General features: G+C 34.2%; 4 protein-coding genes across 13 annotated transcripts; 2 read left to right on the top strand and 2 right to left on the bottom strand.

Annotated features, from left to right (window-relative positions):
• The first annotated feature begins 21,119 nt into the window (after positions 1-21,119).
• On the top strand, positions 21,120-27,181 carry MP (Transcriptional factor B3 family protein / auxin-responsive factor AUX/IAA-like protein). Of its 5 annotated transcripts, none has more exons than XM_039042571.2 (15): positions 21,120-21,928; positions 22,117-22,246; positions 22,363-22,475; positions 22,705-22,803; positions 22,903-22,959; positions 23,066-23,218; positions 23,317-23,401; positions 23,518-23,608; positions 23,697-23,861; positions 23,955-24,077; positions 24,164-24,239; positions 24,352-24,487; positions 24,579-25,888; positions 26,195-26,385; positions 26,550-27,181. In XM_039042571.2, exons 2-15 carry the CDS (start codon positions 22,135-22,137, stop codon positions 26,689-26,691), a joined length of 2,853 nt encoding a protein of 950 aa, XP_038898499.1. In that variant the 5' UTR covers positions 21,120-21,928; positions 22,117-22,134; the 3' UTR covers positions 26,692-27,181. The 5 variants fall into 5 exon arrangements, with proteins under 5 accessions (XP_038898499.1, XP_090173754.1, XP_090173755.1 ...); XM_090317629.1 differs by having other exon boundaries at positions 21,274-22,025; positions 24,582-25,888; XM_039042570.2 differs by having other exon boundaries at positions 21,274-22,025.
• Positions 27,182-27,522: 341 nt separating this feature from the next.
• Positions 27,523-29,006, bottom strand: LOC120086120 (uncharacterized). Its single transcript, XM_039042574.2, has 3 exons — positions 28,679-29,006; positions 28,377-28,442; positions 27,523-27,874 (listed from the first exon to the last, which is right to left on the bottom strand). The coding sequence occupies exons 1-3, from the start codon at positions 28,724-28,726 to the stop codon at positions 27,827-27,829; spliced, it is 162 nt and encodes a 53-aa protein (XP_038898502.1). The 5' UTR covers positions 28,727-29,006; the 3' UTR covers positions 27,523-27,826.
• Positions 29,007-56,377: 27,371 nt separating this feature from the next.
• LOC120086186 (TLD-domain containing nucleolar protein) lies at positions 56,378-62,168 on the top strand. Of its 6 annotated transcripts, none has more exons than XM_039042712.2 (9): positions 56,378-56,747; positions 58,404-58,606; positions 59,004-59,615; positions 60,484-60,671; positions 60,820-61,058; positions 61,140-61,339; positions 61,457-61,582; positions 61,677-61,796; positions 61,880-62,168. In XM_039042712.2, exons 2-8 carry the CDS (start codon positions 58,451-58,453, stop codon positions 61,773-61,775), a joined length of 1,620 nt encoding a protein of 539 aa, XP_038898640.1. In that variant the 5' UTR covers positions 56,378-56,747; positions 58,404-58,450; the 3' UTR covers positions 61,776-61,796; positions 61,880-62,168. The 6 variants fall into 6 exon arrangements, with proteins under 6 accessions (XP_038898640.1, XP_038898639.1, XP_038898642.1 ...); XM_090317747.1 differs by having other exon boundaries at positions 56,493-56,747; positions 58,412-58,606; XM_090317746.1 differs by having other exon boundaries at positions 56,531-56,747; positions 58,372-58,606.
• Positions 62,169-62,524: 356 nt separating this feature from the next.
• Positions 62,525-65,591, bottom strand: LOC120085105 (39S ribosomal protein). Its single transcript, XM_039040965.2, has 2 exons — positions 65,158-65,591; positions 62,525-62,929 (listed from the first exon to the last, which is right to left on the bottom strand). The coding sequence occupies exons 1-2, from the start codon at positions 65,512-65,514 to the stop codon at positions 62,903-62,905; spliced, it is 384 nt and encodes a 127-aa protein (XP_038896893.1). The 5' UTR covers positions 65,515-65,591; the 3' UTR covers positions 62,525-62,902.
• Between the last annotated feature and the right edge of the window lie 6,498 nt (positions 65,592-72,089).

Below are 72,089 nucleotides of genomic sequence, written 5' to 3'. Positions count from 1 at the left end.
TAATTCATGCTCCTACTTTATCTCATAATTTAATTAGAATTGCAAAACTTTGTTATGATAATCTTGATTTTGTGGAATTTTATCCCACATATTTTCTTGTGAAGGACCAAATCTCTAAGAGACTTACTTTCATGGACGTCTTGATCACGGGCTATGTAGACTTTCCTCTTCTGCTATCTACTCAAATCCCATTTCTAATTCCTTAACACTAACTATTTTTCTTTTTACTCTTCAAGATCCTCAATTGTGGCACCATTGGCTAGGACATCCTTCTTCCTTTGTTGTTAATATGGTCCTCAATAAATATAATCTCAAAATCAATACTAGTTCCATTCCTTTCTGTTATGCTTTTCAGTTGACCAAGACCCATAGGTTTCCTTTTCCTTTATCGTTGTCTAAATCTACCAAACCTTTCCAGCTTGTGTATTATGAAATTGGAGGTCCTTCCCCAATTTTATCAATCAATTAAGCTCGATATTTCTTATTGTTTGTTGATGATTATAGTCATTACACTTAGCTCTTTTTTGCTTCAAACAAAAAGTGATACTCTACCTATATTTTTATAATTCAAAGTTACGGATGAAAATCAATTCGATTCTAAAATTTTTGCTCTCCAAACCTATAGTGGCATAGAGTTTAAACCCTCTTTTCCCATTCTTGTCTCCAATGGGATTCAACTTAGACTTTCCCCTGTCTCTACACACCCCAACAAAATGAAAGTGTTGAGAGCAATAATCGTCATGTTGTTGAGGTCGAACTACCTCTCCTTGCTTATTCTTCTGTCCCATAGAAATTATGGTCCTATGCTTTTCAGACAGTAGTGCATTTCATGTTACGCCCACTTTAATCCTCTAAAATCGTACACTTTATTCTTTTTATACAATAAATCTCTTGACTAATCTCTTTTAAAGTCTTTTAGATGTGTTTGTTTTCTCTTTCTTAGACCTTACAATGACCACAAACTTCAATATAGATCTCGCGAATGTGTCTTTCTTAGGTATACTACTTCTTATAAAGGTTACCTATGTCACGATGCCACTTTTGGCTGAATGTATGTCTCTCGCCATGTCATTTTTAATGAATCATCTTTACCTTTTGCATCTAACAACTACACTCCTTCTATTAAGCAAAGCCACACTGAACTTTTTTTTTTTTTTTTTAATTCCCTCTCCTTCATTTTCGGCATCATCCTCCTTTCCCTTGCCTACACACCCTGCTCACCCCCCCTGTTTCTCCCCTTCCCCCTCCTCCCTAATCATCCTTTGTTTTTCTCCCTTCTTCTAGCACACAATTCTCAAACACACAACTCAGTCAAGAATCATTTTTCCACTCATTCCAACCTCTCCCTTAACCCACTTACAAACACATCTCTATTAGACTCCCCTTCACTTCTACAACCTCACCTTCCTCTCCCACTCCATCTCCATCCCTCTCTGTCAACCAACCCGTCATTGTTGTCAATCAACATCCCATGATCACTCGATCAAAGGTTGGAACATTTGGTCGCCCAAGGTTACTCCCGAGCCTTTGGTATTGATTATTTTGAGACATTTGGTCTTGTCATCAAGCCTACTACAATCAGAATTATGTTATCTCTAGTTGTTTTATTTGGTTCGTTTATCAGACGGTTAGATGTGCAAAACGCATTCCTGCACGGTGAGTTACAAGAAGAGGTTTTTATGAAGCAATCAACTGGTTTTGTGAGTTCTTCTCATCCTAACCATGTCTTCCATCTTCATAAGTCTCTTTATGGTCCCAAACAGAATCCTCGCGCTCGGTTTTCTAAGCTTAGTTCATGCATGATTGGCTGGCGTTTCTTCGGTTCTAAGGCCGATGCATCAATCTTCATTTACAAAGGTTACTTTTTCACTAATTATTTTCCTTATCTACGTTGATGATACTTTATTCACTAGCAATAATAACAGGCTTATTCAATGGTTTATCTTTGCTTTACATAAGATTTTCTCTTTTAAAGATATGAGTTGTTTATCTTATTTTCTTGGTATTGAAGTGGTTTCCAAAGTTGGCTCCCAGCGTTTGTCACAAAGTAGGTACATCAATGATTTGTTAAAATGAGCTCAAATGACAGCTTGCAAGCCTATTAACTTGCCTATGATGGTTAGCGTTCAGTTGTCTATCAATGATGGACAACCTTTAGAAGATCCTTTCGTCTATAGGAGCTTAGTAGGTGCATTACAATACTGTACCTTAACGCGACCAGACATTAGTTTTTCGGTTGATAAACTCTGTCGATTTGTACATGCTCCAAAACACATCAAATATGTAGGCTATTAAAAGACTGCTGCGTTACTTAAAGGGTACTTCCTCCCTTGGTCTTTTGTTCACAAAATCTTCTCATCTTGCTCTTACTTGCTACATGGATGTTGATTGAGTTAGTTGCCCCCAATGATCGTTGAAGCACCAGTGGGTTTTGTGTCTTTCTTGGTTCAAATATGATCTCTTGGAAATCATCTAAGCAACAGATTGTGTCCTGTTCAAGCGCGAAATTTGAATACCGAGGAGTGTCAAACACTGCAATTGAGCTTATTTGAGTACAATCGGTTTTATCAAAGACCAGTTTTTGTATTCGGGCACCCCCCCCCCCCCTTTTGCTATATGATAACATCAATGCCACATACATAGCTGCCAATCTCATTCTCCATAACTGAACAAAACACATTGAAATTGAACATCACTTCATCCAAGAGCGTGTTGCTCGAAATCATTTGTCTGTTAAGTTCTTCCTTCTAATGATCAGCTGGCTGACATATTAACGAAGCATCTTCCTGCTGCTCGATTTTCTAGTCTAAGAACCAAGCTCACAGTCCTTGGAAGGGCCCGTTCTCTTACAGGGGTTGCTAAAAGATATCATTTCATTTTGTTATTTACCTTTTTATCCTTCTATTTTGGATTATTATTTTCTGTTAGGATTGTTATTTTTGTACCTTATTATTTGTTGACATGTGTCCCTCTCTTTCATTATTTAATGAATGCTCAACCTTCGTACCGTGCTGAGAAAAGTCTTTACAAATTCTCTCTTTATTTCTCCTTTTACATATTAATTTTGAATATAAGAATGAATTCAAAATAGTTTTTTCTTTTAAAATCTCAAAATTTGAAGTCATTTCTATCCAAATCCTTATGTAACATAAAGGAATAAAAATGACGTCAAAGTAAGTTTGACTAAATGGTATTAATATGACTTTCAATCTCCCAGTTGTACTAAAAAAAAGAGTAAAATTGCATGCTTATAGATTTTGTGAGAGGATTGGCAATCAAGTGCACATAATTAAAAAAAAAAAAAAAAATTAAAAATAGACTTTACTTTTTTTTGAGGGGTCTATCTCTCTCTCTCTCTTTCCACGCCTACTCAAAACCACTCCAAAAACCAAATCCAAACCTGTTTCTTTTTGTCAACTTATGTGACTTCACTCAACAATGAAGCAAAATATAATGATAAATAAATAACCAATCCATTGTCTTTTGACCAATTCACAAACCTGAAGGGAAAAAGAAGAAGGAAAAAAAAAAAAAAGAATGATTCAAAGTTGTACTGGAAATAATGGAATGGTATTGGGGAATAAAAAGGAAAATAAAAAAAAATAAAAAATAAAAAAAGGGGGAAATATTGGGTTGAATCAGTGGAAAGAGAGATGACTTTTATTTAAATTGAGAATGGGAAAAAGGAAGTAGTGAAAAAGCCTTGAACGGCGGCCCACCGGTAAATAATAAAAATAAAATTATTATTATTATTATTTTAAAGGGGAAAAAAAAAAAAAAAAAGGAAAGGAAAGTGTGATAGGTTAGAGACAAAATGGAGGTGGTGTGTTTTGATGAGGAAAAAAGAGAAGAAAATGTCCCCTGGAATGCCTACACATTTCACTGCTTCATGTTCCCCTCATACCACGCTTCCTTTCTCTATCAATTATCCTCTTCTCTCTGCCTTCTGGACCCCCCCCTTCAACATTATTCACACATTTTTTTTTTTCTTTTCAGTTTAATTAATGCTTCTCTTATATATATGTTTCTCAATTCTCCCCTTTTTCTGATATTTAATCATTGTATTTCTAATCCCCCTCTTCTAATCCCAATCATTTGCCTCTTTCCTTTCTCTATTCCTTTCACCCATCACTTCCATTTTCAACCTCCCTAAACTCTTCCTTATCTTTCCCAATTTCATTTGCTTTTCCGCTCACTTTAAAAAAAGCACTTCTCTAATCATTTTTTAAACAATCTTTTCACATCAACCTACAACTTCCAATTTCATTTTTTTTCCATTCACAATACCCAATTTCTAGTGATTCTGATGTTATTTATATACAAAATAATGAGGGTGGTGAGAAATAGTGAGGGTAATTATTGAAGAGTATAAGCCGAATTTCTCTGAAAAGTGAATAAATGGATTAATTAATTAGCCGCGTAGGGAGGAGCCCATAGGCCCTGAACCATCGCCATTCCACAAATTTCCAATACTCAAAAATTACTTTATTCCTCATTAATTAATTATCCTACCTATTGCCGTCCTCCTCAAAAATAGCACCGTCAATAATTCTTCTACATCATACTTTTTCTTTTTCTTTTTCTTTTTTTAAATTTTCTTAAATAGAAGTAAATAATTAATAATTGGTGGGCGTCAAAAGTTGTTGGGGATATGTATATTTAGAACACTCCAAGGTATTCTTCACTTAATTGGTTGGTTGCTGATGCACAATTTTCCTTTGCTAGAGTAATAAAATAATAATTTATTATTAATGCCAAAACAATCCTTTTTACCATACATTTTAATATTATACTTTTAATCTTAAATTTAATTGTAATTTAGTCTCTATATTTCAACATGTTATCATTTTTATTATCAAGATTCAGTTTTATTTTAATTCAATTCTTAAATTTCAAGATTTACACGGATTATTAACTAAATACTCATTTAAGTATTTGGTGTTAATGTGTTGACTAATTTTAAATAATCATGGGAATATCTAAAATTTATTTTCATAGTGATGATAAAATTAATTAATATTAAATATTGAAAATTTAGTATTTTATAAAAAAATGAGATCAAAAGTATAAATTGATATTAATTCTAAAATTTAAACTATTTTAAAAAACTAGATTTAAAAAGGTATTTTTTTCCCTTATGAGTATTATTAATTTTGGGACAGAGTCAAAAAGCGAGCTTTACGTCGAAGAAGGAGTCTAACATGGTTGGATGTGGCCCACGCGTGAGCCTAACCTGGTTTAACGTAAAAAATAAAAATAATAAATAAATAAAGGGACGGTGTTGTGCATGACAATCACGTGCCCTCGACGACGCCGTTTCGAAGATAACGATTTTTGTTTTTGTTTAAATCATTTACAATATCAAAGTTGGTCGACTTTCAATTATGCTTCTTTACCGTTTATTTTTCTATTTTATAAACATTTGCTAGTTGCTTGGTTTAATAAATTAATAATGTCAAGTTGTATATATAAGAAAAATGTTCCACCATATAAATATTATTTTGCGTAAATTTTCAATGTCAATTTCTTACTTCTTGCTTCTAATCTAATTATGTTGTGTAAAGAAAAATTAATACCGTACATGCTCGCCTTATAATACACTTTAGCTAATAAAGTAGGTCACTACAATAATATTTATCTTTTCCGAAGAAAGTTTTCTTGATATTTTTAAAGTTTTCTATGAATTTATTATTGACAAATATTTTCCTCTTATTTTGGGTAGATGTATATCATGTAATTTCTATTAAAGTCATCTTTTAACTCAAACTAAAAGCATGTTCCTCATATTGTTTTTGTTGATCTTGAGCCTACCGTCATCAATCAGGTATTTTGTAATTGCTATATGTTTCTACTTTACATGTTGTTTGTTTTGTTCTTACTTATGAGACGTGGGCCACAAAAGAGGTTTATTTTGAAGTCTCATATTTGTTTTTTACTTGTTTATGTAGTTTATCTTTTAATATTTCTTTTAAATGTATTAATTATATTTTAACCATCATATTTTAGTTGGACTATGTATTATTGGAACTAGTTAAGCCAAATGAATTATTTGGTTTAATCTTGAAATGGAATTGAGAAATGGGATCTTTAAAGGAATGATATTAAAATATTATTTATCATTTTGTATCCATATTTTAGTTGATCTTTTTTTATTCTCGCCATAGTTTTAGTTCAATTATAATTTAGTGTTACCATTAGTTTGTGATATATAGATAAATACGTAGTTATATTTAAGTTTTGTATTAATGTTACTATTTGTATTTTGTAGGTATCTCAGGATTTATATCAAGCAAGAAGTAGAGAAGAATCAAGATATATTTTGTGGATATTATGTAATATAGATTTGTATTTTGTAGGCATTTTAGGATTTATGTTTTGTGGATATTATGTAATTGTAATTAATTTTGTGAAACTAATTAAATTGTATGTTAGGTAAGAAAATTAACTAAATGTAAAATTTGTTGATTTTAGTTTATTTATTTAAATTTGTTAGATTCAAGTAGGTTTCAATCGGTGTTTTAAAACAAAAATTAATAGGTTCCATTTTCATTAAATTAGAAAAGTTATATATATATATATAACCATTCCCGCCAAATTTTAAGGCATTGGAAAAACAACAAAAAATATGTAAAATTTTGAAGCCTTTTCTGATGTCAAATTAGATTAGTGTCGGGAAAGATAACATCTCTCGACACTAATTCAGATTGACGTGGGAAAAGGTACCCTCTCCCGACGCTAATCTTTCGAATTTGGCGCTGGGAAAGGCCTTTTTCCCCACATATCCAACCTTTTGTTGACGCCAAAGAAGTGGCATCGGCATAAGATATTTATCCCAACACCAATAAATAATTTTTGACGTGGGAAAATATGACTTTTGCCAACGCTACCGTTTTGGCATCAACATATCTCCTCCCAACTCCAAGCGTCGCAAGATCAATTTTTTCTGACAAAGGAACTTTTTTGTATTGGGATAAGGTTTTTCCAACGAAGATTTTTCGATGACCTTGTCAAAAGTAAAAAAAAAAATGTTGGAAAAGCCTTTCTCGATGCTTTTTTGACTTTTTCCGACGATTTTTCTCGTCAACAAAACTTATTATTATTATTTTTTTTTTTTTGTAGTGGGTGGATAATTATGAGTCATGAATAAAAAAATCTGTGGAGTGTTTGAGATTTTAGATTGTTTTTTTGTATCTAAATAAAAGACGAAATTTAAGTAATGATTATTTTGTACTATTTGTCTACAAAATATATGTAAGAGTGCAAAGAACATAAAAATAACTATATGAAATTTTGATTATTATTTTGTAAGATTGTCCTCACTACAACATTATTACTCGTTTGTACGTTTTTCTATCAAATGTAAGGGTTAAGAAAAAACATATGTTTACTGTGATTATTGTTTTGTAAGATTTTATTTATGAGAATGTGATAACATCATTAGAGGTTGAAATAATATCTTATGTGCTAATGTGTTGTTTTGAATTTTCATATGTATGAATGATGTATTGATTAAATTGATAATTTTTTTTAATCAACAGATAGTTTTATATGTCAATCGAAACATAGAGTATGTTTAGTTTAATTTTTAAAGTGCATTATTTTAAAAAAGTAATTTTGAAAAATAATTAAAGTGTTTGACAATCACTCACAATAGTTTTTGAAAAACGAGTTTATGAAATAATTAAGTTGGTTTGAAAAAAAATAAATGAAATCAATTTCAAATAAAAATTAACATTAATAGAAACACTTGAATTATGTTTGTTTGTATATAAAAATATTTTTGAGAAAATATAACCACATATGCATATTTTTATTTTAAACAATTTTTTTTTTTTTTTTTGTTAAAAGTGTAAATACTTGTTTTTCTACATTTAAAATATTATAGTATTCATAAAGAAGGAAAAAAAAAAGTTGTTGGAGTTCAGAAAACAAAAATAAACTCAATTTGTATTTAGAATTAATAAGTGATTCTTTTTGTATAAATGTAGAATCATTATTGCTTTTTGCAATTCTCACTTTTTCCCTCCATTTCAAAGTGCAATATTGCTCAATCTTTCCAGATACATGTTGGTTCTTTTACAAACTAGCTGAAATACATTTTCCAAATATCTTGATTGCCTATTTGCATGCCAAACTAGGTCCCATTTTATCTCAATTCATTAGCCTTTGACTATAGTCTCCAAAGTTAGTGTTTGTTTTATTTTTGTTATATAATTAGACATAAAATAAGTCTATATCCCATTTATCTCACTTTTGACTACAAGTGAATTTAGCATCCTCACTTCATCATCAATATAAAATTTGGTTTATATAACATTATAAACGATAGGAAGAAAATTTGAATCAAAATTCAGAAGGTGAGAATTTTGAACATTTAACGATGAATTTTTAAAATGATTCACGATCACAGATGTTAAATAAGATGTCCAAGTACTCATCAAGACAACAAAAGCACAACAAACAGTAAATCAAGAAAGAACACACCAAGATTGGTAACCCAATTAAATGATAACTCTCTAACGTCTAAGGGACAGTATGCTCGGGAAAGATAATTTACTAATATTAAAGAGTTAAATGTTTATAACGTGGTACTTATGTGTAAAGTAATGACGTTTATAGTGACATATGTAGAGCCTAACTTACTGATCACCTAAGCTACCCTAGATGTGAGAACCCTTCTCTTAGGTTCCTCTTAAGTTGAAGAACTCCTTCCCATGTAATAGAGTCTTAGACTCCCCTAAGACTGAGAATCCCTTCTCAAGAGCAAAATCTTAGGCTCCTCCTGAGACCAAGAAAACTTCTTGTTCTAAAAACTTCGACAATAATTTTACAAATAAGATTGTAGATCAAAGACAGTATTGAATTGAACATGCAAATAACGGTCATCACATAATCAAAAGAACTTCAAATCAATAGAGCAGAAGTGACAACCCTAGTAATGCAACGACTTGCAAATAAATAAGCACAGCGAAAAAAGGAAACATCCCTATACGAAATCTACATACCATGGAAAAGGAAATAATCCAAAAAAATAATTATGCAGGATTTTTCCAAATAAGAAAAGAAAAAAAATGCACTAATGGCATATTGTATGACAACTTTTATAATAACACCAGACCATCCAATAAATAAAAAACCAACTTTAAATAAATATACAGCCGATAACAAAAAAACTCTAATAGACCATTTGAGTTATGAAACTTAATCATATGAGTTATAGATACAAAACTCTAGTTTTTAGTGGCTTATTCTACACTCATATAATGATGTTAATTTATTAATTGGTAGAGATGTCTTGAGCATTCAACAAATGTTTAGTGACAAATTTAGGGTTTGTTTGGTTCAAAAATCTGGAATCTATTTTATATTTTAGATTTATTAAATTCACCAAATATATGTTTGGTAGACAACTTGAATTCTATTTTGAAAATCGTTTTTGGATTCTGTGATCTAAACAATGCAAAATCTGAAAACAAAGTTTTTATATTTTTTTTGTATCTAGAATTTTGAACTTTAAAATTTAAAATGCAGAATTATATTAAATAAAGATAGAAACATTTAAAAATATAGTATATCATGTTATAAATCCAATTTATTGTTTTTTTTTAAAAAAAAATAAAATATGTATTATGTAATGTATTATAAATTAAATTAGGTTAAATTCCAAGTTTGGTCCTACGATTTGGATAAAGTTAGTCATTTTAAAATTTAGAATTTAATTTCTATTGTTTGATATAATTTTATATATATTGTCTATGATTAATTTGATAAATCCTCTTAAATAATCCTATCACATAGACTATTTATTCTTAAGCTTTTATCAAACAATAAGGATAAATTATAATTATAAACCATAAGACCTAAATTTTAACTTACTCCAAATGATAGGGACTAAAATTTCAATTTTTCTTATAAGTTAAATAATATTACAAAACAATAATTATACGATTTTTTAACATAAATAAATTAATAATAATTTATTGTCAACTAGTATTTAATGAGTAACTATAACTAGTTTACAATTGTTTAAATTATAATCCATTTTTGAATTATGTTACCAAACACATATTTGAAAACATGAAATACAACCCTGTTTCTATTTAATCTATTATTTTCTAATTTTCGTTTTTTAGGTTTTCTATCAAACATGCCCTTATTTTTTAAACTTTTGAATTTGTTTTTATTTGATATTTGAACTTAAATATGTTTAGTATAGAGATTCTTAAATATTGAATCTTCTGTCGAACAAATCCCTCAATTTTAACTTTATATTTAATATATTTTTAAACATTAAATTTTGTGTCAATCCCTTAGCCTAAATTCTTTGACTTTAAAAATATCTAATAGGGATGTGTTTTCAAATTTATGTAGAATAAGTCTTTGCCGAACTTTTAAAAAATTAACTAATCTATGTGAGATATCAACTTTAATTTGATGTACACTATACCCTAACTCTATACTCTGTTTAACAAGTACTTATAATTTTTAATTTTTCAATAATTATATGTTAATTTTAAAAAAGTGTCGAGTTGACTAAGGACTCATTAGGCACAAAATTGAAGCCTTAAGAATATTAAAAAAAAAATAATTCAAATTTAAGAATATATTTGACACAAAATGAAAAATTTGAAAAAACATAAACTTCCATCCTTAGATTTATTATTTTGTTATTTACTTTCTACTAATATTTAAAAAAAATCAAGCCGCTTCTTGAAAACAAAACGTAGTTTTTGTTTTTAAAATTTAGCTAATAATTCAAGTCTTTTACTTGATAGAGAGGTAGAATATTATAAGAAATCGTGAGAAAATAAATTTAATTAAAAAAAAAAAATAATTATTTAACAAACTCAATAAATTGAACTTTGTAATTTAACTTAAAACAATTTCAAGAGTGACAATATGTAAAGTGGAAGAATTGAATCTCTAACTTAAAAATTAATAATATAAATAGTATTATCAGTTGAGCTATATTTGTGTTGACAAAAACAACTCCGAACTAACTATACTTAAAAAAAGAAATAGGTATGTAAAGTGATGGAGGTGGGGATATGATATGATGCGTCTCCCACCAAGGGAAAATGGTGGAGAAACCGTGCCTCCTCAATACATCATGCCTCATCATCTACATGGCATGACCCATCAATTATGGAAAATTCCCTCTCTCTACCCTTTTCTCCACTTTCACCATTTCATCTTCCCATTTTTTTGTATTTCTCCCCCAATTTTCAATTTTACTTTTCCACATTTTACATATTCCCTCTCTTTATGAACACTTTTACATTTAACATTCTATACATACGTGTTTTTTTATACGTCGAATTATAAGTTGCAAGTTAAATCTTTAATCTTCTAAATCACATTTAAAGAGTTTTCTTATATTTAAAAATCGTCTAGTTATTTGTCTATGTTTCAATTTGTATCTCATAAATGTGTTACTTTTATAAATGATTTAGTAGGTTATAAATTTATAATAAACAAAATTAGGAAAATTTTCATGCACCTAGCATGATTGCTATGTTGGCATTATTTAAGAGCAATGTGATGTTCAACGACATTAAATAAATTATGTATGAAAGGAAAATTATAATGTGAACATAGAGAGTAGTTACTACGTTAGTACTACAAAATTTTCCACAAAATTGGAATGTTGTAAAGATTGACTACACACTTTATGTTCCACTTAAAAATATTCTAATTGCAACGACGAGAATGTTGTAACATCCATCTTTTATAGGAAACAAAACAATAACAAATTAAAGAATTACATCAAGAGATACTGTAAAAGGTCTGTAACTACTCTAGTGAAAATCAATATTTAATTTCTCTTTATCCTTACTAACGGTAGTTAGATATACATAGAATCTGAGAGTGAGACTTATCTGTGTTAAAAGATTTCTCCAAGGCATGGAGAAAGCTTCATTTCTCCTGTGGATGTAAGCAAATCTGTCGAACCACGTTAAATCAGTGTTCATCTATCTTCTTCCTTCCTCCTCTGTCTTCTACTGTGATTGCATGCCTTCTTAACTCTTGTTTTCCTTGCCATTGAAGAGAAAATTTACGAGTTAGTTGAAGAAATTCAAAGAGAGAGAGAGATACGTTTCTTAAACTTATTATTTCCTGATTTTTTTATCATTTGAGAGGAAAATAAATCGAAGCCCTCCTCTATTTTTCTTCTCATATGCTAGGTGGCTTCTCCAAGGCCACATCTGTCATCTACCAACTTCAGCTCAAACGGATCGGAGTTAGTTTTTGGGCCTGAGTTGGATTCTTTAAGCTCAAAAAAGTTGTATCAATGGTTGCAAGAAACACTAAAGAACTTCAAAGAAAGTAAATCTTGAAGATTGAAAGCTGTCAATGATGTATATAAGGTATGAAATAGAGAAGTTTGATGGCAAGGGAGGGAGATTTAAACCTATGGAAAACTAAAGTAAAAACAATTCTTGGCTAGCAGAAAGCACACAAAGCAATTCAAAATCCGTCGAAGCTGCCAAAGGAATTAACAGAAAATGAAAAAGAAACTATGGAACTAACTGCTTATGGTACTTTTGTCCTAAACCTTAGTGACAATGTTCTTAGATAGGTAATGGATCAAGATATCACATTCAAATTGTAGAATAAGCTGAATGAACTATATGCAATAGTAGATCTTCCCAACAAAATTTTCTTGAGGGAAAGATTTTTTTCCATACAAGATGAATTATTCGAAAACATTGATCGAAAATCTTGATGATTTCATAAAAATTACCACTGAATTTAAAAATCATGGTGAATCAATTGGTACAGACAATGAAACTTTTGTTTTATTAAACTCCCTTCCAGATACATATAAATAAGTGAAAAACGCATTAAAATATGGTAGGAAATCTATATCAATAGATGCCATCATTTCTACATTAAAAAACCAGAGAAATTGAACTACAAAACAGCAAGCAAGAACCACAAAATGCAGAAAGTCTTTTTATGAAGGGAAAAAATAAGAAACGGTGGAAGAATAAAGGAAAAAAACCACAATCAACAGAAGAGAGTAGAGATAAATCCAAGATTAGATGCAAATACTATAAAAAAGGAAGGACATTTAATCAAAGATTGTCGAATTCGTAAGTGGAAAAATGAGTAGAAAAGTCAGAAACAGAAATATCAGGTTCTTGAAACCTCGATTCTTGAAGCATCTGTTGGATAAGATTCATTATTCTACTCAGATACTTTAACAATCTCTAATGAAGCTGCAGACCTTGAGAATCCAACCAAATACCTCAATTGGGTATTGGATTCATGGTGTTTTTTTTCACATGACAGCTAGTGGTTCAACACTTATAAGGCAGTAAAAAGAGGTTCAATCTACATAGGCAATAACAATGCCTGTCCTATCATCAGCATTGGATCTATCTCTCTCAAACTTAAAGATGGATCGTTGAAGTTGCTAAGAAATGTCAGGTACGTACCCAAACTAAAGAGGAATTTGATCTATTTAAGAATACTTGATTCAATTGGGTGTGAGTACAGAGGCAAAGAAGACCATTGTGAGGTGTGGAAAGACTCCAAGTTAGTCCTAAAAGAAGTTAAGGTTATTGGAGTTTATGTTGTTCAGCATGTGCAGAATGTAATAGCTGCCCAAATACTCTATTCCAAAACACATTCACAATGAGAGTTATGGCACAAGAGATTAACACACATAAGTGTTAAAGGTCTCCAAGTACCTACTAAGCAAGGAATAATTCCTAAGGGAATTGAAAAAGATGTAGTTTTCTATGAACACTACGTTGTTGGAAATGCTACAAAACAGAGCTTTATCAAAGCTCAACACACAACCAAAGGTATTTAGACTATAGTTAGTTAGACCTTTGGGGTCCTTCTCCATCACCATCGCTCAATGGGTCCAAGATACTTTCTAACCTTTATTAATGATTATTCTAGGAAGAGCTGAATTTTCTCTTAAGACTAAAAATTATGTCTTTGAAAAATTCAAAAAATGGAAGGTGATGATTGAAAAGCAAACTAACAGACATATTAAATATTTGAGGGCTGACAATGGTCTTGAGTTCTATGGAGAAGGCTTCAACAATTTTTGTAGGGAGAATGGGATTGGTAGACATAGAACAGTGAGGTATACCCCTAAGCAAAGTAGGGTTGCAAAGAGGTTGAACAGAACAATTCTTGAAAGAATAAGAAGCTTATTATTTGATTCTATCTTACTAGAGAAATTTTGGAGAAGTTTCCTTCTATATTGTATATACTTTGAACATGTGCCCTCATGTCTCCCTTGACTTCCTCACTCCGAAAGAAAAAGGTCCAAGCACCCCCTAATCTAAGCAACTTAAAGGTTTTTAGGTGTATTGGGTTTGTCCATCAGAATAAAGGAAAGCTAACTGCAATAACTGTGAAGTGTATGTTTGTAGGCTTCACTAAAGGTGTTAAGGGATTAAGGCTATCGCATCCAACTGAGAATAAATGTGTAAACAACAGGGATGTCATTTTCAAAAAAAAAAACTGAGATATTTATGCAAAACACTTCCTCCACAAATGAATCACCTCAAAAGTTGACTGATAAAATTGAGGGGGAGCAAATAATGAATGCTAATTCTGAACCTTTCAACTCAAGTTCAGGAAATAATGGTGATGAATACCCTAATCATGAAGAAGAAGAGGTGGTTGAAGAAGCTGAAGTTGATCAACCAGACCTAAGAAATTACTCCTTATCTAGAGATAGACAAAGAATGATAATTATGCCACCAACCAGAGATGAGACAAGTAATATATATCTTGCCTTAAGTATTTTAGATAACATGAATGACAATTAACCATCTTCATTTGAAGAAGTTGTAAACAACCCTAATGCCAGAAGATGGATAGAAGCTATGAATGAGGAAATGAAATCTCTAAAGTAAAATGAAACTTGGACCTTAGTGTCACCTCCAAAAGGATGTAAACCTATTACATCCAAATGGATCTATAAATACAAGGAGAGCATCCCTAATGTCCAAGAACCTAGATTTAAGGCTAGGCTAGTAGCAAAGGAATTCACTTAAAGGCAGGGTATTGACTACAATGAAATATTTTCACTAGTAGTTAAGCATAGCTTAATCAGAATGTTATTCTCACTAGTGGCACAATAAGATCTAAAGTTATACCAATTTGATGTCAAGACAACTTTTCTTCATGGACATTTGACAGAAACAATATATATGGTTCGACCTAAGGGATATATAGTTGAAGGGAAGAAAGACCACTACTGTATACCAGATAAACCTATCTATGGACTGAAACAGTCTCCAAGGTGCTGGTATTAAAGATTTGATGACTACTCATCACAATTGGCGTCAACAAAAGCTCCTTTGGTAGTTGTGTATATGTAAATACCAAGTCTCAATGATTATGTCTATCTACTGCTTTATGTGGATGACATGATCCTAGCAAGAAGATCTAAAAAGAATTTACAGAATGTTAAAGATCTTTTAAAGACATAATTCGATATGAAAGATTTAGAAGAATCCAAAAGAATTCTAGGAATTGAAATAGACAGACAAAGAGACAAATCCACATTATACATTAGTCAACACCGCTATTGTAGAAATTTGATTAAAAAGTTCAACATGGAATAAGCCAAATCGGTTAACACTCCCTTAGCTCAACACTTTAAGCTATCAGCTACAAACTCTCCTAAAAAGAATGACATTGAGCATAAGAAACTGGTGTCTTCAGTTCCCTATTTCCAGGTAGTGGGAAGCCTAATATGTTTGATGATTTCCACAAGACCTTATCTAGCCTATGCTGCAAGCACAGTCAATGGATATATGGCTAATCCGAGAAGAAGTCATTAAGAGGCAACCAAATGGATCGTAAGGTACCTAAAAGGAACTAAAAATGTCAGACTCTTATATCAAACAACCACCAACTCATAACCTAAACTATATGGATTTGTGGACTCAGACTATGCAGGGGACTCTGATAAAAAGGAGATCACTCTCAGGCTATGTCTTCCTTTATGGAAGCTGTCTCCTAAGCTAGAAAGCTATCTTACAATCAGTAGTGGCACTTTCAACCACTGAGGTTGAGTTTCTTGCTCTATCAGAAGCTGTTAAATAAGCTATATGGATAAGAGAACTCTTACAAGACAATGGAATCAAACAAACATCAGTAAAAATATATTATGCTAACCATAACACTATACACATGTCAAAGAATCCTCAATTTCATAATCGTACAAAACATATAGATGTAAAATTCCATTTTGTGTGAGAACAAATTGAAAATTGAAGTATAAAAGTTTTGAAGATCCATACCTCTAACAATGGCTCAGACATGCTGACCAAAACAGTACCACAACTCAAGCTTTAAAAATGTCTAGATATTATCAACTTCGAGCTTCCTGTAAACAGGCGACAGAAGAAGAGTTAGGAGAAGGAACTATCCATTTAGCAACTTAAATGTTGTTTTCAAGGTGGAGATTTGTAAAAAGTCTATAACTATTCTAGTGAAAATTAATGTTTAATTTATCTTTATCCTCATTATCTCTTGTAACATTCTATATATATAAAGGATGATAAACAGTGAGTTAGATATTGTTGGGATTGATATCCTAATTCTCCATGCAGTTTCGTAGTTTGTAAATATTTTGTACACATATTGTTATTAATAAAATAACTGTTATTTTATAAGCATTTACTCAAATCCAATAAACTAAGATCCATGATTATTTTATGTAACTTAAGCATGTATGTGAGACATACAAGTGGATCATGCCTTAAGTAATAACCTAAATGGTCTGTAGTATAAGGATAAATGAGGGATACTTATCCTGGTGACACTACGGATACGACTCGCTTTGTAGATGTTACAAGTATTGTAATGTGCTACAAATGGTCTGATCCTGACCATTCATGTTGAGACATGCAAACATGAGTATCATATACAAAGAGTTTGTATAAGACCGAACCACGAGATGATTAGTCTCTTTATATAACGCTATTGATAATTGAGACTTACATCTCACTGGAATGACCATAGGTGACCTAACCTTAATCTTGAGTGAGTTGGGAACTCCTGCTTATGAGGGCAGCCCTTTGATTTGTATAGGTGAGAATGACCAGATTGCCAACTCAACAAGCCTACCATTTTGGAGATTCGTTTGATTAGGGAGTTGGGATCTCAGCTACAAAAGACGGAATTCACTTCTTCCCCGAAGCAAGGAAAAGTAGATAAATTGCTCCCTTAAGGGCTGATTTCGGGTCTTGAACATAGTGGCCACACCCTCTCTTTTTAGAAGAGAGGACTTAGTCATAGTCGAACTATGACTTATTGTTCATTAGAGAAATTAGTGATACTTAAAGAGTTAGATGTAACTACAGGGGCAAAATGATAAATTGGCCCAACTGTACTTACGAGTGATTGTGAATGGTCATCGCACTGTTGACTGGTTATATCCAATAAACACAAAAATATATATGTAGTGCGAAAAGTGCAACTGTCAGTTTTTAGTGGAGTGATCAACAGTTAATAGATGGTAGATCTCGTGACTAAAGAGTTTATTCAGTTATTCACGTACCGTTGGAGCTTCAAACTACAGGTTCATAAGATTCACTTAGTAGCTCAATGGGTTCGAGTTAAGAATCAGATTTTGGGTTAGTTTAAAGTGTTCAAATTAACAAAAGAAAATTCAATTATATGTGATGTAATTGATATGATGTATTAGATATATTAACTGGAGGAATTAATATAAATATGATTTATATTAAATACCATAAAATAGAAAAAGAACTATTGTTTATATGTTTCATATGATAAAATGTTAAAACTATATGCTATCAATATAATATGATAAGTTGGTTATTATATTTATTTATAACATATTAATTATATGATAATTAATTATTCTTTTTCTCTAATAACCAAATTAAGTGGGAAGTTAGTGGAAGTTATGGTAACTCTGACATAAAAGGATTTTGGTTTTCCAAAATTGGTAAGTTGATGAATCATTCGAAATATCTCACAAAAAGTCGATCAAATAAAAGAATTTTACTAAATGATCGCATAGAAAGCATACACGATCGAGCTACGAGTTTACTATATGATAGTTACTCGCTTAATCGTTGCTACACGATCGAGTAGTAAAGTCTATACGATAGGCTTCCGTTTACTAAACGATCGAGTATTTCGTCTATATGATAGACAATCTTCATCTCCCACATACTCGATCGTTTACCTCTTGCTTTCCTTAATCCAATATCATATAGAGCCCACAACTCTTGGATTCTCACACTGAGAATACCAAGGTAACACTTGTGGTGGTATTCTAATTCCGCTCGAGGATCGAGTTGGACTTGATTGAGATCGAGGTTCATTTAGACGTTCGTTGAGATCATGTTCTGATCATTGAGTTCGAGTTCGTGCTGATTGAATGAGTTGCTGAACGATCGAGGGATACACGAAGAAGAGTTCTTTAAAGGTTTGCATACTCTATCTCTTGTATTTTCAATTATAAGTAGCATGCTGTAATTTTCTGTTTATGCATAATCTGTTCGTTTCCATTTAGACTGTAATTTTTTGTGTTCTTTCTCAATGGGATTTGGAACGATCCACTTCCACTGCTCATAGGATGTTTATTTAGATTTCTTTCAGATATACATAGAATCTAAGAGTGAGACTTATCTGTGTTAAAAGATTTCTCCAATAATCGAAGAAAGCTCAATTTCTATCGTGGATGTAGGAAAATTTTCCGAACCACATTAAATCAGTGTTCATCTATCTTTTTCCTTCCTCCTTTGTCTTCTACTGTGATTGCATGCCTTCTTTACTCTTGTTTTTCTGCCACTGAAGAGAGAATTTACGAGCTAGCTGAAGAAAGTCGAAGAGAGAAAAATAAGTTTCTTAAATTTGTTCTTTCCCGATTTTTTGATCCTCGAGAGGAAAAGAAATTGAAGCTCTCATCTATTTTTCTTCTCATCTGCTATGTGGCTTCTCCAAGGCCACATCTGTCACCTACCAACTTCAGCTCATTTAGATCAAAGTTATTTTTTGGGTATGAGTTGGATTCTTTAATCCCAACAAATACCAAAGAAGAAAAATCGAGAAACCTCTCTCTTCTAAAGCCTTTATCGCAAGAGAACGTGGCAGAAAATTGTGAGATGATAGATCATAGTAAAGGAAACATCCTCAAGAACGCGTGCCATTAGATTGGTGTCAGCAACCATAAAAAAACACCTACGAGAGGTCCAAAGACACATTATTCAAAATATTAATCACTTCTAAGCAATCAGATTCCACAATAACTTTATACGAGTTAGGTGTAGGGACATTAGCAAGCCACTCCCAACATTTAACTTCAACGATATATGACTTGATGGAATTAGAATCTCTAAAATTTTAATAACAACATTAAGTTAAGGATTTTGTAATGAAGTAGGTTTAGGTTGGAATTTATGTAGTTAGGTAGGTTTGAAACCTAAGATAGTAATTTGGAGTTGGATTAGATGATGGAAGGGAAAAAGAAAATGATGAGATACACCGGAAATGTGGCAGTGGTAGTATAACTAGAAAGGATACGAAATAGGATGTACAAAAAAGAAAAAAGAAAAAAAGAAATAAAAACTGTCCCATACAACAGTGTGTAAAAAGCAGAAGCCGTAACAATCCATTCAGAGATTGCCACGTGTCACTTTATGACCCCCTCTGCACCCCCTCCTGTTAATTTGTCGCGAATCGCACGCGCGACGAACACAAAGTCAAGATTATAGCGCCACAACCCGATGCACCACCAAATCAAATCACCTTTCTCATTCCCTTCCATTCCTCTTTATTCTTTTTCTTGTTTTTTTCCTTTCCATTTTAATAATTAATAATAAGGTTAAATAACTTTTTGAATCTTTCAAAAGTGTATAACGTAACTTCAATTTTTGTTTTTATTAGGTTTTTAATTCTTTTTAATACATCTGTAAATTTTCAATGTTGTAGGTAATAAATTATTATGATAATGCTTAATATCTATTTAGTTATTTATTTATTTTTTTTTAATACAACAATTAAAAAGATAAATTGAACCTCCAACATATAGGAAAGAAGGTCATGCCAATTACCATTGAACTAATTTCACTTCGATTATTTATATTCCGTTTGGTAATCATTTTATTTTTTGTTTTGAAAATTAACTATATTTCATCTACATTTCTTATAATAATTTGCATATTTCTTGAGTACAATTGTTGAATTCTTAACCAAATTCAAAAAACAAAATATATTTTTGAAAGCTACTTTTTTTTTTAATTCTCAAACGGAGAAATTTGGAAGTGAAAGTAGTGTCAATAGACTTAATTTAAAAAAAAAAATGGTCACGAGACGGAACTTTATTTTTGAAAATTAAGTGTATAAACACTATTGCCAAGAAGAGCACAACTCAATTGATATCGGTTTATACTACCAATATCGAAATCAGAGGTATCAAGTTTTGTTTAATTTCAAGTCTAATCTAGAGGTTCAACCTCCCATACCCTACATGTTGTCACAAAAGGAAAAAAAAATCCTCATAAACACTACTTGTACTTTAGAGTTTTGTTATTATGTAATCCATTTTTTGCAAGTGTCTTAAAAAAAACAAGTCACTTTTTATTTTTGAGAACTGAAAAATAAATTTCAAAAGTTTGTTTTTGTTTTTGAAACTTGTAAAGGAGGTCACATATTTATTTAGGGATGATGAAAACTATTTTACATAATTGATGGGTAAATAAATACAAATTAAAAAAAAAACACATGGTTACATACTTGCCTAAATCTCAAGTTCTCAATTCTGTCACTAATTGGTCATTAACCGATTTGATATTTATTACGGGTTATACATGTATTAGACAACAAATTATAGAATTTAATATATAATTAGACATAAATATTGAAGTCTAGACTTGGTTAAATATTGTAATTTCTATGTCTATTAAAAAATTGTTAATTGACCTAATAATTTTAACAAAAGTAATGTAAAAATACCTGTATATTCACTAATTCCAATAATATATAAGTTATAGACAATAAAAAAATGTGAATTTTATAATCGATGGTAAGCACAAAAAGTGAAAAATGAATATTGTTTTATTATAAAAAAAGCAAGGAAATGAATCAGAATATATTTATATTATTTTGAGGAGATTAATAAAAGAGAAACAAAAAAAGAGGGAGGGGGAATCGAGGAAGACGAAAATCCAAAGGCTCTATCAAATCATGGCAATCCACGTGCTAAAATGCGCCTCTTGACATTCTTCCATTCCACCAATCCCATTCTCGCTTTTTTCCAAAAAGACAATCTCTCTCTCTCTCTCTCTCTCTCTTCTTTTCCTTTTTCTCTCTCACAGTCCTTCCTAATACTCAGCTTTCTGTACTGTTTTCGTGTTCTCTTAGCCTTTCTCTGCTTTTTCATTTCTTTACTATTATTTTTCTCCCTTTTCTTTTGACACCCTTTAAGTTGGTTCCTCAAAACAGTTTAAAGCTGCAAACAAATGGCCTTATACGGATGTGAGCGCAGGATAACAGCATGCACACTCTTCCCAGTTTCAAGAAGAGAGAGGATTAGAGATTCTGAAAGGGAAAATCCTCTTTCCAAACGGATTACTCGAGAGTTTAATCCAAACCCAATATGTGAATAGTTAGGATCATACAGTAGGGTTTGTATTTTGTAAGTTGTGGTAACTGTGTTCATCGAAAGGTCGGTGTCCATTGATTCAACATAAAAAAACAAGCAGACCCAGTTGATAATATGGGTCATTCGATGCTTCGATTCGCGTGCTTTTGATGCAAACAGATGCGTTCCATTGGTGCCAAACCAATCGCCAAGAAGAAGCCCCACCTATGAGATTTTGCAGACTACCATTTCCAGTTTTTGTTCCTTGGTCTTGGATTCTGATGGCGTTTTTGCTTTTTTGACTGATGGATTCTCTTGTTTTCTTCTTCTGTATGTATGACTGTCTTAGTCATGTCCCAACTGTAAATTTCTCTTGATAATATGCGGCACTCTTAATCATCCTTCTCGGCTTTTCTTGGATGAGAAGGTGAAATTGCTTCGTGATCAAGAGGGTTTAGTTTTACGGCTTTTTTCCTTTTTTACTGAAGATGTTAATCCACGGTTGATTCTTGTTGAAGTTGAGAGAAGGGCACGTCATGGGCTCAGTGGAAGACAAGCTCAAGACATCAGGGGGTTTGATTAATAACGCCCCACAGACTAACCTTCTCGACGAGATGAAGTTGTTGAAAGAAATGCAAGATCAAACAGGTTCGTTTCTTTTTTCCCACTAACTATTATCGGCATTATCGTAATTGAATTCAATTCTGGCAATGCCTTTTTTTTAAGAGGGTATTTGCTTAAACGTCTGCTTGTTTGGATTTCAGGGGCCCGGAAGGCTATAAACTCCGAGCTATGGCACGCTTGTGCAGGTCCGCTTGTTTCCTTGCCCCATGTGGGTAGTCTTGTCTATTACTTTCCTCAGGGACATAGTGAACAGGTACGCATTCTTTTCCGGGATTGAACCAGACTGCATTAAATTCTCAAATGAAGTTCCAAAAGCATCCTTGTAATCTTTCTATTGCAGTGATGTTAATAATGTTATAAGTTTTTGGTTTTTTACCTTCCATTTCTTCTATGATTGAAGTTCCCGAATCTTATGTGAATCCCTTTTTGACTTGCCTAGAATCAATATACAGCTGTTTTTCTGTTTAATTTTTTGTTAACAGGTGGCAGTTTCTACCAAGACAACAGCAACCTCACAGATTCCAAATTATCCTAATCTTCCCTCTCAGTTGATGTGCCAAGTTCAAAATGTTACCTTACATGTATGTGTTTTTGTTGATACTTACTCTGCCTTTTGGATCATCCATTGAAATATGTTTGTTCTGAAGAATCTGTTGCTTTTCCCTTCATTATTACTTTAGGCCGATAAAGATTCAGATGAAATCTATGCTCAAATGAGTCTTCAACCGGTGAACTCTGTAAGGATATATGTTTATCTAGTTTTGTTCTTCTGGGTCAGCGTTGAATTTGTACACAGGTTAATGTTAGCTTGTCTTTTCACATTCAAATTTATCTGTGGATCAGGAAAAAGATGTCTTCCTAGTTCCAGACTTTGGACTAAGGCCGAGCAAACACCCAAATGAGTTCTTCTGCAAATCTTTGACTGCCAGTGACACCAGCACACATGGTGGGTTCTCAGTGCCACGCAGGGCTGCTGAAAAACTCTTTCCTCCATTGGTAAGGTTTCAACTCCATGTCATTTCTTCCCTGCTGTTACCATTAACAATCGATTTTCCTTCTTGTTAAGATTAGTTTTGTGGTTAATCTTGAAACAGGATTACACAATGCAACCGCCAACTCAGGAGCTCGTTGTTAGAGACTTGCATGACAATACCTGGACTTTTCGCCACATTTATCGCGGTGAGTATGCTTTGATATCATGATTGTCATTGCATTCTTCAAACTAAAATCTACAGTTTATAATGTGAATGAGGATTATGTTGTTTTCCTGATGGGGCTATGCCTTGTTTTTGTAGGGCAGCCGAAGCGACACCTTCTCACTACTGGTTGGAGTCTATTCGTTGGGGCAAAGAGGCTTAGAGCAGGAGATTCTGTCCTTTTTATAAGGTAAGATGGCGTTTTTTGCCATCTTTTTTTTTGTGTCAATGCTATGAAGTTTGAATAGTCTGTTTCTAATGTTGTGACAATTATGTAGGGATGAAAAGTCCCAGTTGCTTATTGGAGTGAGGCGTGCTAACCGGCAACAAACAACATTGCCATCATCGGTTCTATCTGCTGATAGTATGCATATTGGGGTTCTTGCTGCTGCGGCTCATGCTGCTGCTAATCGAAGTCCATTCACAATCTTCTACAACCCCAGGTTCTATTAACTTTCAAGTGATTAAAGTTCAGATTTTTCCAACTTTTTGGGTCATCTTTGTCATACTTTCTACGTGTTTCCATTTTCCCCCAGGGCATGTCCTTCAGAATTTGTTATCCCTTTAGCCAAGTATCGCAAATGTGTATACGGAACTCAGCTTTCTGCAGGCATGAGGTTCGGGATGATGTTTGAAACAGAAGAGTCCGGTAAACGCCGGTGAGTTTAATTTTGTCAAAATATATGATCTGGGATGTTCATCAATCTTATATATATTGGCATCTAACGCTATTCGTTGTGCCCAGATATATGGGTACGATTGTTGGAATTAGCGATTTAGATCCACTCAGGTGGCCAGGTTCCAAGTGGCGAAATCTTCAGGTGAATTATGGAGAATTGTTTTGAGTACAACTGTTTTCTTTTTCGTTCTCTTTGTTTTTGAGTGTTCTCTGATGTCTTTCTCCCCTCCTCTGTTTGACAATTTTTCTCACAGGTAGAGTGGGATGAGCCAGGATGCTGTGATAAGCAGAACCGGGTTAGTTCATGGGAAATAGAAACTCCAGAAAGTCTATTCATTTTTCCGTCTCTGACTTCAGGTCTTAAACGTCCATTACACGGTGGATTTTTGGGTAAGATATTTGATCCTTTCTGCGACTTCCTATACTTATGCTAGTTTGCAAAAGACCATTTTTTTTTTAATATGGGAAATTTTCACATTAGCAGGAGAAACTGATTGGGGAAGTCTGGTGAAGAGACCAATGCTTCGTGTTCCTGAAAATATACGTGGGGATCTTTCATATGCGCCAACTTTATGCCCCGAACCACTGATGAAGATGCTACTGAGGCCTCAGATGGTTAACCTTCACGGAACCACCTTACAGCAGGATTCGGTCAACAATTTAGTTAAGATACAGGACATGAAGGACATGCAGCCAGTAACCAATCCCAAAATACAGCAGCTTATACCGCCAGAAACTGCATCTCCCGGGAATCAAAATCATCATCATCCAGCACCTACACAATCTGATCCCATAAACCCAAATTCATCACCCAAAGCGAATCTACCCGGAAAAGTTCACACTTCGTCGGCCATTGAAAGTGAAACTCCATCTGGAGCTGATGTAGACAAGGCAAAATACGAACGCGATCTTTCGACCAGTCAGTCCAATCCATTGCCCTCAGTTGGAGATTGTGGGGAGGAAAAACTCGCTGGTAACGAAGTGAATTTGCAAACGCTTGTAAACCAGCTTTCATTTGTGAACCAGAATCAGATCCCCATGCAGTTGCAATCCGTATCATGGCCCTTGCAGCCTCAGCTTGATTCACTAATCCAACACCCACAACCAATTGACATGCCTCAGCCTGAATTTACGAATTCAAATGGTTTGATTTCATCCTTGGATGGTGATGGATGTTTGATTAACCCATCCTGTCTGCCTCTTCCTGGAGTAATGAGATCACCAGGGAATCTTTCCATGTTGGGATTACAAGATTGCTCAACAGTCTTTCCTGAGGTTCTTAATTTTCCCTTACCCACAACAGGCCAAGACATGTGGGATCCTCTTAATAATATAAGGTTCTCATCTCAAACCAATCAACTCGTCTCATTCTCTCATCCAAACACATCTAACCTCAACTGTATGGCTAATGCAAATATTATGAGAGATGTTTCAGATGAAAGCAACAACCAAAGTGGGATATACAGTTGTTCTAACCTTGAAATCAGTAACGGTGGAAGTGCTTTGGTTGATCATGCTGTTTCAAGTACTATTCTTGATGATTATTGCACATTGAAAGAAGCTGACTTCCCACATCCTTCAGATTGCTTGGCTGGGAACTTCAGTTCGAGCCAAGATGTTCAGTCTCAGATTACCTCTGCTAGTCTGGGAGATTCTCAGGCTTTCTCCAGGCAAGAGTACCATGATAATTCAGGTGGTACATCCTCATGCAATGTGGATTTTGATGAGGGCAGTCTTTTGCAGAATGGTTCATGGAAGCAAGTGGTACCGCCCTTGAGAACTTACACGAAGGTAGGAATCTGTGATATTTATATTAGTTATTTTAACTGGCTTGCATTTCCTAATCTGATGGGACTGCGTTTACATTGCCATGTACAAAACTATCCTATATATATGCTCTCACAATGAGAATTAATGTCAAAGTTGCTCGGATCATACTATGCTCTTGTTATGCTATGGATTGTTGAATTTGAATTGCATTATATCAGTTGACGATATGTTTTCTGCCACAGTTTCTAGCTTCTACATGTTTTCCCTACTTTCACAAAGTTGTTTATAATATGGATCTCGACCTGATGATATGCTGTGTGGTAACAGGTCCAGAAGGCGGGATCTGTTGGGAGGTCTATTGATGTCACTAGTTTTAAGAACTACGACGAACTGTGCTCTGCTATCGAATGTATGTTTGGACTTGAAGGATTGCTTAATGACCCAAGAGGCTCAGGATGGAAACTGGTTTATGTTGATTATGAGAACGACGTCCTGCTTATTGGTGATGATCCCTGGGAGTAAGTCGTCTTCTCACTCTTAAGTCTGTTGCTTGTTTCTTTTATCTTTAGCCTGAATAGTTGAGAAACAGCGGTTACTGTATTCAATATTTCATCCTAATTTTATATTGTAATCTTTTGCTGGATTGGATGTGATTCAACCAACCGAATGGGGATTTCTGCAGGGAATTTGTTAGCTGCGTACGGTGTATCAGAATCTTGTCACCTTCAGAAGTTCAGCAAATGAGCGAAGAGGGAATGAAGCTTCTCAACAGTGCTATGATGCAAGGCATCAATTGCTCCATGTCAGAAGGTGGCCGAGCTTAAGACTCGGTTTCCTTAAACTAATCATTGAAGGTCGATTCTTCTGCTATGTTAGTCGGGAATCAAGTTTATTATATTACTAACACAAGCTCAAAGAAGGCCGACTGGTAGCATGAAGCTTTCGCCGTAATGCAAGTGATTGTTTATTGCCTATTTTTATCAGCAAGGGACATTTATTTGCCAAGAGCTCTAGTTGAAGTAGATTCAGTTTTTATGCAAAATTGAACTCTTTCTGAACTCATTAGAACCAAAAAGAAAAAAGAAGAAAAAAAGCTCTGGCATTTGCAGAATGCCAAGACTTTTAGTCTTCAACAAGTTGACGCTTTGCTGCACTTTCTGCAAACCCTGGCCTGTTAAGATGATACCCAAGAACTATTCATCTGGGTATGCGAGGTTCGCGATGGGGAGCCATATCTTTGTTGCCTGTCTTTCATTTTGTCCATTATCTAGAGATTTTATAGTACGATAATATATCTAAGGGTTTTTATGCTCATACACTGCCTTACGTTTTGGTTTTCTTTTATTTCCAAACGTTTTCTTAAATATCATTCATCAATTAGTAATTGAAATATGTATTAACATACCTTGTTTTGGTGAAAATTAGGGGAGACAAAACATGCTTAAAAAAGACCGAACTAAAGACTTCCCTTTAATCTAAGTTATTACCTCTACTGAATCTGCATACGAGTTTCTTCCAAGCCAAATTTTATGAACATCATCAGCAAAGGTTTTTATGTATTCCTTTCATACAACATGACCCTATAAATTGAACCACAGGTCAGAAAGATCAAAGCTAATCATAAGCTGAAACTCTAAAGTGAGATGAGAGTGGTATTGTGATAGACAAAAATCTCAAACCAGTTTTATTTATCAGATGGTGTATCACCTTTATTTCAAGAACATCCTCACACGCAGAATTGCCGATCAGAACTGAAAAACTAAGCATACACCATATAGTATTTGCAATACCAACCTCATCTAAACAAAAAAAAAATTCTTTTGTTTCAGAAGTAAAAAAACAGAACCTACTAAATTATCAAGCCAAAAATCACATTTCTCCAACCAATGATCAGAGTCTCCCTATGCGGCAATTTCCATCTCTTCCATCGCCTACAAGCTACATCAATAAATGCGTTCATCAATGATGGGCCTTGGCTTCAGCTTTCGCATGTGACTTGGCCTTTGCCTGGCGAATGCACAAAAATACAACCAAATTCATATTCAATACAATTAACTGATCAAGGTACATAAGGCGGTTTATGTTTCATGTTCTTACATGCTGTAATTTTTAACATATTTAATCTAAAAAACAAAATAACATTGCATGGAAGTTGGCGTAACCAGAAGAATCTTATCAGCAAAAATGTCTCATCTAAATTCCTCTGAATAAACAGGCACAAGATTTGAACTTTTAAGTTTCCAAAAAGACTTTTTCCTTAAATTAGAAGCGCCGATGAAAATAGGGCCGTGAAGAAATCTCGTCTCCAAAAAAAAAAAAAAAAAGTCAAAACCTTGAAACAGATGACATGAAATCTAGTTTTAATGTTGAATTGATGTGAATGAACGAGTGAAATGATCACTATTAATAAACATGGAGTTGATTCAAAAAGAGGCGCAGCACAATCAAACTACATTTCAATGAATTTACTATAACAACAACGATTTGATAGCAGTTGATTCCAATTTACCTTCAGAACCTTGAGCTTAATGCTTCCGTAAACCAAACCAAAGGTGAATGCTGATGCACGGGCCACCTGAAGAAATCAATACCCAAAAAATTAGGGCATAAAAGGAGAGAAAAAGTTTAGAACCTAAAATGAACCAATCCATTTGATTCCCAATAGAGGATTTCATATAATGAAGAAATACGCAAATGAAAATAAAAAATACGGAACGGATAAATCTAGATGCATTGAAGTATTACTCTAAATATAAGAGAAAGTAGCTCAGCAGATGATTAGAATTTAGAGGTAAAAGAAAGGAGAGATACCAGAGCGAGGGTGCTGGTGCCGGAGTAAGGGCCAGGAGGGGTCGCCATTAGATGTAGATGATGATTATCAGTCGCAACACAGAAAGGCTGGGACTCGTCTTCTTCTTCGAGTGTACTTGGATCGTAGAACCCTAATTTGCTCTGCAATCTCGGATCCGAATCACCTATCAATTCTACTTCTACCAGACTAACGTGGCGTGTGCCCAAATATCGAACTCAAATTAATCGAGGGTGATTTTGTTGTTAAATTACCTCCCTGCCCTGCCTAAAAATGTAAACTTATCATAATTATTATTCTAATACCAAATTAAATAAATCATTATTTTACATTTTATTGTTGGAATTTGGCCATTTAAACTAAAATGTGGAAGCGATTAACACCTATGGATTCTAATAGGATAATTAAATCAACCAAGATACATATAGTAACACTTGATGATTCCATGATAAATATCCGAAAATTTTTAAATCAATGTTCTCCAAATTTTTAAATCAATGTTCTCCAATCCCAATAACGTATATTCTTCAATTCGCCCTTTGATGATATAAAGATTTGTTTAATTCAAAGAATTAAACTTTGACTGATAGAGAGTATGTTATTCTTTTGGAAACAAAAAACCATGTAGAGATTGTGAGAGTCTCACGAAAAAGAACTATCTATCACCTATATATAGATAATTGCCATACTTAGGTAACTTCCCACATTTTGGGTAACTTCCCACATTTTGGGTAACTTCCCATCCACTAGTAACTTAGATAACTATCCACATCTCAGGTAACCACCAATTCCCACAACATCTTAAAATAAATCCCAACATCTATCATCATAATAAAATATGCATAGTTGAATTATGATTCACAGATAAGCAAAATCCAAACAAACATCAATATTTAGAATTTGAAATAAACAGAAATGTGCTAAACATAAATTCATATATGTATGACCAATCATCCGCCATACAAGGACTTCGCGACAACTCCCATTTCACTAACATGGCTAATAAATGTCTTAGGAGCTAGTTCTTTAGTCAACGGATCTGCAATCATATCATTGGTGCCAATGTGCATTATTTGAACTCTTTGATTTTGCACATTTTCTTTGACGAATAGATACTTTAAATCCATATATTTGATATCTTTGGAGTATCCATCGATTTTAGAGAAGAATACAGCTGTCGCATTATCACAATATATCCTTATTAGTTTAGAAATGGTACCAACAATGTCTAAACCACCAACAAAATTGCGCAACCACAATGATTGAATTGTGGCTACAAAGCATGCCACAATTCAACCTCCATAGTGGAAGTTGTTGGGATTGATGCCCTAAAGTCTCGTGTCCTGTAGTTTGTAAACAGTTTGTACGAATGCTTGTGTTGTTAATATATGATATTTACTTCACATTTTGTATTTTGCTCAGTTACTTGTTTCATTTGCTTTACCACAGATCAATAAACATAAAATCTCTGGTTATCTGTATGTGACTCAAGCATGTATATGGTGACGTACAAGTGGATTATGTCTTGAGTGATAACCAAAATGGTCTATATTATATGGATATAGGAGGGAAACCTTATCCTGGTAACGCTACGAACGCGGCCTGCTTTGTAGAATGGTCACAAATGTTGTGACTTATCACAGATGATCTGATCCTGATCATTCGTGTTGGGGATATACGAGCGGGGGCGTCCTATACAAATATTATGTATAAGACCTGACCACAAAGTGTTAACGTCTCGTTATATAACACCGTTCATGACAGAGACTTCACTTCATTAGGATGACCATAGGTAACATGAGCTCAATCCTGAGTGAGTTCGAACTCCTACCATTGAGGGCGGTTCTTTGATTTGTATGGGTGCGAATGGCTAGGTCGCCAATTCAAACCCACCATTTTGGGGATTCGTCTGATTTGGGAGTTGGAAACTCAATTACACAAGATGGAATTCACTCCTTCCTCGAGGCATGGGTAAGTAGATAGATAGCTCCCTTAAGGGCTGATTCCGGGGCTTGAACGATGTGACGCCACATACCTTCTCTTGGCCTGAGAGGTGTTCACACATAGTTGGACTATGTTGTATTGTTCATTAGAGGAATCAGTGATACTTAAGGAATGAGATGTAACTACAGGGGCAAAACGGTAATTTGGCTCAACTGTACTTACGAGCATCTATGAAGGGTCATCGTACTCATTATTGGTTATATCCAATGGACACAGAAATATATCTGTGGTAAGAAGAGTTCAACTGTTGGTCTTTAGTGGAATGCCTGACAGTTAACAAATGGTGGATCTCGTGGCTAAAGAGTTTAGTTAGCTATTTACGGACCGTTGGAGCTTCGAGCCACAGGTTCATTAGGTCCCCTAGGTAGCTTGGATAAAGTCGAAAACCAGTGTTTAGGTTAATTTGGAATGTTCAAATTAATAAGAGAAAGATCGATGATATATGATATAATTGGACTGGTTAATTCTATATGATATAATTGGCTAAGTGTATGAGATACATTATTTTGGAGGAAATTAGACATAAATATGATTTATATCAAGTAAAGGAGAAAATTCTATAGTAGATATGTGATATCAAACTATAGGGTAAAAATATAATATGATTATATTTATTATTAATTAGTTATTAATATAGCCAAAAATCACGTTTGGACGTGGGTTAGTGGGAATGAGTAAAAAATACTATAGTAGATATGTGATATCAAACTATAGGGTAAAAATATAATATGATTATATATATTTTAATTAATTGGTTAATTATATGATAATTAAGCCAAAAATCACGTTTGGACGTGGGTTAGTAGGAATGAGTCGGTTATTGTAACCGATGAAATAAAAATGAAATTGTATCAGTTTGAGTGACAGTTCATTCGATCGTCCAAAAGAAATTAGAAGGGGCGCGCTGGTGAAAAGAAAATGACCGCTTAAGTAAATCAAGAGCCTATGCGATAGTCGCTCTTCGTCTAGACGATCGTCCACCTCGCGCCTAAAGGATCTCTTAAGAATTTCGAGAGATTATACGATAGTCCTCTTTGCCTAAACGATCGTCCTCCTCGAGTCTAAACGAACACACACTAGTTCCTACACGATCGGATAGCTTCTCTAAACGATCCTATAGTGTGCCGAGTTTGCTAAACAATCGTTCAGTAAAACCTACACGATCGTGTAGTGTCTCCTAAACGATAAGCATTGTGCTATGTGATAGCGCCTTTTTCCCTCTCACTTGCTTATCGCCTACACGATCCGCGTTTCCTCCTTCCTCTACCAAATTCACTAAAGACCACGCTTTGGGTTCTCACTTCGAGAATACCCAGAGCTCTTTTTTGGTGGTGTTGTCCCCGTTGCGGTCGTGAGTTTGCGGTTGTGCGTGCTGCTATGTTGATGATTAGGTGGAGGTTTCCACTACGGTGAGTTTTGAAGTTTCAAAGACTGTCTTCAACTGGTATGAAACTCTTTCCCTTGTTATATCTTGTTAATAGAATGTCGTTAATTAAGATTTGTTTGCATAACTGTGCGTATGAATGTATAATATGTATTTCGGTTAAGGTGAGATCAAAGCGATCTGAACGTGCTCATGGAACTCTTTGGTAAGAGATCCTTCCGAAGTAGCAATGACAGATTGCTTACCACTCTTCCATGAAACACCCCATCAGCTAGAAGGAACAAATAGCCAAATGTGGATTTTTGGGTATCTGAAAATCTGGCATAATTTGAGTTCGAGTAACCAATAACATCAAGGTTACTAGTTCTTCTATCTGAAGCATGTGATCTTTAGTGCCTTACAAGTACCTTAAAACCTTCTTTGTAGCTCTCAAATGAAATAGTCTAGGATTTGATTGATAATGACCCAACATACTGTCCGCAAAGCTTATGTCTGGCCTAATACAGGTTTAAGCATACATTAAACTCCCGGCTAAAGAAGCATAAGGGATATTTTCCATTTCTTTATGCTCCAAATCATTCTTGGGACGCTAGGATAGACTGAATTTTTCCTTTTTCTGGATGGGAACTGGACTAGGTGTACATGATTCCATCTTAAATCTTTCTAAAACTTTGTTGATGTAAGCTTTTTGAGACAGTCCCAAAATTCCTTGTGATCTATCTCAAAATATTTCTATTCCGATCACATAGGAAACTTCACCCATATCCTTCATCTCAAAGTTCCTAGAAAGATAATCCTTAACATCATGCAATAACTCACTATCACTAGCGGCAAAAAGAATATCATCTACATATAACAAAGAATTATAAACTTACTTCCCACACCTTCATGTAGATACATGATGCTATATTTATTGAAGTGGAAATATGGATGATATGCATTGATGGAATTGCGTTGTGCACTCAAGTTTCCCCAGCGGAATTCAAGTGTAAATTCCTCTGAGTTTCCTGGTAAGTCCAGGGTCAAACACAGGGACTTGTGAAAATACACTGCGTTGGTAATTTTGATGAAAACTTTGTGGTAATCGAATAAATAAATAAAGTTTTTGGTTTGTCGATTGTGTTGATTAAAAATAAATAACAAATGCGGCGGCGTTTGAAAAGAGTTGATAAACGGAAAATGCAATGAATATGCGGTGAATGGGTTGAGAAAGATTTTGGCTAACACTCCCTAGAATGTGTTCATGCTTGCGATCATGAAACATGCATACAACAGTAAACCATCTCTCGGTGCGAATACCACGACTTCTAAGACTAGAACGCATGCGATATATATGCGATAAGTCTACAGGGTTTACACATAAACCTCTATTCCTATTTATGCGATGACAAAATGACATCCACACAAATATGAGACCACATAATATCATTCCTATTCCTAGGATGCATGCGATACAAGTTAACAAACAGAGCTTATCTCTAAGTCCCTATCTCTTGTTTATGCAAGCCTAATTTTGCTCTTTCGAGTCCAGATTCTAACCTAGCTCTCTCGAGACATTATGTTCTTTCTTTAGACTATCTCTCGAGTAACTCTAAAAGGTATTTTGCACAGCATAAAATAAGACAATCACAAGCAATGAACTTCCTAGGTCATGTTAGCTTAGTTCTTCTCAACCCATTCAACTAGTTTAGCTACTCATGCGTATTAAGAGAGTGAGCAGATGTAGAAATAGAACTTCTATTGAATAGATATGAAAATGAAGTACAAATAACAATGCAAGTATAATAAAGAGTCTGGTAGCAATTTCTTGTAGCCAAGCGTTTACACTGTTTCTACTCATGCACTAAAGATATTCTCGCTCTCGCGAGAGTCGGCTTGCTCTCTGCTTTTACGCCCCAAGGTTCTCTCTCGAGTTGCCCTGAGCGATCTCCGGCGCCACCACTATTCTCTTGCTTCGCCTTAAAATGGAAAGGAAATTATGAACAAAAGCAACTGGTTTTCTCGTTAACCCTTTCTCTGAAGAATGCCCTTGGTATTTATAGAACATCCATGGTGAAAGGTGGCTTCTCTCTCCTGGTTGTACAGATGGGACAACTTTAATTCCTGACTGATGCGCCAGATAATTGTTACTGATAAGACTGAATGTACTTTGTGACCGTTATCGACTGTCAACTTAATTTGGATACGACTGTCATAAGCTTTCTGTCCCATCGCTCTTAATTAGCCTTTCACCCAGATGCGCCCACCATGTTGCGCCGACCAAGTTGCAGCGATCCTTGTCGGGCGAATGTTTGCGAGCATGATCAATGCAAAGTCTTGCGGTGAAGTTGTGCTCGACCAATGAATTCCTATGATCGCAATCTTTGCATTGCGTTAACGCATATTCTGCACAAAAATACAAAAATCAATAGTTCTAATGCGCTAACGCATGTGACCACAATATTATAGAATTTATGCTTATTGGACGCAACTTAAAATATTTCATCAACGCAATCCAACATTGTTTAAGAACTTAGTACTATGATAACGTGCATTTCTGCCTGTTATCACAGGCCCAAATTTAAATAATGCTTGTCCTCAAGCATAAGCTAAAGATTCCTTTAGCAAGTCAACCACAAAGTTTTTTTCCTAGACTTCTCAAGGATACTTCATTCAAATCCTATATACCAGAATTTTCTTAAGTCTTATTCAAGTTTCTTCTTAAAATATTTCTAAGACCTAAGGACTGCAAGCTTAACTTTCAAAAGGACTTTACTAAATTTTGGAACATCGCATGATTTATTTCAAAAAGAAAATTTTTTACCGGGGTGTCAAATGATTTTATCCTTGCACAAAAATTTTCTTCATTGCTTATTATTTTTTTTCTGACCTTGCGCTGATCCAAGAGCCTTGCCTTCGTCTTGCCCCCACGTGTGTCATGCAGATATCTAACTACGAGCAATGCACTCTTTCTCAGACTAAACTCATACCGATTCGGCAGTGGAGTTGTGGTCATTGATTTATGTGTTGATCCTGGTGACTTACTTTCGTTTTGATTTGTCCCCACGTGTATCATGCGGACATCCAACTACGAGCAATGCACTCTTTCTCAGACTAAACTCATACCGATTCGGTAGTGGAGTTGCGGTCATTGATTTATGTGTTGATCCTGGTGACTTACTTTCATTTTGGCTTGCCCCCACGTGTGTCATGCAGACATCCAACTATGGGTAAGTGCCTTTCACAACTTAACTCTTATCAACATGGGTTTCCCATTGCATTAACAGTGGAGTTGTTATTCTCAAATTATATATATATATATATATATATATATATATATATATATTTTAAATAGTAAGGTCGGAAACAAATACCTCACCCCATAATTTAAAATGTGACAATGTCCTCATTGCCAAAAGATTAAAATAAGTTATGCGATATTCTTGAATGCGTTGTAAAGAGAGTTTGAAAGAAAGCTAGCAAACCTCTAACTTCTAGAAATATTTCATGAAGTGACTATCTTAAGATTAAGTTGACTCTAATATATACGAAAGAAATAGAAGCATATTTTTTCATCATTGAAATCATACTTGGCAAAGAAACAGAATGCAGTAACTCACTAAATTTATCTATGTCAAATGATTGTGGTGATTAAATAGGATGCGGTGATAAAACTTTGAAGACTAAAATGCAATGTGATAGCGCAAAATTGGAAATAAAGATAAGGATGAATACAACCCTAAATTTTGTGCTGTCGCTCGCATTGTATTGACGCATCCATCTTTGTGGCGATCTCTCTTCTTTGGGTTGCGGTGATGGAATAAGATAAGTGCTTCTTCGCGTAATATCTCCGTAATCTAGCACCTCGATCGTTACAAGAAAAACAAAGAGAGGGTCAAATTATTTTAAACAAAATAAAACTTTGTATTGCATTTGTTTTTGTATCGCGTTTTTTTTAAACAAATATAGTGATAGTAAAATAAGGATAGATCAGAATTGAAAAGATAGTAAAAATTCTGAGTAATGGAGAAGAATTGAAGAATCTATGTTTCCCAAAACTAGCGTCCCTGATATGTTGCGATCATTTGATAACGCAGGAACCACTTATTTTCGGCTGGTTTGTTCATGTCCATGGTGGCTTTTCTCTTTTTCTTTGTCTTCTAAGGTTTTTACTGCCTTAATCCGGAGTTTTTCTCCATGAATGCTCATTACAATTTCCCCTTCGCGCACATCAATTTGAGCGCGACCGGTTGAAAGGAATGATCGTCTTAATATAATGGGTGCATCTTTGTTCGCTTTATAATCCAAAATGAAGAAATCTGCCGGCAGGATGAATTTATCGATTGAAATTGTGACAATTTTCAACTCTCCTTCAGGATGTATTCGAGATCTGTCCGTGAGTAGGAGAGTTTCCTTTACGGGCGTAAGTGTGTCGGCATTCAATTGTTTGAAGATTGACAACGACATTATGTTTATACTTGCCCCAAGGTCGCATAGTGCCTGGCCATTGAAGGTCCCCTTGATAGAGCATGGGATCGTGAAGATTCCTAGGTCGCCCATTTTAGGTGGGATCATAGCATTTTGCGCTGCAGCCACTATTGCGATATTTTCTTCCTCTATTTGTTCCTCTTTCAATCTTTGCGGAGTTACTGGTGATTGAACTTCTTCTATCTCAAGATCCAGAGGCTTAAGAGTGGAAACAACTTTAGGGTCTGTTTTCTCAGGCTTCTCCAACTACAGGTCAGTGGTTCTTTGGTTATCACCGCAATCAAGTTGGTTGCAATGCGCTTCTCCCCTACTTCCGCAGTCATGTTGTCGCTTAGCGAGGAAACTGCTAAGCATTGTTCCTTCCCGTTACCCCCAGCATTGCGAGGGAGCTCAGTTGAGCTTGGCAACGCTTCTTGCGGTCTATTTTTCAGCTCACTCGCAATCTGGCCCATCTATAATTCAAGATTGCAGATGAACATGGCCTGACTTTGAAGCACCGTCTCGTTTTTCTCTATATATTGCTTCAATAGGTCTCCAAAGAAGAGGATTGCGGTGGTTGTTGTGAGCTACTTGCTTGATTGTTCGGTGGACCATTGTTGTGTTGAAAGAATCCTGGTGGCCCTTCTTTTTGTGCCATAGATTGAAAATTTATTTGTTGATTCTTCTAAGCAAAATTTGGGTGGTTTCGCCACCCAGGGTTATAGGTATTGGAATAAAGGTTATCTCTCATGAAGCATATCGACTGTGGGTTTGTTGGGAATTCTTCCATCGGGTGAGCATCACCACAAATGACACAGCTTGCAGCCGTTTGAGTGATTGTGCTGACCTACCCTTTCTTTGCTCCCATATTATTAATTGCAATGCCTTGTATTAAACTCATCATCGCAGTCATTTGATTTTGCAGGGATGCGATGGCCCCATTGTTTGCGTCATTTTCTTTGATTCTTAATTTATGATCGGTTTCCCTCCAATCCTCATGATTTTTGAAAATAAGATCAAGTATACTCTTAGCCTCTTCATATGTTTTGTCGAGCAGATCACTAGCGGCTGCCGCATTGGCAGCGATCTGCGAAGAGGGATTTAGTCCTTGGTAGAAAATCTCCATTTGCAGGCAATCTGGTAAGCCATTGTGTGGACAGTCTTTTACCAACTGCTTGAACCTCGCCCAAGAATCGCTGAGCGATTCTTCATCTTCTTGTTCAAAATTTGTTATTAATTTTCGTCTCCTAGCATTCTCAGTTGATGGAAAATACTTCTTCATAAACTTTTTCACTACCTATTCCCACGAAGTTATCTCTCCCGGTTCGAGAGAATATGCCCAATTGCTCGCCTGATCACACAAAGAAAAGGAAAACATAGTTAGTCGAACTTTCTCGGTTGAGATATTTGAGAACACAAAAGTGTTGCAGATTTCTATGAAGCTCCAGAGGTGGGCGTGCGGGTCTTCGCACGCCTTCCTCCAAACTGCCCAACAGCCTGGATCATCTGAAACATTACCGACTTTATTTCAAACCTCGATCCATCTAACGCGGGCCTTATGATTCCTAGAGAGAAATTATAGAGGTTAAGTGACGCATAGTCCTGGATGAGTCTATTGTGGTCATTCGCTAGAAGAATAGGGTTGGCCATTATATTATTCGCGTTAGCGGCCCTTGCATCCGGTTGTTCCGCCATTCTTGGTGTTTCTTCTTGTTGTTGTTAGCGGTCTCTTGATCTTTTTCTAAAATTCCTCTCAATCTCCGGGTCGTCATTCGCCAGAGATTGAGAGTCCTGCAAAGAAATAAAAAAAAAATACTGTTAACAAATTATTTTGCCGAAGTCTCCGACAACGGCGCCAAAAACTTGATGCTATATTTATTAAAGTAGAAATATGGATGATATGCGTTGATGGAATTGCGTTGTGCACTCAAGTTTCCCCAGCAGAATTAAAGTGTAAATTCCTCTAAGTTTCCTGATAAGTCCAGGGTCGAATAAAGGGAACACAGGGACTTGTGAAAATAGATTGCATCGGTAATTTTGATGAAAACATTGTGGTAACCGAGAAAATAAATAAAGTGTTTGGTTTGTCGATTGCGTTGATTAAAAATAAATAACAAATGCGGCGGAGTTTGAAAAGAGTTGGTAAACGAAAAATGCGATGAATATGTAGTGAACAGGTTGAGAAAGGTTTCGGCTAACACTCCCTAGAATGCGTTCATGCTTGTGATCATGCAACATGCATACAACAGTAAACCATCTCTCGGTGCGAATACTACGACTTCTAAGGCTAGAACTTATGTGATATATATGCGATAAGTCTACAGGGTTTACACATAAAGCTCTATTTCTATTTATGCGATGACAAAATGACATCCACACAAATATGAGATCACATACTATCATTCCTATTCCTAGGATGCATGCGATACAAGTTAACAAACAGAGCTTATCTCTAAGTCCTTATCTCTTGTTTATGCAAGCCTAATCTTGCTCTTTCGAGTCCAGATTCTAACCTAGATCTCTCGAGACATTAGGTTCTTTCTTTAGACTTTCTCTCGAGTAACTCTAAAGGGTATTTTGCACAGCATAAAATAAGACAATCACAAGTAATGAACTTCCTAGGTCATGTTAGTTTAGTTCTTCTCAACCCATTCAACTAGTTTAGCTACTCATGCGTATTAAGAAAATGAGCAGATGTAGAAATAGAACTTCCATTGAATAGATATGAAAATGAAGTACAAATAACAATGCAAGTATAATAAAGAGCCTGGTAGCAATTTCTTGCAGCCAGGCGTTTACACTGTTTCTACTCGTGCTCTAAAGATATTCTCACTCTCGTGAGAGTCGGCCTGCTCTCTGCTTTTACGCCCCAAGGTTTTCTCTCGAGTTTCCCTGAGTGATCTCCGGTGCCACCACTCTTCTTTTGTTTCGCCTTAAATTAGAAAGGAAATTATGAACAAAAGCAACTGGTTTTCTCGTCAACTCCTTCTCCGAAGAATGCCCTTGGTATTTATAGAACATCCATGGTGAAATGCGGCTTTTCTCTCCTGGTTGTATAGATGAGACAACTATAATTCCTGACTGACGCATCAAATAATATTTACTGATAAGGTTGAGTATATTTTGTGACTGTTATTGATTAACAACTTAATTTGGATTCGATTGTCATCAATTTTCTGTCCCATCGCTCTTAATTAGCCTTTCACCCAGATGCACCCACCCTGTTGCGCTGACCAAGTTGTGGCGATCCTTCTCGAGCAAATGTTTGCGAGCACGATCAACGTAAAGTCTTGCGGTGAAGTTGCGCTTGACCAATGAATTCCTATGATCGCAATCTTTGCATTGCGTTAATACATATTCTACACAAAAATACAAAAATCAATAATTCTAATGCGTTGAATGCATGCGACTGCAATATTATAGAATTTATGCTTAATGGACGCAATTTAACATATTTCATCAATGCAATCCAACATTGTTTAAGAACTTAGTACTATGATAACGTGCATTTCTATCCGTTATCAATACACTGATCAACAGTTATTTCGACAAACCCATATGACAATATAGTATCATTAAACTTCAAGTATCATTGTCGGGAAGATTGTTTTACTCCATAGATCGATTTCTTCAACCTACATACCAGATTTCTTTCACCTACATACCAGATTTCTTTCACTTGTGATCTCAAAACCTTGAGATTGGTCCATATAAACCTCTTTTTCCAAAGCTCCATTGAGAAAGGCTATTTTAAAATCCATTTGGTGAAGCTCAAGATCAAAATGAGCCACCAAAGCCATTACAATCTTTAAAGAGTCTTTTCTAGAAATTGGAGAGAAAGTCTCTTTGTAGTCAATGCCATCCTTTTGAGTGTAACCTTTGACAACAAGCCTGGTTTTATACCTCTAAACATTGCTCTTAGAGTCTTGCTTTGTCTTAAAGACCCACTTGCAACCAACTCTTTTAGAATTCTTCAACAATTCTTTCATTTTTCAAACATTGTTTCCATCCATATATTTCAACTTATCCTTCATGACCATTAACCATTTATTAGAATTTTCACCATTCATGGCTTGATCAAAAGAGACTGGGTCATTATCAATGCTCAAGTGCATAAACAATATACTCATTTGAAATAGATGGTCTTTTCTCTCTAATAGACCTCCTTAATGCTATTTCTTTTTGAGGTTGCACTTGCTCATTAACTTGAGCATTTTCCTCCTCTTCTTGAATAATGACATCCGTAATTGAGTTTAAAGAATCCATTTGTTATTCCATATTCATGCCTTGTGGCTGTGCTACAACAATAGGAACAATAACTTGAGATGAATTACTTGATGGATTTTGGTCCATCAATGACTCTCTTATCTCTACATCATGTGCTTCTACACTCCTATCGACTCTACCATTTTCAATGATGCGAGCATTCACAAACTCTACAATTCTTGTACTATGGTTAGGATAATAGAATCTATATCCTTTTGACCTTTCCAGATTTCCAATGAAATAACCATTAATGGTCTTGAGATCCAACTTTTTTTCATGTGGATTATATATCCTCACTTCAGCTTGGCATCCCCGCACGTGAAGATGTCTTAAATTAGGCTTCTTAGATGTCCACAATTCATAAGGTGTCTTAGGAATTGCTTTACCAGGTACTCTATTCAATATGTATGTGGTTTTCTTCAATGCATACCTCCACAATGAAATAGGTATAGTACTATCATTCATTATACTCCTCATCATTTTCATCAATATACGATTACGCCTTTCCGCTACACCATTTTGTTATGGCAATTCAAGCATTGTATACTGCGCACAAATTCCCTTAGACTCAAGGAGTTTCTTAATTGAACCTGGAATTTGTCCAACTTCTGATGTCTTTCCATAATACTCACCACCTCTATTGGAACGTATTACCTTAACCTTTCTATTTAACTGCCTCTCAACCTCCGTAATGAATGTCTCAAGGACATCAACCAACCAATTAAGTTATTTCATGCCGCAAATAAAGGTAATAGTACCTAGAGTAATCATCAATGAAGGTGATGAAATACCTCTCACCACTCCAAGATGGTACATCGAAAAGACCATGAATATCTGTATGTATTAAATCGAGTAATCCACTACTCTTTGTGGTAGCCCGCTTTAATACATGTTTGGTTTGCTTATCCTTAATGCAATCCACACAAGTACCATTCCAATCAGTAAAATCTAATTAAGACAAAACTTCACCTATTATTAGTCTCAAAATCCTCTCTTTGGATATATGACCGAGTCTTTTGAATGAACCATTAAAGGTCCTTGAGCGAAAAACCAGATCGGACCCAAAAACTAAAATTTACAGTAAACAAACAAAAATTATGCATCTAAAAATAGTTTACAGTATGCTTGAGAAAATTACAGAAGAGAAAAAAATGAGTTTAGAAACCCTTACCTTTGAAGAACTGTTCTTAAAAAAGAATCCCTTGAATAAAAGGACACCATCACAGTGTTATCATCGTATTCTCTAGATGAGAATCCAGGAGGCATGAGCTCTGACTATTTTGGTTGAGAGGGAATTTTAGGGAGAAGAGAGGAGGAGGAGAAGATTGTGTAGAAGTTGGAACTTACATAATTCTTCTATAATTTTTCTTTAGGAAGAAGAAGATGAAAAACAACTGTTCCACCAAACTGGCTTCCCACTAATGTAGTAGAGAGAAAAGGGGAGAGAGTTACAACTCCCTCCATAAAATTATTTTTCAAAAAAAATAAAAGTAATAAATAATTTTTTAATAAATACTTTAATATATATTTATATGATAACTACTTCATCATATAATATATATTAAACTATATGTTATATAAAATATAATATATAACATATAGTTTAATATTGTATCTAGTACAATATAACCTATAAATTAATTCTATCAACCACGATATTTAATATAAATCTCATTTATATTAAATTTAATTATATGAATCCAATTCACATAATTAATATTTAAATCATATTCAAATATTTAATTTTTCTCAAATAAACTTTATATTATAATGTATCAAATACATTATAGTAATTATATCATATATATTTAAATTAAATTAATTATATCAAAAAATTCATTCTCTCAACTAATTTGAACAATTCAAATTAATCAAAAAAAATTCATTCTTATTAATTACCGTTGAATTACAGAGGGGACCTCATAGACTTGTAGCTTGAAACTTCAACGGTACGTAAATTATTAATTAAACTTCTTTAATTACATTATTCACCATCCGTTAACTGTCAGGCACTCCACTAATGACCAACAACTACATTATTCGCACTACAGATATATTTTTGTGTAGAGATGTCCACAGGACGAGGACGGGGAAGCCATCCCCGTCCCCGTCCCCGCGAATTTCCCTGCGAGGAACAAGGCGGGGATTCGCGGGGCTTGGGTTCCCTGCAGAGAAAATTTTCCCACCTTTGTTTTTTTTTTAATTTTTTTTATTTTAATCAAATATAGATTTTTCCAATGTAATTTTAATTGAAACAAAACATTTCTTAGTGCAAATTTCAATAGAATATTATCAATTTTTCTATTAAAAACATCCATTCATAATCCATCAATTATTTTCATTAAAATTCAACTTAAACTTAAATAATAAAAACATCCAGCCATAATTATTTGAAGAAAAGTTACAATATGACAACAACAACATATTTGTTTAAGACACAACATGACAATAACATAGTCAAACCAAGCCACCCTCAACAAATTTCATCCAATTTTGTAAGGGATGATTCCTGAAAAAACACAAATATTGTACATATTAATATAAATTAGTATTAGATTATAATAATAATAATAATACACGAACTTATAACTTACATTATCTGGATCTCGATCCTCAAGAATATTTTCCAAGACTTTAGCATTTATAGGAGTATGCTTATCTATTTAAGACATGTAAAAGGAAAATTAGATCTCAAATTGTAAATAATAAAAGTTTATTAAATAAATTAAACAATAATACTAATTTATACCTTCCGCCCATAACCAATCTTGAGTACACATCAAAGCTTCCAATAAATTTTCATGAATTTGAGAACAATGTGGACCTACATATCTACTACCAATACTAAATGCAGATTCAGAAGCAACAGTAGTGATGGGAATAGCTAGAATATCTTTTGCAATTCGATACAAAACAAATACTTCACTCCATTCAATTTCCACCATTGCAAAATGTTAAAGTCATCCGACCGCAGTAGAAGAGACTCATCCAAATAATGATCTAACTCTGATTTGACATTATCAACGTCATTTTCAACATTATTAACAAATTCTTCAAACTTGAGATATCGATCTTTCCTATTAACAAGAGCAGTTGAACTACTACTCCATCTCGTCTTGAAGTCTAAGAAATACTAATTGTAGATGTAGAACGTTGAGGTTCTTCTATTGTTCTTGAATTTGAACTATAAAACTTTATCAAATCACAACACAAGTCTCTAACGCGTTTAATTTCTATAGTATGATGAGATCTATAGATTTGAGGAAAATAAAACTGGATCAATCTCATATTAAACCTAGGATCTAATACTGTAGTTATTGCTAATACACCATTAATCACACTCAAATATTTTTCAAACTTAGCAATCATTCTTGATGCCATTACTTATACCTTCTCAACATCAAAATTAAGCCATTTAGAAAGTTCCAACCTAATTTCACAAACTTCTTCAAAAAAGACATTGGAGGTTCACATAGTTTTAGACGAGGAAAAATATCCTTGTATTCCAAAGCAGTTTTGAGCATTGAATGTTGAATTCCATCTTGTAACACAATTAAGACTTAGTTTTTTAGTGCATGAAATTTGTAATTGATGAACTCATTCTTCCAACTTTTCCTTCCTTTTTTGCAGAAAGAGTCCAAAAATGAACACCACTAATCTTCTTTATACCATCTGAAATTACAGCCAAACCATCTTTCACTATCAATTCAAAATATGTGCACAACAACGATTGTGGAACAAACTTCTATGCAACCACAGATTTAGTGTCCTTAAATCTAACTTCATTAATAAAATGCCAACCATTGCATCATTTGTTGAACAATTATCTACTGTTAAAGTAGATTATTTACTATCTATATTCCAATAAAAAATACACTCCATTGATGCTTCAGAAAGTAACTGTCCAGTATGTGGATGTGGCACATGTACAAACCTAGTATAATAGTATTATGTAATTGAAGAAAATCAGACAAGAGGATTTCCACGAGCAGCGGAATGATCATTCCAAATTCCATTCGAAATTGAACATCAACAATTACAATACAAGAAATGGAAACTAACAGGTCATGCACAACAAGAAATTACAGCATGCTAACAAGATAATCAAGGGATAGAGTATGCGTACCTTTGGAGGCTCATTCTTCAAACTCCCTCGATCAATCTACCAGCATCCACAACAACACAGCCCTCAAACACAACGATCAGTGCAACTAGGGGTGTTCATGGGTTGGGTTAGGTTGGGTTGAAAGACTTTTTAGACCCAACCAAATTGTTTGGGTTGTAAATTGTTGGGATTGGTGTCCTAATTCTCCCGGAGTCTCCTAGTTTGTAATCTATACACATTGTTATCAATAAAATAAGAGTTATTTTATCTGGCATTTACTCATATCCAATAAACAAAGCTCCATGGTTATCGTATGTAAACTCAAGCATGTATATGAGATATACAAGTGGATCATGCCTTAAGTGATAAACTAAATAGGTTTGTAGTATAAGGATTAAGGAGGGATTCTTGATCCTAGTGACACTACGGATACGACTCGCTTTGTAGAAATTTGCAAGTGTTGTGAACTACTACAGATGATAGATCCTGACCATTCATGTGGAGAAACGAGGGAGGGTGTCCTATACAAAGAGTTTGTATAAGATTGGACCACGAGATGATTCATCTCTGTATATAACGTCGTTGATACTGGAGACGTACATCTCACTTAAACGGCTATAGGTGACATGACTTCAATCCTGAGTGTTTTGGAAACTTCTGCCTTTGAGGCTGGTCCTTTGATTAGTATGGGTGAGAGTGGCCAGATTTCCAACTCAATATGCCTACTTTTTTTGGGACTTGTCTAATTATGGAGTTGGGAACTTAGTTACACAAGATGGAATTCACTCCTTCTCCAAAGTAGAGGTAAGTAAATAGATTTCTCCCTTAAGGGCTGATTTCAGGGTTTGAACATAGTGACCACAGCTTCTCTTTGGAAGAGAGGACTCAGTCATAGTAAGACTATGACTTATGTTCATTAGAGGGATCAGTGGTACTTAAGGAGTTAGATGTAACTACAGGGGCATAAAGGTTATTGGCCCAATTGTACTTACGAGCGATATGTGAAGGGTTATCGCACTGTTGATTGATTGATATGGACATATAATATATCTGTACTAAGGAGAGTTCAACTGTCGATCTTTAGTGGAGTGCCTGGTAGTTAACGGATGGTGGATCCTGTGACTAACGTACCGTTGGAGCTTCGAGCTACAAGTCCATAAGGTCCCATTGGTAGCTCAATGAATTCAAGTTGATGATCAGTTCTTGGTGTTGATTTAAAATGTTCAAATTGACAAGAGGTAATTTGATTATATATGATATGATCGGTATGATGTATGAGATACATCAAGTAGAGGATTAATGTAAATTAGATTTACATTAAGTATCATGGAATAGAAAAAATGTTATGGTTTATATGTTTCATGAGATGAAATATTAGAACTACATGTTATAAATATAGTATGGTAAGTTGGTTATCATGTATAAAAATATTAATTATTGGATAATTATCTCTTTTTCTCTAATAACCAATTGAGTGGGAGGTTATTAGTGGTTTCATGGTAACCGTGAGTTAAAAGGAAAAATGTTTTCCTAAATTTAGTAGTTAAAGATTTGCAAAGGTTGTTGAATTGAGATTTCTATTCTCAGAAGTTCTCATGGTGGCTGTCAAGTAAATGAGATTTACTAAACGACAATTGAAGAGAGACTGGACGATCGTGGAGTGTTTCTATACGATAGTCACTCAGCTGGCCGATTAACTAAATGATCGTGGAGTTTTTGCTAAACAATCGCATAACTTCTGTTAAACGATTGGGCATCGTCTATACGATGGACTTGTCATCTCTCACTTGCTCAATCGTTTACATGATTGTTTCTCTAGTCTCTTCCTCTAACTAAGTCCATACAAAGCCCACACTTCTAGATTTTCACGCCGAGAATACCAAGGTAGCTATTGTGGTGGTGTCATACTCAACTCGATATAGTTGAGGTTTTCGGAGGTCGTTCGATGTGTTCGTGATCTTGGAGATCGCTGAGTTCATGGTCGCTGTGATCGTGCAGTGTAGCAGTCGTAGTGTTCGAGCGTTCGAGTTTACAGTCTTGCTGATTGTTCGAGCGTTAGTGATCAAGGGTGTTGAAGATGAGTCTTCAAAGATATGTGTATTTATTCCTTTGATCTTAGAAAAACATGCTGTAATTTCGTTTTGTGCATAGCCTATATGTTTCTGTTTCTTGATTGTAATTGTTAATGTTCATATAAGAATGGAATTTGGAATGATCATTCCGTTGCTCATGAAAATCTTCATGTCTGATTTCCTTCATAAATTTCTTCAACCCAAATAACCCTTATTAAAAAATGAACCCAACCCAACCCAATCATGAAATATTTAGGTTGGGTTGGTTCGGGTTAATCGAGTCATTTATTTAAAATTTTGTTCTAAAAAGAAGCAAAATATAAATATGTAAAAATCTAATTTAATTATTTTCATATATTGAATTAAGATTAACTACTCAACTTCAATTTATATAGTGTAAATTTTCTTTCTAAAGTGCAAAGAAGTTACTTTTAAGAGTTGTTGAAGAATAAATTATTAGAAAAATATTGAAATTAAATAAAATTAAAATCAATATATGTATAAATAATTATGTTATAAGTAACAAAAAAATATATTTTAAAATTAATAATAAATTTGGGTTGGTTTGAGTTATATTAGGTCAACTCATGAATTAACCCAACTCATAAAATTTTCATTTATTTGAACTCAACCCAACCCAAATGAGTTGATAACTTAACCTAAACCACACGGGTTGGGTTGGGTTGGGTTGATCGATCTTTTCGGGTCATCGAATTTTTTGAACACCCCTAGGTGCAACACGATCACCAGCATGAACACAATAAACACGAACCCAATGAATGGCCTCAAGAACCTCAAAATCAATCGAGTTGAGTGAGGATGCCACCACAATGGTTACCTTGGTATTCTCGGTGTGAGAATTAGGATTTGTGGGCTCTGTATGCTCTTGGTTAGAGGAAGAGACTAGAGAACAACAATCATGTAGACCATTGAGTAAATGGGAAACAAGAGATGTCTATCATATAGACGATGTGCTCAATCGTGTAGAAGATGGCAGTCTATTGTATAGACAATGCCACACGATTTTTTAGCTACGACCAACTGAATGAACTATCGTATAGTTTAAGTGCACGATCGTTTAATCTCTCTATGAGCTATCGCTTAGTGAAACATTTTCACTTGATAGCCTTTTCCGTGAGTTTCTTTCTGAAAGTAGTAACACTTCAAAATAAGGAAAACATTTTTCCTTTTATTTCACGATTACCATAAAACCATCAATAACCTCCCACTCAATTGGTTATTAGAGAAAAAGAGATAATTATCAAATATTAATATTATTATAAATAAATATGATAACCAACTTACCATATTATTATAGTTTTAATATTTCATCTCATGAAACATACAAACCATAGTTCCTTTTCTATTTTATGGTACTTAATGTAAATCATATTTATATTCATCATCCACTTGATGTATCTTATACATCACACCAATTATATCATATATAATTAAATTTTTCCTTGTCAATTTGAACATTTCAAATTAATCCCAAGAACTGATTATCAACTTGAATCCATTGAGCTATCAAGGGGACCTTATAGACCTGTAACTTGAAGCTCCAACAGTACGTGAATAATTGACTAAACTCTTTAGTCATGGGATCCACCATCCGTTAACTACTGGACACTCCATTAAAGATCGACAACTGCACTCTTCTCATTACAGATATATTTTGTGTCCATATCAACCAATCAATAGTGCGATAACCCTTCACAGATCGCTCGTAAGTACAACTGGGCCAATTTACCATTTTGCCCTTGTAGTTTCATCTAACTCCTTAAGTACCGGTGATCCCTCTAATGAACATAAGACATAGTCCTACTATGACTAAGTCCTCTCTTCCAAAGAGAGGCTGTAACCACTATATTCAAGACCCAGAATCAGCTCTTAAAGGGGCAAAGGAAGCAATCTATCTACTTACCCCTGCTTTGGGGATGAAGTGAATTCCATCTTGTGTAACTGAGTTCCCAGCTCCCAAATCAGACAAATCCCTAAAAAGGAGGCTTGTTGAGTTGGCAATTTAGTCACTCTCACCCATACTAATCAAAGGATCACCCTCAAAGACAGGAGTTCCCAAAACACTCAGGATTAAGGTCATGTCACATATGGTCGTTTAGGTGAGATGTAAGTCTCAAGTATCAACGGCGTGATATAAAGAGACTAGTCACCTTGTAGTCCGGTCTTATACAAACTCTTTGTATAGAACACCATCAGCTTTCATGTCTTCACATGAATGGTCATGATCAGACTATCTATAGTAGTTCACAACACTTGTAAGCCTCTACAAAGCGGACCGTATCCGTAATGTCACCAGGATAAGGTATCCCTCCTTTAATCGTTGTACTACAGACCTTTTTAGGCTATTACTTAAGGCATGATTCACTTGTATATCTCATATACATGCTTAAGTTTACATACAATAACCACGAACCTTTGTTTATTGGATATGAGTAAATGCAAAATAAAATAACACTTATTTTATTCATAACAATGTGTATAATGTTTACAAACTACGAAACTCCAGGTTAATTAGGACACCAATCCCAACAATCTCCCACTTGTCCTAATGCCTCGGGAGACTAATGTACAATACATGAAAAATACAAGTACAATATACAATAAATTAGGGCATACTCTATACCCCAGTGTCATCTCCTACTTGTCCTAAACAAGATGTCGCATGTCCCGTAAACCCAGACTCTTCAGATGACCTTCGAACACTTTAGCCGTGAGAGCCTTTGTAAACGGATCAACAATATTGTGCTCCAACGCGATCTTCGTGACTATCACATCATCGCGATGCAAAATCTCCTTGATCAAATGATATTTCCATTTTATATGCTTGCCACAGTCTCGCTGTTATCATAATAAAGAGTGATTGACAAAGACAAATTTAGAACAACATACAAATCTGTAAGGAATTTCCTAAGCCAAATAGCCTCTTTAGCAGCTTCACAAGCAGTTACATATTTTGCTTTCATAGTGGAGTCCGTGATGCATTCTTGCTTCACCACACTATAGCCCCTCCAATCAGAGTGAACACTGACCTCAATGTCGATTTACGAGAATCTCTATTAGTCTGAAAGTCAGAGTCTGTGTATCCTTAAGAATCAAATCCTTATCTCCAAACACGAGCATGTAGTTTCTTATTCTCCGAAAATACTTAAGGATCGTTTTGACCGTTGTACAGTGATCTAATCCTGGATTGGACTGATAATGACTAACAATCCCTATTGCATAGCAAATGTCAGGTATGGTACATAACATTGCATACATTAAACTTCCAACAGCTGAAGCATAGGGAATCCGTCTCATCTCCTCAATTTCTTGAGGTGTCTTAGGACATTGATCCTTAGACAATACAATTCCATGCCTGAAGGGTAATAAAGCCCTCTTGGAATCCTGCATCCTGTACCTGATCAACATTTGATCGTTGTACAATGCCTGTGACAAGGCTAACCTCTTGTTCTTACGATCCCGAGTAATCTTGATCCCTAGAACATACTGCGCCTCTCCCAAATCTTTCATTTAGAATTGGGCGGTTAGCCACTTTTTCCCATAAATAGAAAGCTTTCACGTTCCAGCATTCGATAGAGATTTAGGTAACCCTGCATAACATTAGAAACATGAGTGGTAGCACCAGTATCAAGCTACCAAGTATTAGAAGGTACCTGAATTAGATTTGATTTAAAGCATACAAAAACAAAATGTATACCTATCTTTTCAAACCATTCCTTCATCTTTTGGTAATCAATCTTCTCTTGCCTAGGTTTGTTGCACCAAAAACATTATAGAATCTTAGCAATTTCTCCTTGCCCTTTACCGGGCTACACTTTAAATGGTTGTTTTCCCTTTTCATTTCTTACTTAGAGCTTTGCTGCCACTAGAACCAACGTTTGAATTACTATGATAGGCAAAACTGGCATGGGGAAGTTTGACCTTAAAGTCTTCCCTTTGCCTTGCCTCCTCTTGTATGAGCATGGCCTTAATTTCTAAAAGAGAGAATTTTTCCTTAATTTGGTTACAAGTTCTCCGAAATTGCTTGAAATCATCACCCTGACATCATTTCAGTAGGAATTCAACCAACACTTTCTCACCAAGATCCACATCTAAACTTTTAAGCCAATTGTAGGCGTTCACCATGTGAGTAATGTGTTTTTCCATTGACTAAGCTATAGTGTACTCTCTATTAGATAAATCATTAATAACAACAACAACAACAACAAACTTATCCACAATGTCTGTCATAGTACACTTCTTAATTTCAGTAAAAAATTCCCTCACTTTTTTAGTCTTGGGCTGGGAAGGCTTAATATTAGGCGTTATGCTAAGCTTAAGAAAGCTCATCAAAAGCCTATTCGACCTCTCTCAATTCTCCCACAGTTTCTTGTCGGCCTCCGAACTAGTATCTGTCGATTTAATGGTCTCATCCATATCTAGAACTGAATCGAGTCCCAAAAAGCCAACATTTAGCTTGACATATTTGAACCATTCATCATAATTTTGTCCATTAAATTTAATACCATTGGCAGTCTTATTTGACATATTAGAGACCATGGTAAACATTTACATCTTACATGTAAATTTCTTTGAATTTAAACCACAATTTAGACTATACAATACACCAAAACATTACATTTAAATTCACTTTTGGACTAAATCTAAACACAACCAACAATCATCAATCATGCATCATTCATATAACATATATAAGGTCAATCACTAAGTTAACTTCAATATACAAGTCATCTTCGGATGTACATTATATATTAATTAAACAAAGTTTATAACCTACTTCAAATGTTATTGACCAAGTAAAATCTACCTTTGGGCAACCGTATAACTTCATGTTAATAACTATAAATGTATATCATTCTTAAATGTCATTTATGATGCTATATCAAATAAACATTTATAAAATAATTAAAATCTTTTAATAAACTTTGAGAGGGCCACTTTGGTGACTAACACACTCACTAAAATATTAAAGATTTAAATCATGGTTACAACCAAACACTTCTCTGGTTCATCATTGAAAGAACCACCACAAAATTCTACAAACATTAGAATAATTGTTGTAAAATAATTATTCTCTATGAAATCAATTATAAATAATCAACTTCAATTGAAAAAAAATACCCAAATTCTCATAAACATATATTAGTGATTTTCTAGAACTTGGCCATGATACCAAATGTTGAAATTTGGCAATTTAAATTAAAATGTGGAAGCAATTAACACTAATGAATTCTAATAGGATAATTAAATCAGTCAAGATACATATAATAAAGAAGTGAACACTTACTTGACGATACCACGATGAATATCCAAAATTCTTTAAATCAATGTTCTCCAATCCAATACCGCACATTCTTCAATTTGCCCTCTGATGATATAAGGATTTGTGTAATTCAATGAATTAAACTTTGACTGACAAAGAGTGTGTTATTCTTTTGGAAACAAAAAGCCATGCATAGATTGTGAGAGTCTTACGGAGAAGTTATTTATCACTCATATACACACCACTAACTTAGATAACTACCCACATCCCAAGTAACAACCAATTCGCCCACTACATGAATAACTACCCATGATAACTTAGGTAATTACCCACAAGACAGGTAACTACCAATTTTTCACTACACAATTAAGGATTAATCTTCTATTTTTCCAACTTTACATAATACCACTCAAATTTATAAATTACGCTGTATGGGACGGAGGGATTTACACCCAATAATTGTCTCTTCAATACTATATTAATCATCGCCGTATGTACAATAATAACAATTATCAATGACTTAAATTATATCAATGAATATTAGAAATCAAAATTTCCATCTCCTAAAAGGAAAAAAAGGAGGGAGAGAGAGTACATTTTGTCAATTTTTTTAGTACGGTTCATTTTATCATTTACATTATCACTCATTTGTTTGATTTTTTTTTTAATCTCAATAAAGTAATATTCCAATTATGATTGAATTCTTCCATTAAAAAAAAATCTTAGTTGTTAGTACTAAAAATTGTGCAATAAATCGAGAAAATGAAAATTAAATGAACAATCCAGCTTAGTGTCTAGGAAAATAGTCATGTACTTTGTAATAGGATATATATAAACAAATACAACTCGATGGAAAACTCGTGAATTCAATTATTCACCTCTATATAGTTTAACTAGTTAAGAAAAATAAATTAATACGAATATAACTCATAAAGGAATACAAATTATTCATCCACCACTTAGTCATGTACTTTGTAACATGATATATATACTAAATATAAATTGATTGAAAACTTATGAATTAGTTCAATTATTCACCTCCATATATTGTATAACTTTTTTTTTTTAAAGTTAATTTAAGCATAATTCATTAAAGTACATCTATCATTCCTTTCTAATGAAAAGTTTGAATCATTTGCATTCACATGTTAAAAAAAAGCTCAATTAAGAAAATAATCGTTCAACATTTTTTTCTTAGAGAAACATCCAAAATCTTCTTTCTGTCTGTATTTTTATTTTTTTAAGTAGAACGCCCAAAAAATTTATTTTGTCCAAAGATTTTTGGTATATTTCTAATTGAGTAGAATTTTGAGTCACAATAATCCAAATGAGTTTAGCTCAATAGTATTGATCTCCAAGACGTCGGTGGTTCAATTCCCACCTTACAATTATTGTACTATTTTTTTTAGTAATGGTAGAGCTGATTTTTTTTTCCCCAAAATTTATATAGTTGAAATGTTGTTCCTTTTTATCTTGAAAAATTGCAATGGATTACAAAACAAATTAGGAAAATTGCAACCGTGTGTTTGAAGTTATATATATATATATATATATCAAAATATTCAAATTCTACTTTTGATTGATTTTGTATTCCACTTTTTATTCTTTTAACAAACTTAAAATTATTAGGAATATTAATAAAAAATAGATGTCCATTATTTAGTATCTCAAAGGCATGTGTCACCACTCATATTGTGGATGTGCCTTGTAGTTATTCATGCTTGTTATATATGTAAGTCTACATCCTACTTGCCACTTTACCTATAAATAGTGACATTTGGTGGATCTTAAAATCACATATACATTGATGAGAATTCTATTTCACTAATTTTCATATTATCCAATTTCATGATTTTTTTATTTTATGTTTTTAGTTATTTTATTTTATAATTATAATTATAATTTATTTATTATTTTTATACCCGTTATGTTACTCAATTTCATGACAAAAACGCCTTTTTTCCTAATTTTTCCCGTGCTTTTTCTCCTCTGTTATCTTCACATCTCCAAGTGTTTCTCCTTAACTAATCGCCCTCTTCTTCATAATATTTAATCGCCTGGATCATCTTCTCAACTTCCAAAACAAACATACACAACTTCATTAAGTTTATTGGAGCCGAGCCATTTCAAAGCAGGTTGCTCATCAACCCATGATCATGGATTCTTCTACCGGAAATACCAAGAGCACTTAGAATCATGGAGGATTCTGTTTCTTTTTCAAAGCAAGGCCTCAATTCTCAATAGCAAACTTTTTTTCAACTTTGATTGCGCTATGCCCACACTGATCGAAATTTGAATCTGAAACCTTTTTGTTGTGGCTCTATCTCCACACTTCCACTTCGACCATCGTTTCCCCCGTCCCCCCACGGTTTCATATTTTTGATAGTATACTAGTTTTATGATTTACTTGATATTTTGTAAATCCATCAACTGATCTTGAAGTGTATCAAACATCAATTAGTAATAATATAAAGTAAAATATGAATATATATATTTTACGGATATTTCAAGTATATCAAACATCCAACAATAATTATTTGAACTAAAACATGAGTGTACAATTTTATGAATATTTCACGTTTATCTAGTATATCGCATAACAATCAACGTTTATTTTATAAATATTTCAAATATTCATTTACTAATGTTTCAAGTATATCAGTAGTAGATCAAACAACAATTAGTAACTTATTTTGAAGTAGAGCATGTATGTTTCATCTTATTGATATTCCATGTATTCATTTATTGATATTTCAATGATATCAATAGTAAATTAAATCTGGTCATAATGATCTTTCCGTACAACGACGATCTCAACATTTAATCTCTATATCTTGTTGGTAACATCATTCCAATATTTCCTTACAACGATGTCACTCTGAATTAAGATCAGGCTATGGATATCGCCCAATTTTCGATCTCAACATCTTGTATCAAGTGTATCAAATGTACATAAGTTGTGTATCAAATGTACATAAGTTGTGTATCAAGTGTATCAAGAGGTATCAAATTAACATCAATAATATATCAAACGATATCAGATGTATCGATTGTGTATCAAATGTATCAAGTATGTGTCATCAGGTGTATCTGAATATTTTTTACATTTATCATTTAAAATCATGGACTAGGTTTTTTTTTATATATATATTTTTGTAAAATTGATGGACTGAGGGTCTAATAATAGCAACTTGTTTTTGTCTATTTTGCAAATACACTTTTTACAATTTCTATTTTGCTCAATTTTATGCCAATTTAAAAAATACTTATACTTCTGAATATAGGTATTCATGGGTTGGGTTGGGTTGGGTTGAATTGAAAGACTTTTTAGACCCAACCCAATTGTTCGGGTTGTAAATTTTTTCAACCCAAATAATTATTATTAAAAAATGAACCTAATCCAACTATGGTTGGGTTGGGTTGGTTCGGGTTAATCGGATCATTTATTTAAAATTTTGTTTTAAAAAGAAGCCAAAACATAAATATGTAAAAATCTAATTTAATTATTTTCATGTATTGAATTAAGATTAACAACTCAATTTTAATTTATATAGTGAAAAATTTCTTTCTAAAATGCAAAAAAAAAATACTTTACAGTTGTTGAAAAATAAATTATTAAAAAAAATATTATAATTAAATAAAATTAAAATCAACATATGTATAAATAATTGTGTTATAAGTAATAAAAAATATATTTTAAAGTTAATAATAAATTCGGATTGGTTCAGATTCGTTTGGTTATATTATGTGAACCCATGAACCAACTCAATCCATAAAATTTTCATTTATTTGAATCCAACCCAACCCAAATGAGTTGATAATCCAACCCAAACCGCACTGGTTGGATTGGGTTGATCGATTTTTTCGGATCATTAGATTTTTTGAACACCCCTATTTCTAACGGGAGATAAATATTTTTTTCAAATATTCTTTATAAATTTTCAAAAGGTCATAGATGCTAATAATGTAACATTGCGATTTTTAAAAGTTTAAATTTATTTTTAAACAATGTTGACGGTTTTTACCTGTATATTAACTATAAAGATATTTATTTAATTTAAGAATATTATTAAAAAATTTAGACACTTAGATTCTTAGTAAAATTTTAAAAACAAAACTAAAACTTTTAAAAACATTTTTAAGTGAGCATTAAAAGTGAGCAAAACGCATCGGCGGAAATGTAGGTCAATGTAGAAACCCAGGCCCATAAAACACCCCAGCGTTTTTTCCCTTGTTGAAGTGACACGTAGAATCCAAAAGCCTTACGCGATGCCACGACGTGATCGGCTCTGGTTTACCGGTAACTGAAAAAAGAAAAGAATAAATGAATTTTTATTGAAGGAAGAAACCAGACGCGGTGGTAGATCAGTTGATCCCTTTCGTCCGACGTCGAGTCGTCTGGTCGCCGTTGAAAAAGCCAAGCCATCATTTTAGTCGTTGAACCTAGCATTTGCTTTCGTTTATGGCATCAGAATTAAGATTCGCATAGTGCTCAGTTTATCGCTATCAGGTTTACTTCTCTTACTACTCTAATCCTTCTTCCTTCATTTTCTTTGTATCATATTATTCTTTCTTTACTCAGATACCTGAAATGTGTTGCTCAGTTGAAGTTCAAATTCAGTAATTCTTAACTTTTGTTCGTCTGAGTTTTCTTTATTCTTAATTGAATCCTTGTGGCCAATTCCAAATGTTTTTCTCCACTTCCCTTACCAAATTTTCTGGCTGTTTGAAGAGAGAGTACAATTCTTGTTTTATAATTTTCAATTAACGGTTGTGATGGCTGGTATCATGTTCCAAGGTGGACCTACCTTAAAGCATTCTAAAACGCTAGTGATTTGTTCGTCGAAATGGAAAAACCTTTATGTGACTGAAGGTGAAAAGTAAACAAAAGAATTCTTTATTATTTTTCAGTAAAGTCTAATGAACTCTTGTTATATCCACATGTGCTGAGCTTGCAAATTTAATTCGTCCTCAATATTACGAATTGGACTGTCTGATTGGTTCAAATCGTATATTTTGGCTTTACCGTAACTTGGATTTCCTGTTTTTATACTAAAAAATTTATGACATCTAATATTCTTCGTTTTTATGATGTTGATTTATTTATTTGTATCTATAATGTTTATCCGTGGTCGGCTTTAATTTCTTTTGATGTTAACATGTTGAAATTTTTTTGGTCTTATTCCTTATATTTATTTGTTCTTCTTGTTCTGTTTAAACTGATGTTTCTGTTATTATAATTTGTTAGTTTGTTACTACATACTAGTAATTTGTTTTTCTTCTTAACGTCTGATGATACGGTTGGCATTTTCTAATTGTGAATTCCGATGAAGAGTATCTGTAATAGCCAAATTAATTAGGGATGTTTGTGGATTGTGTCAGTATGTTGATTACGACCACCTTAGTTTACTTCTGGTAGTGAATTAACATCATGATCGGCTGTGGCAGAAATCCAAACGATTCAGGTTAAATCATTGGATTTATGTGGCAAAGATGCAACTTAAGTCTTCCAATCTTATTCTTCCCATATTTATTGCATTCAATGCTTGTCCCATTATGTTTGATTTATAAAACCTTCAATTAATTGATCTATGGACTTTGGTATTATTATGTAATTGAAAGAACATATTGTTTGATGTTAACTGTTGCTGCATATTCTCCATGCCTTCTTTCATTTTTCCCTCAATGAAAGCTTGGCCTTTTATCCCAAAACTAAATAAATAAAATATTGGAGTCTTACTATTTAGCATCTCTTAATTCAGTTGATTTAACACAAAGATGTTGTTTCTATCAAGGAAACGCTGTCCTTAGAAATTTTAGCATTTGACTGAATATTAATGAAGTTATGTTTATACTTACTTTTTCTTTATTGAAATTTTGTTACAAAAGTCAAGATAAGATCTCATGAAGTTTGTTTTTCCGTAAGATGTTTATACTCATCAAATCTTAAAACGAAATGGACTACCTTACTAATATTGAGGACTTTTCCTTCAATATTTTATAATTAGTTTTTTACTCAATTTATCTCTCTCTGCGGAATGTGTTTTTTTCCCCTTTCTGTACCTCTGTTCTGATACCAATATTGTCATACTTTAAATTGTTGCTACTTTATTTACAATTGTTCATCAAACTAGTTTTGATGATTCAATTCCTGAAAATCATACAGAAAAATAGGCAGGTACATTGTTTCATTTCCAATATTGTTGAGTGACAATGGGAGCATCAACATCAACGGAGAAAAAGGTTCCTGATGACCAAAAAGAGGCTGAAGCCTTGGCAGCTTCAACGGGAGCACTTCCTCAGCTTCAGAGTGCATTCTCTAAGCTGGCAAATCCTCAAACTAATGCAATCCCTTTCGAATCCTTACAGGCAATTTTCTAAACTATTTTTTAAGAGCTATATTGGTTAACTCGTAAATGTAAAATTATTACTTTGTTGGTTTGAGATCATTGTTCATAATTTCAATGGTTTTAAGAGGGAGCCAATTTTAATTATGTTGAAAAAGAGAGAGATCAATCCATGAGAATTTATGGAAAAAATCAACGAAAAGAACTTCGAAAAAATGGTCACCTATGCATGATTTTTTGCACTGAGTTCTGCTACAAACCATCAAATGGTTTTCCAAAACACTCCCAAACCTTCTATAGATTTTTGAACTTGAAGAACATGAACACAGTTAGTTGAATAGGCCACATTGAGATCTGATTTTCGTTTATTTGTTCATTCTTCATGTTTGCTATCTTTCTAACATGTAGTTTGGTTTCAGAAATGTTTCTTTTTAGGTTATGAAAACCGAACTCAAGAAACATCTGCAGTGCCTGAATCCTTTCAGGCCATCCTAGATCATGTGGGTTTAACAATTGCCGAACTGTTCTTCATTCCTGAGGAAGGAGGAGTTACCTGGGTTGAATTTCTTAAGGGCTACAACAAATGTTGTGGAAAAATATCTGCATCTGTGTTGCTTAATACATTAATTAGGGTATTTGATGCTACAATGGTAAAGGTGGGATTCCCTCCAAAATTGGAGTTTACATCCTATGAGGATGAATTTAAGATGAGTGGTTTCCTTCTTCCCGGTGATGTGCTTATGCTTTTTTTGACGTGTTGGGCTATGTTTTGGGATTCTAGTACTTTCAAAGCCTTAGGTTCAAATTCAAATTTATTTTTGCCAGATATCAATAATCTGGTGCTGTCTTCAGTGATATCTTGTGCTGAGGTTGGTAATACCGTAAACATTTGGGATTGCGATATCTTAGGTTTGGCCATTGAAGTACCCATAGAAAAGTTTCTTTCTTGGGCAGTGAAAACTGTTCCAAGTCTTCCAGATGGACTCTCAGGATTTGTACATGCAAGAATTCTTCAAGCTCCCAGTCGAGAGGTAATTGATTCGTCTTTCTTTTGATAACTTTACATCTGCTTTAAATCCATAGGCTGGCACTCTGAAGTATACATTTCTTTACTAGGTGGATATATAGGGTGTCTGATTGAAGTGCCTTTAGATCTGCGATATCTCCGTAAAATTATCTGCAGAGGTGTTCTTGCATTGAGATGAGTATGAACTTATTGTCTAAGGAAGTGGCAATCAACTAAATATCAAATATCATTTAATCAGTACTGTTATCTAATAAATTTGCTATTCTTTAACATTTCTCTTGTAGAGATTGAATATGATTATTGGGTAACTAAAAAAGGGACCAATTCCCTTGAACATAGAACTGTGTTTATCGGCCGATATTTATTTATTGCATTTTTATTTATGGAATATTTATATGAGGTCTTCTCTTAGAATGTAGTTCCTGGCTGATTGGAAGTGTTATTTCAGTACTCTTGTTATGATGACGTGGGATCCAGTTGGTTATTATTCTTTGATGAGTCAAAGATGTTAGCACATAGTTGGGCTTACAATCTAGGTCCAGTCTCTCTTGAATGAACTTTGGTGTTATTCTTCTATATTATAAAGACCTTCCTTTAATATTCTCAAGTTAGACGTGATGCTCATTCTTAGGTCATATTTTATGTGTAGGTCCTTAGAGTTTGATGCAATTGTGTTCTTAGGTTATATGTTATTACTTATTAGCACGTGGATTTAGGTTAATGTTTCATGATGAGTTATAGAACGTATCTGGTATATATTCTTTTCTATATTTTGAGAAAGGATACTATTAAGCCTTGTGTCTTTGAAACAAGTTATTTTTCTTATTGAGGACACTAGTGGACCTTCCCTTTTTCTGGTTGGTCAATGGCAGGATGGAGTGAAGTCATCAAGTTCATCAGCTGTCGATATTGACTCACCTGAGACATCGAATTCTTTTGTTCTCAGCCGTGGAACAGCGTGGGCAGTTTCCCTTACACAAAGAGGTGGCATAAGGGAGGAGATAACAAAAATATGTTTTTTGATCAGTGGGGATGGAAATTATGAGAACTTACTTTATAGGTTTGTATCGGAGTCTTCCATAGCTTGTCCTTGTACTAATAGTTAATACTTTGTTGAACCTTTCTTTTCTCGTTGATGGTTTTCAGAATGCATGTCACATGTGTATGATGTTGGTTATTGATGTATTTATACACTTTATGTATTGTAGGTCGTCACTTCATGGGAGAGGCTTGAATAGATTCTGGTCCAATGTCGAAGGTTACCAGGGTCCTTTGTTTGTGGTTGTTCATGCCGTATCTGGAGACACTCGTGATGGTTGCACCAACGAATTGAAATGGACTGTCGGTGTACTGACATTCCAGGGTTTTGAAAATAGGGATCTGTTCTATGGAAGCAGAGGAAATATCTATGCTCTTAGTCCAGTTTTCGATGTATATTCACCGACTGGTAGGACGATGTGGTTGAGGTTCTTGTAGGTTCTCTTATTTGCCAAATATTTGTTAGCTTACTTCAAATGATTGTTTACAGGGAAGGAAAAGAACTTTGTCTATAGCCACTTGCATCCCTCTGCAAGGGTTTATGAACCACATCCAAAGCCGGTTGGAATTGCATTTGGGGGAAGTATGGGAAATGAGAGAATATTTATTGATGAAGATTTTGCCAGAGTTACCGTTCGCCATCACGTGGTTGACAAAACTTACCAGCCTGGTCCTCTCTTCCCAGGTCAGGTAGGAATAATACACGTTCTATCGATAGTTTGAAGATGACATATTCAAGTTCATGCATATTCTTTAAAGCAGCATGCTACTTACCAATTTTCAATTTATTATCTAAATAAAATCCAGGGGTTCCTCCCTGTCGAAGCTTCCATTTTAGAAGTGGAAGTTTGGGGATTTGGCGGCTCCAGGGCTAAGGAAATACAAAATTCCTACAAAAAGAGAGAGGAACTTTTCACTGAGCAAAGAAGAAAGGTAAATGAGTAATCGATTAATGGTGATATTCTATTTCTTTTAAGGAGCTGAATATTGAATTTAGAATCCATTTGCTTTGTGGAAATCTTTGTAGGTTGATTTGAAAACATTTGCAAGTTGGGAAGATTCACCGGAGAAGATGATGCTAGACATGATGTCGGACCCAAATGCTGTTCGAAGAGAAGACCGTTAGAAAATGATGAGATGACATGATGTAAATGAGTAATCGAGTAATGGTGATATTCTATTTCTTTTAAGGAGCTGAATATTCAATTTAGAATGTGGAAATCTTTGTAGGTTGATTTGAAAACATTTGCAAGTGAAGATTCACCGGAGAAGATGATGATAGACATGATGTCGGACCCAAATGCTCTGTTTGACGAGAAGACCGTTAGAAAATGATGAGATGACATGTTTTTTCCCCCTCATTACGAATGGTCAATGCTGTGTGTACATTTGTCGGTATAGCTTAAATGGATGGTGGCAGTACAAAATTCTATGAACTGCAAACTATATACAGTGTCTAATGTTTCTGTTGTCTATTTTCTCCATGATATATACTTGGCCCTGAGGGGCAGTATGGTCACCTGGCTCGTGTCCATTGCCATAGAATAATGTTCTTCATGGCGAAATTATTCAGCGTTTGTGTTTAGCATTTTTAAAGGTGTAATAAGTTTTTGGGAAATTTGCAATGATCAATTAGATATAAATCTAAACATTAATTTCGTCAAGAGACAGCATCAGAAGTTGGAGCCATACGTAGGTTTTATATCGTTGCAACATCAACCAATTTCCTCGTAAATGTTGGGAAAGAATTTTCAATATTTTTTAAAATATGAAACTTGGGGAAAATTTTCTAGTATTATGGGAGACTTGTCTTTGTTTATACAGAAAATTTGTATCAACAAATATCTTCTAATGTAAGTGGATTTTAAACTAATATTAGGGGAATTCACACTATGTCACAATAAATGGGGAGATGGTAAAGAGAACGTGTTTCATACTACAACCTAAATGGAAAATTCTAATTTTTATGGGACTTGGGGTATCTGGAATTGACTGCGCAACAAATCCTACCAGTGCAAATTTCAAATTCGTTATAACGTATTGGTAACATCCACAGACCACATTTGGAACCTGATGTGGAATTCTTCGACTCTAAGAAGACGAGACTAAAAAAATCCCTATGGAATTTAGAACGGAAAACATCTCAGTCCTGTTCCTACTCCACGGAAATTGATTCTATTGTCGACAGCCCAAGGTTATGAAAATAGTATCCACCCTTCCAATCTATCCGTGATTTGATCAACTGTGACAAAGTTACTGCTTGTCTTCTGCTTTTCTAGGCTGCAAAAACAAGAAATACACCAAACTTAAGACAATTACATGAAACTCAAATGCAGTAAAGGGGCATCTATGCCAGTCATCCAAAAAAAAATGACTCGAAAAATGAATGTTAAGTTCATAAAAACATATCTATAATCAAACTTTGGCGTAAAAGTACACATGCGGAGAAACTTGTGAAATACTTCTCAATTACCCAGAAGCATGACAAACTTACCACAATCTTAGATATTACTTGAAGCCTCAGACAACAATTGATTGAACATTTTTGAACTCTTTACAACTACAGATTGCTTGGGGATTCCAAAATCAAGTCAAAAATAAATTTGCAATATACGCTTCGTGTTTTACCATAAGATTCGATGGCCTGATGAAATTTTGCAGACTGGGGACATATATTGTATTCAATAATGTGGCTGAGTATTGTACTGGTAAAACTTTTCCTGGTTACTTGAGCATCTATTGGGCCATGGGTTCTCTTCTATTATACAACAACTCAGTTGCTATATGACTTCTGATTAAAATTTTGCTTATTGGAATTAGTACCATGGTACTTGTTCTAGCATCCCATACAACACCACAAGGTTAGATGATCCAGTATGAGAGAGAGTGTTGCTTAAATAATAAGAATGTAATGAAACTGAATTACTTGAAAGAAGGTTAACTAACAGTCCTCTTTTGCCTATGTGCTGATTTGGTTCAAGGGTAGATGGTGCGACTTCATTCTACAAACATGCTCTTGAAAACTATGACACAAGCGGGGTAACACAAATTGCGTTTTTAAACAGATCTAATACAGAAGACCACAGTCAGTAAAAAAGAGAGGGAAAAATAGAAGCAGCACCCGCACATTTGGGTATTTGTGTCTTAGGAGTTAGGACCAACTTACACTCACTAACTATCCTCACCGAACAATCTACATTTAATTGCCAAAGTAACTTATAATATGTTAAATCTTAGTTATGTCACCAACATGGATTGAATCAATCCTCTCTAAGCCCTTAGTCCTTTACTATTTAAATGGCTCTAGCTCTTCTTGACTACTAGACCGACCTAGGGGATTTACTTACTTAAATGAGGCCTAAGGAAAAGAAATTTAAACTGTATAACTCAAGGTACTTATTAAAAGACCAGAAGCCAAATCAAACCAGCTTGCCTGGTACTTAATAAAAAACATCTCTTGAAAAAAAAAAAACCCATCAAAGCAGAATCTTCTAAACTGGCCATATCAATGATTAGTATGAGAATGACGACTTGCTCCTTAAGCTTTAAAGGATAGAAGAATAATCAAAAGGTGGCTAGATGGAGAAATTCAAAAGGCCAGCCTTCAATAATCCACTAAAAAAATTCGTGCATAGGCTCATCCATAAAGGCCTCATAAAAACCACGGCTAAATTCGACAAAATTGGAATAATTGCTTCAATTCCCTTGAACCAATACATTAAATAATTGAAACAACCAACAACTCTTCATTGCATGGATCCTAAATAAAATGAGAGACCTTTCTAATGAAACTTCATTACTAAATTCAACTACCACCAAGATAAACACAACAATTAATCCGAGAAGACTTTTCACAACCACACCAATCAAACCAAGAAAACTCTTCGAATTCCAAACTGGAAGCACCAAAATCGGCCATGGCCAATAACAAGCAACCTTTCATCTGCCAATCAGGTCTTTCTTTTTTAGCCCAAAAAAAAAATAAAAAAATCTCATTAAATCTAACTTTTAGACAAACCGAAAGCCCCCAAAATTAAAATCTTCTTCGACAAGACTGAAGCCAAAACAGACCTCAAGTAATATTGCATCCAAACCTCTTCACCTACTGCTTCCTTTGAACTCCATAAAGATTCGATAGAAGTAAAAGTAAATCAAAATAATAATAATCTATATGTCTAGATCAAGTTCAGGGCATGCTTGATAAATACACATGCTGTAACACTGAATTCTCAAATGCTAGGACGGTTCGCAAAATAAATGCCAAAAACATAGTTCTTGCGAAGTAAACTAGAAACACTGGGTATTCTTAAATTAGCTTGAAACGCAATAAAATTAAAAATAAAAATTTCACAGTTAAAAAAAAATAATGTTAAAAGCAGAAAGTTAATAATACTCTTCGTGCCCCTATATTGTTCGACAAAATGCCACAGATAGTACTAAAACGAAACGAAACTCAGGCAGAAGAGGGCAAAGAAACGTTCACAGTAAGGGAGAAGAAGAAGACGAACCTTGATACCGGAAAGGGGCTGCTTGAGCTCCTCATCGGGAATGATAACTGGCCAAGTTTCCCCAGCTTCTCGGAACATTTGCTCGGTCTCAAGGAGTTGGCCCTTTTCAAGAATCATATTCCTGATTGTTTGAGCAGGAGTAGAGGTAGCGTCAAACACCTCTTCAACTCCATTGACGAAGGTGACGGCGATCTGGGGCGGGTGGTCGTCGGTTCGGCGCTTGACGATCAATTGGCAAGCGGGGTTGGATTCCTTGGCCTTGCGAGCATTACACTGCGCCAAGAATTCCATGCAAGACGCTAAGCGTGGATCGAGGGCATTGAATTCGATCTTCACTTTAGACAGGAACTTCAACATCGCTGCTTATTCCTTTCCCCTCAACCTTCGAACAAAAATGATTGGGGCCTGCGAGAAGAAGACGATTAAGCTCTAGGTTGTTGAGGTTTTTGACCAAACGGTGCGTTTTGAGAGATTAATTGAAGGCAGATACTTTTCCATTTTTACCCCTTTAACTTGTATAGTTTTACATTTTTAACCTAAACTGTCAATTTTATGAACTTAAAAACTCCAAATATCACCTATGTCCAATTTGCACCAAATTTAAACCATATGCTAAGCTTATAGAAAGGGGTGTAAAAAATATTCACTCATATATAATAAGTTATGAAATACAATTTATAGAATTTAACCGGATACAATATTAGAGTTAGTTTTAATTGAAACTTGTAACTTCATATAGAGATATTTAATGCTTGATTTTGTCCATTGATCAAATTTAATTTTTGGTAAAACTTTTTTTTTTTTTGGATTTTTTTTTGACAAAAACTTGATTTTTGTTAAATGAATGAATTTTTTACATTAGGTTAAACTAACCTATTAAATGATGTCATTGGGAGCTTAGTTTAATAAAAAATCATATATAAAATTATGGTGAACTTTTTCACATTTTTCTATTACAATTGGGGGTAGGGGACCAAAGTGAACATAACTCAATTGATATACGAGTATGCTAATAACCTAAAAGTTTGTGGCTCGAATTTACTGCTCATATTTTTTTTTTACTACAACAATTGTGTTTTTACTATCTTGTTTAATTTGTGTATCTATGAAACTAGGGAAGAAAATAACATTAAGCTTCTCAATTTCTATCTCCTTATGATTTCCAAATTCTTTGTTAAAAATTAAAATTAGTTAGTTGGAGAGTAAAAATTCTTCTTATTATTACTAGTTCAATACTATATGTGTTGCATGTATTTTATAATATTAAAAATACATATTCAGTTGAATTTGAGAAAAAAAATACATGTAATTATTAAAGGTTAAGTAAAACAAATATTTGAAGAATTTAAGAAAAATGTAAGATTTACTGGATCAATGATTTACTGGATCAATGAAATTTATTGTTTAATTTTAATGTTTATGTTAATTATGTTGATTACTTTGATTTTGGAGTTTTCAGAATCATCGAATTTTATGTACAGTTGGAATATAGATTTTTCTTTTTTCTTTTTTTTCCTTTTTTTTTTTTTTTTTTTTTTTTGAATTTAGATTTTAGAATCTCAATATTGTTATTCTTATAATTTACAAGGGTTAGTTTATATTTTGTTCATTTTTTTTTGGAGCTACAGATGTCAATCAAGTAGGATAAAATCATGGACAACTTTTAATTTTTAAAATTTGTTATAATAATAAAGTATAGGTTGTTGTTTTGAATGCAATATTTACGAACTCAAGTTAACTTATTGAAACCATGGAAAAAATTTAATATATATTTTAGAGCTATTTAAATCTTTGAATATAACTAATCACCTCATATTCAAAATCTTTTAAAATTTCATGATAATCTCTCAGATAAAAAGAATTCTTTTCTATATTTGGTTATCTCTTAATTTTAAATTTTAATATAAATCAAAATATTTTTCTTTTTTTTTTTAAATCATGATAATTGTCTCCTAATTATTCTTTTTAATTTTTTATTTGGACTGTCTGATTAATTTTCTTAATTTCAAACTTGAGTTGAAACCAAATTATTATCATCATCATCCTCTCTTAGTTATATATTAATAAAAATAATATTTCCTTACTTTGATTTGGATGATTTGGATGATTCTCTCAATTAATGGTGTCAACACTCAACATACGGAAGCAATTAGGATCTTAAACATTCTAACTGTATCAATTTTAGCAAATAAGCATGCAAGTTCACAACCAAGTAATAAGGTTTCAAGAAATATTACATTTGAAGAACCTCCAATTCGTTCCAAGTCCAGCTGAATTCTCTTCTCTAACCGATTGTAGATCACCAAAAGTTTCTTTCCTATTATCCTCTAGCCTTAAATCAAATTGTGGGATCTAAAATGAGAAAAAATTGAAGATAGAAATAGATCGGTGAGCTGGTTTTTGGTGGCTGAACTTGAGAGAACTTTTTCTTTTAAAAAAAAAAAAACACAGTTGCAAAAACCTTTGCGACCCAAATTTCTTTTGTTTTTAAAGAAAATGAACATGCAACAGATTTGCATTACAAAGTGACACCAAAACACAATTAATTTAGTGGGATTGTAGGTGAAATAAGTGGATTAATCCACTTATTCCAAACAAATGTTTTTTTTATTTGATTTCCCATCAAATTTTAAAAGTTGAATTTTAATTTAATTAACTCAAATAATTAATTAAAATTCATTTCTTTTAAAACTAATTTTAAATAAAATTAATTCAATTAATTAATTAAATAAATGTAATTAATTAGTTTAATATCCAAGATTAAATTGATCAAAACGTCAATTCCGGACATGAATCCCTATTCATGTAAATCATATTTAAATATATCCAACTCTCAAATTCGTTTAATATGATAATTAAAAATCTAATTATATCGTATATATTTAACAAGTTCCTAAAATCAAACTTGAATGTTTCAAATTCTCTCATCACATTATTCTAGGTCTAGTCCATTTATAAGCTAGTAGGGGGATCTAATGGATCTACAGATCATAAGCTCTAACGATTTGAGATTAATTAGCTAAACTTTTTTAACTGAATTAACCAACATACCGGGTCACTCTACTAAAGCCAGTAGTTACACTCTCCTCACTATAGATATATTTTTGTCCACTTAATTTAACCATCATCAGTAAGTCAATCCTTCACAGGTTGTTCGTGAAGAAAATCATACATGAGGATTTCCATGCGCAGCGGAATGATCGTTCCAAATTTCATTCGAAATTGAACATACACAATTACAGTCAAGAAACAAAACTAACTGATCATGCATAATATGAAATTACAGCATGCTTATAAGATAATCTAGGGAAAAAATATCTTATCTTTGAAGACTCATGCTTCAAAATTCCCTCGATCACGAATGCTCGTTCAGTCTCCAAGACAACAACACACGAACGTTCAAACATAACGACCGTAACACAACACGATCAATAGCAGCCACGAACTCAACGATCTCTAAGAACACGAAACCAACGAACGGCCTCCAAAACCTCGAACTTAGTTGGGTTGAGTGAGGACACTACCACAATGGCTATCTTGGTATTCTCGGTGTAAGAATCCAGAAGTGTGAGCTCTGTGTGGATTTGATTAGAGGAAGAAACCGGAGGAATAACAATCGTGTAGACGATTAAGCAAGTAGGAGATGAGAAGTGTCTATCGTATAGACGAATGCTCAATCGTTTAGAAGAAGGCAAGCTATCGTATAGAAAATGCCCTGCGATCATTTAGCTACGACCAGTAGAGTGAACTATCATATAATGTCACTCCACGATCGTCTAGTCTCTCTTTCAGCTATCATTTAGTGAATCCAAATCACTTGACAACAAACCATGAGTTCCTTTCCCAATTAAGCAACTTTTCTAAATTTAGGAAAGCATTTTTGCTTTTATCTCACGGTTACCATAAAACCACCAATAACCTCCCACTCAATTGGTTATTAGAGAAAATGATATAATTATCCAATAATTAATATTATTATCAATATATATGATAACCAACTTACCATATTATATTTATAACCTATAGTTTTAATATTTCATCTCATGAAACATACAAACCATAACTCTTTTTCTATTTATGACTTACATTAATCCTCCACTTGATGTATCTCATACACCACACCGATCATATCATATATAATCGAATTTCTTGTTGTCAATTTGAACATTTCAAATCAACACCAAAGACTGATTCTCAACTTGAATCCATTGAGCTACCAAAGGGACCTTATGTACCTGTAGCTTGAAGCTCCAACGGTACGTGAATAACTGACTAAACTCTTTAGTCATGGGATCCACCATCTGTTAATTGCTAGGCATTCCACTAAAGACCGACAGTTGAACTCTTTTTACTACAGATATATTTTGTGTCCATATTAACCAATCAACAGGGCGATAACCCTTTACAAATCACTCGTAAGTACAGCTGGGCCAATAACCATTATGCCCCTGTAGTTACATCTAACTCCTTAAGTACCATTGATCCCTCTAATGAACATAATTCATAATCCTGCTATAACTGAGTCCTCTCTTCCAAAGAGAAGTTATGGCCATTATGTTCAAGACCTGGAATCAGCCCTTAAGGGAGCAATCTATCTACTTACCCCTGTTTTGGGGAAGGAGTGAATTCTATCTTGTGTAATTGAGTTCCCAGCTCCCAAATCAGACAAATCCCCAAAAAAGTAGGCACATTGAGTTGACAAACTAGCCACTCTCTATATAGGACATCCCGCTCGCATGTCTCCACATGAATGGTCAGGATCTACCATCTGTAGTAGTTCACAACACTTGCAAACCTCTACAAAGTGGGTCGTATATGTAATATCACCAGGATCAGGTATCCCTCTTTAATCCTTATACTATAGACCTTTTTAGGTAAGGTTGGCAAAAAAACCCGATGGAGTGGGGATTCCCCGATTTGACTGGGGATGGGGTTAAACCGGGGAATTTATTCGGGGCCGGGGCAGGGATGGGGACAGTATCCCCGCCCCGACCTCGACCCTGACCCCAACCCCGATTAATCCCCGACCCCGAATATATATATATATATTTATTTATTTATTTATTTATCCCCTCCCCAGTCCCCTCTCGCTCTTTGCAATCTGCAACAAAACATCCCTCCCTTCTCGCTCTTGCTCTCGCCCTCGCCGCACTCTCTCTCGCGCTCTCGCTCTCGCCCTCGCCCTCTCGCTTATCCTCCCCTCTCGCTCTCGCTCATCCCTCCCCTCCGTTGAAGTCTACCACGAATGGGGCCTAGCGGGGACCCCGTTTCCCAGACGGGCGGGGATGGGGGACAATTTCCCCTACGGGGTCGGGGACGGGGGATGCCCCCCGCCCCATTCTGGCCCCGTTGCCAACCCTATTTTTAGGTTATCACTTAAGGCATGATCAACTTGTATATCTCATATACATTCTTAAGTTTAGATATAATAACCATGGAACTTTGTTTATTGGATATGAATAAATGCCAAATAAAATAACTCTTATTTTATTCATAACAATGTGTACAGTTTACAAACTACGAGACTCCAATAGAATTAGGACACCAATCCCAGCAATCTCCCACTTGTTCTAATGCCTCGGGAGATTAATGTACAATACATGAAAAATTACAAGTACAATATACAATAAACTAGGGCATACTCTATACCCTAGTATCATCTCCCACTTGCCCTAGACAAGATGTCGCATGTCCCGTAGACCTAGACTTTCCAGATGACCCTTGAACACTTTAGTTATGAGAGCCTTTGTAAATGGATCAACAGCGTTTTGCTCTGACGCAATCTTTGTGACTATCATCAAATGATATTTCCATTCGATATTCTTGCCTCGACGATGACTTCAAGGTTCCTTCGAATTTTCCATAGCCCCGCTGTTAATATAATAGAGATTGATCGGCAAAATCATATTTGGAAAAACTTCTAAACCTGTAAGGAATTTCCTCAGCCAACTAATCTTCTTAGCTACTTCACAAGCGGCTACGTATTCGGCTTCCATAGTGGAGTTTGCGATGCATCCTTGCTTGATACTTCGCCAAACTACAACCCCTCCATTCAGAGTAAACACTGACCTCGATGTCGATTTACGAGAATCTCTATCAGTCTGAAAGTCAGAGTCTATGTATCCTGTAAGGATCAAATCCTTATCTCCATACACGGGCATGTAGTCCCTCGTTCTCCAAAGATACTTGAGGATGTTCTTGATCGTTATCCAGTGATCAAATCCTGGATTGGACTGATAACGACTGACAATCCTTATTGCATAGCAAATTTCGGGTCTGGTACACAATATTGCATACATTAAGCTTCCTACAGTTGAAGCATAGGGAATTCGTCTCATCTCCTCAACTTCTTGAGGTGTCTTAGGACATTGATCCTTAGACAAAACAACTCCATGACTGAAGGGTAACAAACCCTTCTTGGAATCTTGCATCCTGTACCTGATCAACATTTGATCGATGTACGATGCTTAAGATAAGGCTAACCTCTTGTTCTTACTATCTCGAATGATCTGGATCCCTAAAACATACTGTACCTCACCCAAATCTTTCATTTGGAACTGGGTGGCTAGCCATTTCTTAATGTCAGTCAGAAACCCTACATCATTCCCAATGAGTAGGATTCATCCATATACAGTACCAGGAAAGCTGAGTTGTTGATGATCTTCTTATAAACACAAGGCTCATCGACGTTCTGATCAAAGTCATGATTTGACTACACTGTCAAATCTAATGTTCCACGATCTATACACTTGTTTTAGCCCATAAATGGACCTATTAAGCTTGCAAACTCTTTGCTCTTGATTTAGAACAATGAACCCCTCTGGTTAAGCCATGTAGATGGTCTCCTCAAGATTACCATTAAGAAAGGCAGCCTTGACGTCCATTTACCATATCTCATAATCATAAAATGTGGTTATGGACAGGAGTATCTT

This window comes from Benincasa hispida, chromosome 9 (genome assembly GCF_027475165.1).
Source record: "Benincasa hispida cultivar pf3 chromosome 9, pf3_genome.v1.1, whole genome shotgun sequence".
In the NCBI taxonomy this organism is placed as follows: Eukaryota; Viridiplantae; Streptophyta; class Magnoliopsida; order Cucurbitales; family Cucurbitaceae; genus Benincasa; species Benincasa hispida.
The sequence above is the reverse complement of the archived record's forward strand: the minus strand, read 5'-3'. Positions and strand labels throughout refer to the sequence as shown.

What these genes read in the sequence shown, in the direction of transcription:
- MP (XM_039042571.2), top strand. Translation starts at nt 22,135, where the DNA reads ATGGGCTCAGTGGAAGACAAGCTCAAGACATCAGGGGGTTTGATTAAT. An exon ending in CTCAGGGACATAGTGAACAG is followed by an intron (nt 22,476 to 22,704) that starts GTACGCATTCTT and finishes TTTTGTTAACAG; the next exon opens with GTGGCAGTTTCTACCAAGAC. An exon ending in TTCAAAATGTTACCTTACAT is followed by an intron (nt 22,804 to 22,902) that starts GTATGTGTTTTT and finishes TTATTACTTTAG; the next exon opens with GCCGATAAAGATTCAGATGA.
- LOC120086120 (XM_039042574.2), bottom strand. Translation starts at nt 28,726, where the DNA reads ATGGCGACCCCTCCTGGCCCTTACTCCGGCACCAGCACCCTCGCTCTG. An exon ending in GCACCAGCACCCTCGCTCTG is followed by an intron (nt 28,443 to 28,678) that starts GTATCTCTCCTT and finishes TGATTTCTTCAG; the next exon opens with GTGGCCCGTGCATCAGCATT. An exon ending in TTAAGCTCAAGGTTCTGAAG is followed by an intron (nt 27,875 to 28,376) that starts GTAAATTGGAAT and finishes TGCATTCGCCAG; the next exon opens with GCAAAGGCCAAGTCACATGC.
- LOC120086186 (XM_039042712.2), top strand. Translation starts at nt 58,451, where the DNA reads ATGGGAGCATCAACATCAACGGAGAAAAAGGTTCCTGATGACCAAAAA. An exon ending in TCCCTTTCGAATCCTTACAG is followed by an intron (nt 58,607 to 59,003) that starts GCAATTTTCTAA and finishes GTTTGGTTTCAG; the next exon opens with AAATGTTTCTTTTTAGGTTA. An exon ending in TCACTGAGCAAAGAAGAAAG is followed by an intron (nt 61,583 to 61,676) that starts GTAAATGAGTAA and finishes AAATCTTTGTAG; the next exon opens with GTTGATTTGAAAACATTTGC.
- LOC120085105 (XM_039040965.2), bottom strand. Translation starts at nt 65,514, where the DNA reads ATGTTGAAGTTCCTGTCTAAAGTGAAGATCGAATTCAATGCCCTCGAT. An exon ending in AGCCCCTTTCCGGTATCAAG is followed by an intron (nt 62,930 to 65,157) that starts GTTCGTCTTCTT and finishes TTGTTTTTGCAG; the next exon opens with CCTAGAAAAGCAGAAGACAA.